This window comes from Humulus lupulus, chromosome 6 (genome assembly GCF_963169125.1).
Source record: "Humulus lupulus chromosome 6, drHumLupu1.1, whole genome shotgun sequence".
Taxonomy (NCBI): Eukaryota; Viridiplantae; Streptophyta; class Magnoliopsida; order Rosales; family Cannabaceae; genus Humulus; species Humulus lupulus.
In genome coordinates this window covers 184,732,670-184,804,758 of record NC_084798.1, presented here as the reverse complement: position 1 = coordinate 184,804,758, position 72,089 = coordinate 184,732,670, and the positions used below count along the sequence as shown (strand labels likewise).

At 37.5% G+C, this 72,089-nt stretch overlaps 1 protein-coding gene and 2 pseudogenes across 1 annotated transcript; 1 reads left to right on the top strand and 2 right to left on the bottom strand.

Annotated features, from left to right (window-relative positions):
- Nucleotides 1–37,144: 37,144 nt before the first annotated feature.
- On the top strand, nucleotides 37,145–39,732 carry LOC133782809 (uncharacterized). Its single transcript, XM_062222202.1, has 4 exons — nucleotides 37,145–37,464; nucleotides 38,164–38,207; nucleotides 38,347–38,674; nucleotides 39,077–39,732. The coding sequence occupies exons 1-4, from the start codon at nucleotides 37,413–37,415 to the stop codon at nucleotides 39,427–39,429; spliced, it is 777 nt and encodes a 258-aa protein (XP_062078186.1). The 5' UTR covers nucleotides 37,145–37,412; the 3' UTR covers nucleotides 39,430–39,732.
- An 802-nt stretch (nucleotides 39,733–40,534) lies between these two features.
- On the bottom strand, nucleotides 40,535–42,783 carry LOC133785734 (cytochrome f-like; annotated as a pseudogene).
- A 428-nt stretch (nucleotides 42,784–43,211) lies between these two features.
- On the bottom strand, nucleotides 43,212–44,988 carry LOC133785733 (chloroplast envelope membrane protein-like; annotated as a pseudogene).
- Between the last annotated feature and the right edge of the window lie 27,101 nt (nucleotides 44,989–72,089).

Below are 72,089 nucleotides of genomic sequence, written 5' to 3'. Positions count from 1 at the left end.
TTTACTTCTTATTCCTTAAGTACCATTAATTCACTAGTGAATAATTAATCTATAATCTAATTATAGATTTGAGCTCAAAATCATCCAATTCCAGAATTAACCCTTAAGGGAACTAATATACGATCCGTTAGGAAAGATTAGATTCTGTATTGTTGATACATGTTCCCAACCATCCATGATATTAAATCTCCAAAACAAAAGTCATTAGACTCATTCTTTGAAGAGACCTTAATGAATGAATCAAAAGATTTAATAAACATGAACAAGAGTTCATGAACACTCAAGATTTAGGTTGATCTATAAATGATCATCAGTTATGATATGAATTACAAGTCTTTATTGTTAAATGGTTTTTGGATAAAGACTTTAATTCATATCGGTCCATGTCATATATAATCATATTATATAAAGCACATTTACCGAGATGTCTTTCCACATCAATAATCCAAATCTAGATTATTTGTATCATTATGATACTCAGTAAACCGTACTTACAACTCCAATTAAAGAATTCCATAACTTTAATTTGTTGTTGTTGACTATTTTTATTCATTCATGTGATCTTAATTCTCTCGTACTAATACAAGATCACATCCTCAATAATGAATATGGAATTTTTTCTGATATTTACAAAATTATTCAAACAATAATTTAACAATCTAAATATAACAATAATAATAAACCATTGTATTTATTTATTCACAGAAAAACAAATGTCTTTACATGCTTTTAGGATACACTCCTAACAGTTTGTCCCACCAAGGCAGCAAGAGCCAGTGAGCTATCCCGCGAGACCACCTCCTGATCCTCCTCAAGCAGACATTCAAAATTTTGGGGGCGACCAAAAGGAAGAAGTTTCTTTAGTAGGTTGGGAAATAGAGAGCATAACCTCCACGATGTCCTCGATTATCTTAGGGAAGGCATTGCGTCCAATGTTGTTGGACCCATAGCACCGGTAATCCCACATGCACCACAAGCAGGGGCTGCTACAATCCCGGTTGTAATGTCAACTATTGTGCCACTAGTTGCTCCTACAGTCCAGGTCCAATTTGTAACGCCCTAACTCCAGGGACCGTTACTGTGTGCCTTATAAATAGTGCTAAACTCGCTAATCGAGTCATTTGACCAAAATCGTGTAACTAAGTATGATTAGCGGTTTAGGGATTAAAATTTTTGGTTAAGATATAACGTTTCATTAGAACATATATTATATACATTGGGATCCCAAAAACATAATTTAAAGGTCTATTACAAGAAAATATTTACAACCAGCCGATCTCAGCGGCAAAACAGGGTTAAACCCTAGTTCCTCTTCAAACCTCGGCCATGGTGGTCGAGCAGCTGCATATGTACACATCGGCACCTAAGCTCTCCAACTCAATGATGGTCCAGCTTTCTTTTGCCTTTACCTGCACCACATAGCACCCGTGAGCTGAAGCCCAGCAAGAAAACTCAATATGCTCATGAACAGTAATAACATATCATCAAATCATAAGGCACACGCCTAGCAGATATAGCCCTAGTCAAGCAGGCAACAAATCCACGTAATGATGGGTATCCAGGATAAGAAATCCTGCCCTCCTGAGTGGATGACTATCAAGTCAATCTCAATCAGATAAGTGATTTAACACTGGTGGTTCCGGTAACCATACCGGGCTGATAGCCCTGAATAAAAGAGTGACAGTGGTACAAGTCACTAAGGTGGGTTCCGTTCCCTTTATAAATAAGTGATCCTTTCACTAGCTTAAATAGGATAGGTGCATGATGATTAGTCACCAACATAACCTTCCTCATGACCCTAGAGTCATAACTATGGAACACTGTTCCCTAGCCATGTGACAAGCAGTCACCTAGGCCTTAGGCCCTAGCTCTGAGTAACTAGTCCTAAACTAGCCAAGCGCTTATAATTTTCATCGACCTTCGGGTCAGTCCAGCATTAATACCCCATATGATTCATTCAACGCTGATATCAATTATATCTAATCTTCATTCGGCCTTGTGTCCTCGACGCTTATGCCGTTTCTGACTCTTAGGTCAGTAAAACACGACCAGTGTTCAACCCGTTGTGAACTTCACTAGTAAATCACAGCTTCACAGATGGATTTGACACCATTGCCGATTCTGACTAATAAGTCAGTGCCATACACAAGTAAGCAATGCCACCAAACATATATCATATGTCAAATAACCGAATACAGGGCATTCAGCATGCTTACTCAATAATTACTAGCACAACTAGGATCATGCATAAACACAGAGGCTCAAGCTCTGAACAATATCATACTCAGTATACAAAGCATGTCCTAAGCACATGTTTCTCGTACATTACATTTAAACATCCAACATGCATCAAGAATAACCATGCATGTCACATATACACAGGGTGCAGTTTTCTTATCTTTGGTCCAAGCACAGGTTACCAATAAATGAGCCACAAGCACGATCCTGATTCCAAGCCCCTAGTGATAACCTAGTCACAACCACAAATGGTAATCCAATGAGTTAAAGTTCTAAAACCACTCCCGGAACCAAGACTTAGCCTCCGAGTCATCAAATCCCACTAAACTAGGTAGTAGGAACGATCCCGAGGCCTAAGGTTTGAGTTCCCCTAACCAAAACATCAATTTGGCCATAAACATCACCAAGCGCCGCGGCCCTCCCGGCAAGCGCTGCGGCCCTTAGGCAAAACAGAACCTCCACCTGCTTCTTCAAGCCTGGGCTGCGGCGCCCAAGAACAGGGCTGCGGCCCTACCTCGAACCAGCCATTTTTCCCCGTTTTCAACCTTTTAAAACCTCCCAAAAACATATCCAAACATCTCAAAACTCAAAAATCAAAGTTCCCAAACATCCCCATCATCTAAAACCAACAAAACCCAAGTCTCAAATCAATTAAAAACTCATCAAAACATAAAATCCAATTCAAGCTTAAAATTTTTTAAAAACTTAAAACTTGAATTACTTCCAATTGAGTTGTTTCCAACTAAATCCTTCGGCTAATAAGCTTCTAATCTTTCCTAGGATCACTATGCCTCGATCCTTGCTTGATTCCGAGTCCTATAACTCAAGTTACCTTCGAAAATACGATCAGGAGACGAAAAGGAAACTTAGAGGGAGAGAGAACGTACAGAACGTTCTTTTTATTCTTTTAAAAGGTTACTTCAAGCTTAAGTAGCCTCAACCAAATCTTAACACTCGGGGTCCCGAAAACACCCCCGGGGACAAAATAGTCAAAACCTCCAGAATTTCCCCCTGATCTTACTAACTCCCAATTTATTACCAAATATTCATTCCCATTACCCAATAACCTGGTAATGCTCTAAATACCCCTTGACTCACTTCGAGTCAAGAATAAATCCCGTTGTGACTTTCCCACTAGCTTACCTCCTAGGATCGTCTTGTGCTGAGTAACCTTAGCATAACCAAATAATAATAAAGCACCGCACACATATCACATATGTGTCAAATATGCCCAAAATGGCCAAAATATGAAAACCACCCAATTACTCAGAAATGGATTCACATGCATATTTAATACGCCTAAACATGCATATAGTCATTTAATAACACAATAAATCAATTATGGCCCTCCTGGCCTCCTAATCAAGGTCCTAAACCTTATTAGGAAATTTGGGGCATTACACAATTGAATGTTCTTACCCAAATGGTACGAGAGCTAACATGCCTGAAGCTCACTGACATCGACCTGGAAAGAAGGAAAAGGTCTCCTTTCTCCGAACAAATCAATGCTCTGATAGTACCTCCCAAGTTCAAGATGCAAACTTGAAAGATGTCTACTGGAAAGGAAGATCCCATCTCACATGTTAATGATTTCGAGATACAAACGGACCTCCAAGGGGTTAGAGACGACGTCAATTGTAGGATCTTTCCAACTACTCTAGTAGATTATGCTCAACAATGGTTCTTCAAACTGGAGCCAGGGACCATTACAACCTGGGATACATTTGTGAGGCTCTTTTACTCACAATTCTTTGCTGCTCGTATCCCACCTACTGAACTCAACGACATTGTCGAAATTAAGCAAGAGCCAAATGAGCCTCTGAAGGACTATGTGCAGAGGTTCATGGAAGAGGCTGCCCGATCAAAGACAGTCAACAATGATGGAAAGTTGATGTCCATCATGGATGGAATCTAAGTAAAGGGTCCCATATGGACTGACCTAAGGATAAAAACCGTCTACTCAACAAGGGAGTTCTTAGATCGAGTAGAAGAGTTTATTAAACTAGAAGAGGCAATTAGAAGAGCAGATCAAGCCAATCAGGCAGGCACCAGTACTGCTGCTCCAACCAAGAATAATGGAGCTCCAAACCAGAACCAGAACCAGACAACCAATGGTAATAGTAATGGAAATAAAAAATAACCAAGGAGGTGGAAAACGAAACAACAACTTGAACAGTTGCAATAACAACAACAACAACAAAAGGGCCAAAACCAACGATAAACCACGAGAGTATGTTCCTTGTTTTACCACCTACTCTATGCTCTTGGGGTCGCGAGCAGAAGCCTTTCAAGCTACACAAACTGAGGTACCTTATAGGAAGCCTAATCCTATAAGGAAAGATATAAGTAAGAGAGACACAAAAAAGTTCTGTTGTTTCCATAACGATTACGGACATGACACCAATGAGTGTACCCAGCTTAAGGATGAAATTGAATTTTTCATCCGCCAAAACCATCAGACCATGATAAGATATATTCGACGTCCTATTGATCAAAACCAAGCTGCTACATCCAATATGGATGCACCGGCTCGACCATTATAGCCAACTCTAGTAGCTGATCGACTAGATATGATATGCGGAGGACCACACCTGGCAGGCGAAAGTAGAAAAGCCTTCAAATGCGATGCCTAGAAACTTCTCCATGAACCAGTAAATGAAGTGCTGACAATCGAGGAATGTACTCCCAAAAACCCTAGCTATGAATGTAAGCCAATTATATTCACCGAGGATGACGCTGCACATGTTAGATTCGCACATAACGATTATTTGGTAATCGAGGCCCATATTGCTAACATGATCGTAGCACGGACGATGATAGATCATGGTTCCTCAGTAAACATCCTTTCCAAAATAACCCTTGAAAGGATGAAGTTATATATTCGGGACCTAGAACCATGCATGCAAACTTTGTACGATTTTATTGGAGAAGGGATGACTCAAGTAGAAACAATCAAGTTAGCAGTAACAATGGGAACTGCACCTACAAACAGCACTATTATGGCTACATTTGTCATGGTCAACATTCCTTCAGCTTTCAATGTCGTCTTAGGAAGATCTATCTTGATCGACTTGCGCGCCATAACATATGTGTTTCACCTAATGATGAAGTTTCCTACCAACGCCGAAATCAGATGTGCAAAAGGAAACCAGAGAGAGACCTGAGAATGCTATAATTCCTCCATTACAACTGCCAAGAAAGGCTTGGCCATGACCAGCATGATATTTATTGGACCAGCAATAAGCAAGCCAACAACATGAATGGAAATAATCACCATCGAGCAACAAAGAAATACCTCTACAGAAGATGCGAGCATCTCCAAATAGGGAGTTGCCCAAAGCAAAGGAAAAGATATTGATCCTCGCTTTGATACTGGAGTGGGACCTATTGAAGACCCGAAGGAAGTCCCGCTTAACCAGGATGAGCCAACACAGACGGTCAAGATTGGAAATTTTTTATTGAAGGGAGTTAAGTGTGAGCTTATAAACTTGCTAAGAGACAATCAAAACGTGCTCGCTTACACAAGGAAATGGTAGGCATCGGCCCCACTGTTATCATCCATGTCTTAAATATTGACAGAGACAACTTCAAACCTATACAAAAGAAAAGGAGGATGCTCGATAAAGAAAGGTCAAAGTCCTTAAAAGAAGAAGTCAAAAGGCTAAAAGAAAATAGGTTTATAAGAAAATCTTTTTACCCCGAATGGGTTTCTAATCTCGTCCTAGTACCAAAACCTAATGGAAAATGGAGGACTTGTGTAGATTTCATTGATCTAAACAAGGCATGCCCAAAGGATTGCTTCCCCCTACCAATAATCGACCAACTAGTTTATGCATTGCAGGGCATGAAGTCCTCACATTTATGGAAGCTTACTTGGGGTATAATCAGATTAGTATTTGTTGATGCTCATATTCTCATCAAGAGAAAATATGAGGCCGAGGCAAGGCCCTTGGGCCATCGTCATCTCGGGAAGCCATCGTACCATCACGACACGAGTCTGGGTTCGTTCCTCGTGAAGTCGATGCCAGGTGGCCCACATTGGCAAGGCATAGGTGCCAAGGCTCAATAGCCTCGCGAGGCCCCTCTCGCCCACGAACCTCACCTCGGCCATACGCGAGGCCCATCTCGCGAGGCCTCCATCCGCACCTCACCTCGACCATACGCGAGGCCCATCTCGCGAGGCCCTTGTCTCGCGAGGCCTCCATCAGCACCTCACCTCGGCCATATGCGAGGCCCATCTCGCGAGGCCCTCGTCTCGCGAGGCCCTCGTCTCGCGAGGCCTCCATCCGCACCTCACCTCGGCCATACGCGAGGCCCATCTCGTGAGGCCTCCATCAGCACCTCACCTCGGTCATACGCGAGGCCCATCTCGCGAGGCCTCCATCCGCGCACACCAGCCCATGGGCGGGGCCATCCATCTCGCAAGGCCCTCGTCTCGCGAGGCCACCCATCCGCGCGCATCAGACCAGGGGCGAGGCCACCATCTCGCGAGGCCAACACATGGGCGAGGCCACCCATCTCATGAGACCTTCATCTGCGCGCATCAGACCAGGGGCGAAGCCACCATCTCGCGAGGCCGACACTCGGGCGAGAGGCCATGCGAGGGGTGGGCTCCTCCGAGGACGAGACATATTGAGAGCCTCATATAACGAGGCAGAGCACTATATTGAAAGCATGCTTTGTGAGAGCTTCCGAGGAGGCTTGCGCACACCATCACATGGCCACTCGAGAGGAGGAGGGCCTCCTGAACAGTTAGGGAGCCACGCCATCAAGGGGGTCGCAAGGAGGGCGTCTCGTCACGCATCCTTAGACGTCTGCCAGGGCCACATGCCTATCGCCCACACTCGTGAGTGACCTCGGGAGGCTTCAGGCATCTCATGCCAAGGACCCAAGATCTCCACCTCACACCAAGGGTCCCATTCCTTACACCTTGAGACCCCTATGCTTAGGGGCTCCAGTACAAGTCGAATGGGACATACTTGTACGACCTAGTACTGAGTACGGATACCAGTGCCAGTGAGACTACTGGGGTAAGAGTCATGGTCTGTACGTCTACGGCCATAGGTCAGAGCCGACACCATTACCTCCTGCGCCACTACGCCTGCCACCACTCATCAGACATGGGTACAGACAAGTAGTGGAGGCATTCTCCTGACACCTGCTCCTGTGCTGGATGTACGACCATAACCTCTGAAGCCACTCCCCTGACATAGTACTTATGTACCCTATGGTCTCCTAGACCACGATGTACCTAAGGCCATTAGAGCCTACTATAAAATGAACTCTAAGACCACCTGAAAGGGGGTTGGAGATTTTACTGTAGCAGAGGCTTGAGTGTGAATGAAAGACTGAATTCTCCATTATTGTTCTATCATTGTTCTTGAGTTGTTGTTCAAGTTTTTACAGTTTTCCGATTAGTGGTCTTGATTCGATAATTTTTCCAACTCAACTTAGTTGACGAGTTCTCACCGTCAACAGTATTCATCCTCCCGATGAGGAGCATACCAGTTTTAGAACTAGTGTAGGCTTGTACTATTATAAAGTAATGCCTTTTAGTTTAAAAAAATGCTGGTGCGATGTATCAACGACTAGTAAACATGATGTTCAGAGACCAGATAGGAAAAAACATGGAGGTCTGCATTGATCACATGCTAGTAAAGTAAAAAATGGATGGGGGGCATGTGAAGGATCTATCAGAATGTTTTTCCATCCTTAAGCATTACGATATGAAGCTTAACCCCTTAAAATGGTCATTTAGGGTAAGCTCGGGCAAGTTTCTCAGTTTTATTGTCAGTGTAAGAGGTATAGAAGCTAACCTAGAGAAAATCAAAAATTTGATCGAAATGAAATCCCCCACCAAAATAAAGGAAGTACAAAGCTTGACAGGTCGAATTGCAGAATTCAACAAAGTTGTGTCAAAATTCACCAACAAGTACGTACCATTTTTTAACCTACTAAGTGGAAATAACAAGTTTGAATGGACGGAAGAATGTGAAAAAAGCTTTCTAAACACTTAAGCAACACTTGGCTCAACCTCCAGTCTTATCAAAGCCAATCGATGGGGAAACTCTATACTTGTATCTAGCAGTTACTCAACACGTTGTTAGTGCAGCCCTTATCCGAGAAACAGATAGAATCCAACATCTAGTGTATTACATAAACGAAAGGATGGTTGGGGGCAGAATCACAGTACCCATTAATTGAAAAATTGGCCTTATGTTTGTTGCTCGTAGCGAGGAAGTTAAGGACTTACTTCCAGGCTCACTCTATCACAATTTTAATCGATCAACCTTTCAGGCAAGTTCTACAAAAACTAGAGGCATCTGGTCGACTACTTAAGTGGGTTGTCGAGCTCACACAGTATGAATCACCTACCATCCAAGGACTGCTATCAAAGGGAAAGCTTTAGCAGACTTTATTGTTGAATGCACTGGAATACCAGAAGAAAATGACCAAGCAAAAGAGCCTGAAGACAACAAAGAAAATTGGCCCGTATGGAAGCTGTTTGTGGATGGCTCCTCCAATGAGCATAATTCTGGAGCTGGGCTTATACTTATCACATCTGAAGGATATAGTATTCACTGTGTGCTAAGGTTCGACTTCAGTGCCTCAAACAATAAGGCAATGTACGAAGCCCAACTAGCAGGATTACGACTTGCTGGAGATGTTAAAGTTATGGCAATAAACATATATAGCGATTCAAAACTGGTCGTGAATCAAGTGTTGGGAGAATACTAGGCTCGAGGAATAAAATTCCATCCTACCTCAGCAAGGCAAAAGATCTCCTGGCACAATTAAAAAAATTTACCATCCAACAAGCGCCCAAAGACCATAATACCAATGCAGATGCCCTAGCAAAACTAGCAAGTGCCAAGGATGCAGACACCCTAAACATAATATTAGTTGAACACCTGCCCCAACAAGGCATTAACGAAACGGAGCAAACACTACTGCTCTATAATACCCCCTCCTAGATGACTCCTATAACCACGTTCTTGGAGCATGAAATATTGCCTCAAGACAGAAATGAATCTCATAGAATTTCAAGACAAGTTGTTAGATATGTGGTTATTGAAGGATTAATGTATAGAAGAGTGTATTCTATTCCTTTGCTCCGATGCGTTACTAAAGTATAATCCGAGCTGCTATGATAGAAGTACACGATAGATTCTATGGCAACCATGTAGGGGAGAAGAGTCTAGCCAAGAAGATACTAAGATAAGGATATTTTTGGCCCACAATGAATGAAGATTCCATGGAGTGCGTCCAAAAATGTGATAAGTGTCAAAGATTCTCTAAAATCCCTCGAGCAACTCCTAATGAACTTGAAAAAATGAAAAGCACCATAGCCCTTTGCAGTATGGGGCATTGATTTGAACGGGCAACTCCCAACAGGAAAGGGTGGAGTGAAATTTGTGGTGGTCGCAGTGGATTACTTTACTAAGTCGATTGAAGCAGAACCACAACCTACAATTACTTCCAAGAAGGGGCTCAATTTTGTGGTCAAAAACACCATATACAGATACGGGCTACCAAAAAAGATTGCCTCAGATAATGGCACTCAGTTTAACAACGACACATTCACAAACTTGTGTGTCAGGCATGGTATCACTAAGAGCTTTTCTGTAGTTGTTCATCCCCAAGCAAACAGACATGTAGAAGTTTTCAACAAAACCTTAAAGGACACAATGAAAAAGTGTCTCGAACAAGCCAAAGGAAATTGGTCAGATATTTTGCCAGAATTATTATGGTCATATCGAACTACTGCTTGAACCTCAACAAGACATACTCCATTTTCCCTTGCTTATGGATATGAAGCAATGATATCAGTTGAGTTAACCCCCCTCCCAATCGCATCAGAGGAGTACATATAACCAAGATCAAAACCACCAATTATTGGCTGAAAACCTCGACATGATCAAGGAACAAAGAGAAAAATCACAGTTGCGAGTGGCTACTTACCAGCAAAAAGTAGCCAAATACTTCAATTCTCGAGTTAGGAATAGAAAGTTTGCCCCAGGAGATCTAGTATTTTGACAAGTGTTCTGAAACACAAAGGATCTTGCAACAGGAATTTTGGGAGCCAATTTGGAAGGACAGTATCAGATCGTAGAAATATTGCAACTAGGAACACACAAACTTGCTCGACTGAATGGTGAACTAATTGTAAGATACTGGAATGGAAAACAGTTGCAAAGATATTATCAATAAAGTGCTAGTCAAGACACGTTTGTCCACTATTTCAAATAGAACAGTTCTAGGTTTATTTGTATGGCACGATTTGCCCTTTTTTTTTTTTGTGGTTGTAAGGCACGTATTGCCCATTACTTTTGTAAACCAAAAAATTATTTAGAAAAATCTTGTTATTTGGTTATCAGTCACATTTTGCCCTTAATAAATGACCAATGACCTAGTTCGATTCAATTTTTTATGTTTTTTCTTCAAAAACATGCATTACTCGTAGAATTTCTAAATTTAATAGACACGTTTTGTCCATTTTATTATGAGGTATAAGCAAGGGAGTGTGCTCGACACATCCATCATTTCCAATTTTGTTATTAAACAAGTATTACTTAACATGTGTGATTCTTAAGCAAAATTATAAGTAGACTGATGTATGATACAGTATTCGAGCAACTGTGTTAGCTCGAGCAAAAGTGGTTATTTAGCAAGTGACCAAGGACTAACCTCTCCAATCACTCAGGGGGCATATAGGGTATATATGATCGCACATAACTAAATAAGTTAAAATAGCACAACTGAGTAATACTTAGAAAATTTTCAAAATTAAATATATAAAGTATTGTGCTTCGTCCAGCAAGGACATAAAAAACCAAGAGGCTCTAAATGTTTAAAATGAGCAATAGAGTTAAAATCATATATAACAAAGAAAAATGTTATATCAAAATAAAATCATACAAGCATCATATAATATGTATAAAGCAAGAGTAAAAATATTACACATATAATCTGAGATTAAAAGCTACCTGGCCAGCCATTGTCTTTGCACCACAGACCTTAAGACCCAAGGTGACAATAAAAACACAAGATTATGCCCTCCTAAAGCTCCACCACCTCGGCATCTTCCCCCTTGGGCTCCTCCTGCTCGACTCCAGGAATTGCAGGGACTTTTCAACAGCAGCAAGCTCCTCCTCTTTGGGGGCAGCACACTTGGTGATTTCTGTGTAGCGAAGATGGGTGGGGATGTAGTCAAAATTGGCCTCCTTATTGCTCTTCCAAAATAGGAAGAAACAATTGAAGGTCGCACTCTTGAACCTGGTTAAGTTAGAAGAATGTAACTCTTTTTTCTCACTGGAGCTCTTCCTCAAGAAGTTTATTCTCTTCAGATCTCTTCTCTCTGAGTTGCCTCATCTCCTCCGCCGACTTGAGCTGATGCTCCTCGAGATCTTGGACACGAGAATCAAGGCTGCCCATCTTCTCCTCAACCTCCTTCAGATGGCGCTTGAGCTTTTCCCCCGTCTCCTCGAGCACCTTGATCACTTTTCCTTTATTGCTGATCTCAATGTTCTTGCTGTCGAGATCCTTCTGCAAGTCTCGAGCGACTTGGAACTGGAGAGTATGGCTGTCCTTAAAGTGTTTTCAGTGTCGCGCGATTTCCATAAGGCCTCCTTGAGCTTTACTGCCTCAGTGTGGGAGTTGGTGAGAGTTATAACACCATACAGAAACAAAGCAAGATGTTACTAAGCACATAAAAGGAGTAAATGAGCAAACTACTTGGACGAAAATTGAGAAACTTATCAGGAAAAACTTACCAAAAGGATCTCGGACAGTGCTCGTTTGAGACTAGAGACAACCAACCAATTTCGATGCTTGAAGACAGCATCAACACTCATCGCCTGTTAAAAAAGTTTCTGGACCTGGAAGGAGATGGAGTGAGCAGTTTCCTTCAACTTTTCCTTTACTCGCTCCTTCTCGTTAACTAGGGGATCCATTCAACGAATAAGGGAAGGAGTGGTCTCGTGGATTGATGGGGATTCCTGAGCATGGGAAGGAGGAGTGGCCGCTGGTTGGCTCGAGGGCGTGCCAGGGTAGCAGCGAAAGATCTGCGAACAAATGTAACACTCTTTTACTGCTTTGTTATTGGCTCTTTACTCGAGTCGACCCTCGTGGCCACCTTTCTTTTACTACCCCCTTTGGTCGGGGCTGGAGGGGAAGCATAGAGAATAAACATCTATGAATCAGACATGGTTGCAGTAAACAAAAAGCAAGTATATTAGATTACAGAAATATAGACATAACTACAGCATAAACACACACTTACATAGTAAGAATGAATAACTATATTACGCGGAATCCCTTCCTCATCGTCAGAGGACATAAACTCATCCTCCTCCACTTTCAGCACCTTCTTGCCTTTTCCCTTGTCAATAGGAGGTGTTGGGGCTTGGGGTGAGGATCATCACCTTGTTCCCTTATGCTGGTCCATGTTGGCCTCCTTCTCTAAGAAACAGGAACAGCCTGGGGTTGGTCGGAATGCCCCAGTTCCTCACCAACTGCTTCCTCAGCAGTTCCTCCACCACCAATGCCTTCTTCATTAGTGTGGTGGGTGCCAAGCATACCAACTCTCCTCAGGTTCTCGTCGGTTACGAGCAGTCTATAGTTATTTGCTTTAAAGGGAAGCCTATCTAAGACCACTGTTGGCTTGGCCATGTCCACAGTAGGAATGGGTATATCCCATGGCCCTAAAACGCAACAAAAGAATGAGGCCAAGGGAAGAAAAGAAAAACGAGGAAAAGACCTAGCAGACTAAATAATTACATGCTCGCTGAAAAGCTCAGTTGTTTGCGACCAGAAAGGTTGACAAAAAATACACCTTATTATAACTTCCCACATCGCTCCTAAACATGGGCTCAGTCAGAAACTCCCTGGTCTTCTCCTGTTGACAGAATTAAAAGATCCCAGTACCCTTGTAGCATGGGTTCAACTTCAAGTCGAACAAGTAATGGACCTCATGAGGAGTAGGAGATGTCCATCCTTGATCGCAATAAACAATAAATAATGCTAAAAGCATTAGATATCCATTTGGTGTTTTTTGAAATGGGGCAATGTCGAAGTAGTTATCAATGCCCATATAGTAGTGATGAAGGGGGAGAGTGGCGCTTGCCTGAGTATTATACTTTGACCAGACATTGTACGCACTACCAGAACTGTGCGCCCGTTGGTTGAGTCGAGGAAAAACTAAATCTACCCCCCTTAGTCCATATTTTTTGGGGCACTCCCCAAGTACCCAGCTCAAGAGAGTACTGGACGGGTTCACATACCACTTAACCTGCTTCCTCAGGCAAATTTTTCTTTTCGCAACGAGTCTTATAACATGAATAATCTGCTCATCGTCAAATTCAATCTCATCGAAAGGCATATCTTGAGGTTGTGTTCGCAGTTTCCCTTATGGTTTTTGTTGTTGCTCATGCTGTTCTCTTTCTAGTTGTTCGGATTGTTGTTGTTGTATGGGCTGTGTAACGCCTTGGTTACCCCAGAATAGTTATGGTGAACGGTGAACCAGAAATTTGACTCGCTACCCGAGTCCTTTGGTTAAAAACGTGCTTCTAAGTGTTGTTAACAGGCTAAGGTGAAAACCCAATAAAAAGGAAAGGATATATTTTATTTATTACATAAAACTATTCATGGGCCCATAAAAAACGTTTACAAGTTATTTACAACTCAAAATGGTCATTACTGTTTCAAATTTACTGCCCGCCGACCTAAGCGGCAAAAATAAGGTAAACCCCCTAGTTCCTCTGAGAACTCCTTGGCCGTGGTGGTCAAGCGGCCGCATATGTACACATCACCACCTAAGCTCTCCACTCAAGGTTGGGTGAGCTTTTCTTTCCCTTTACCTGCACCACATAGCACCCATGAGCCAAGGCCTAGCAAGAAAACACAATATAGCATGATATAATATCAACAATGATCATAATAACCATTCAGGACTTTTAGTCCAAGACAGGTAAGTGACTGTCGCAAAAGTCACTAAGATGGGTACAGCTTCCTTTAGCCATGTGACGATAGGGTCACCGGGTCTTAACAGATAAGTGAACCTTTCACTAGCTTAAACAGGATAGGTGCACGATGACTAGTCACCAACATAACCTTCCTCATGACTCTAGAGTCATAACTATGGAACACTATTCCCTAGCCATGTGACAAGCATTCACCTAGGCCTTAGGCCCTGGCTCTGAGTAACTAGTCCTAGACTAGCCAAGCGCTTATAAGATTCATCGACCTTAGGGTCGGTCCAGCGTTAATGCCTTAGAGTCATTCAACGCTGATATCGATTAGATCTAATCTTCATTCGGCCCTGCATTCAGGACGCTTATGCCGTTTCTGACTCTTAGGTCAGTATCCCTAACTAGTCAGTACCATATACAAGTAAACAATATTCGCTAGCATTTAATATGCAATCAATGTCCACATTTATCAACCAACATACCTCAACAACAAGCATGCATGTCATATACACAGGGTGCAGTTTTCTTACCTCAGGTTCGAGCGAGAAATAATATAAGAACGACCATTGAGAACGATCAACCTTTAGATTCCTTAGCGGTTACCTAATCATAACCAATTAGAAACCATTAATAAAGTAAATCCATGAATGGTTCACAATCTGAACCACACTCCCGGGATCAATCCCTCACTCTCGGGACTCCCAATCTACTCAAAAGGGGTAAAGGAACCAACCCCCGAGCCTTAAAAACCATCCCGAGCCCTAAAAATAACATCCCCTAAAATTGACCTAGTGTTGGGGCGCTGCCCCAGAAATAGAGAGGGCTATTCTCTGCCCTGCATAGCGCTGGGGCGCTAGCTTCAGACCAGCAACACCTCTGATTTTCCCTCCTTGCGATTCCCCTTGAAACCAACCTTCCAAAACAATCCCAAACCTTACCAAAACATCCAATTCAACCCCTAAACCTCATCTACATCACACCATCATCAAAACCCAATCAATCTAACACAAAAACTCCCATTGATTCCAACTATCCATATCAAAATCTATAGGCTGAAAGCTAAAAGAAAAACAGAGAAACTCTTGAAATTCATGGACAAAATCTTACCTCAAACTGGTTTTGAATCCTCCCCAATGGATGAACTAAGTCTATAACCTCCAAGCTTTGATTTCCTAGCTTGATTCTTCAATTTGGGACCAAAAACTTCAAAGGAAGATAGAGGGAAGATGATGTACGTGAAGAAGAAACCTTGCTCTATTTTTTAGTTCTGAATGTTTCTACAGCCAACTAAGTCATACATATCACAAGTCAAATGACCTTAATGCCCCTAGGTCAAATAAAAGCTTCCAAAGTCTCCCAAGGGTAAAATCATCATCTTTCACCTATTTCGTTAATCATAATTAACGATCTCCAATTCCCGCTATTCTCGATATTCCCAAATACCAATAATTCATATCCCGTTACCCTTTTAATTCACGGCAATGCTCTAATCATTAAAATCACCCCGAGACTCACCCCGAGCCTCGAACTTAATCCCGTTATGACTAAACCGCTACTTAATATTCAAAGATCGTCTCATGCCGAATAGCTCGAACAAATCCACATTATAATGTGGCCTCAACAATATATCACCGACATGCATACAAATATACAATTACGCCCTCAACGGGCCAAATTACCAAAGTATCCCTGTCATGAAATGTGGACCCACATGCATGTATTTAACATCATACTATAATATAATTCACATAAGCATGCATATATTCATTTAATGGCATAATTAAACAGTTATGGCCCTCCCTGCCTACTAATCCAACCATTAAACCGCATTAAGGATTTCGGGGCATTACAGGCTGCTTAGCATTTTTCCCATTGGTCGCGTACCTTGCAACCTGGGAATCCACAACCAATCTTTGTCTGGTCATTTGCTTGATCCTAGCAATATTAGGGAACAAAAAGCAATAATTATGGCCTCTTCAACAAACGATGACCTGCTCGTTGCCCTCCCGCTAGTTGGAATTCTGACCGAGTGGATAAACAAAGTCAAGATGTACAATAAAAGTCCAATTATTTGGAAGGAATTTCTTTATTCCTTGTTCTAATTCCTCAATCATCCGCAACATTATTGATCGGGAACAAAATGAAAATCAAAATAAGAATGCTCACCAGATTCATCAGTAAGTTCTGGAATACTGCAATTAAGATCAATGTATGGTCGAGTCCATTCTATTTCATCGACCAATGTTTGTAGCAAGTCCAGGTCAATAGAATCATCACTCCCCCAGTAATCGAGTGCATACATCTGGTGAAAAAGTAAAGGGGAAGTGAGTTATTCAACCAATTTATGTGTGTGCCTAAATACGTGTGAGTTGTTCGAGAAACACGATTTTACGCTCGAGCAGAAACTAGAGTGGATCCAAAAGGCAGATAAAAAGTTTTTTGCAAAAAAATTTCACTTACCTTTTGGAGGGAAAAACCTCTCCAAACTTTTTAAGAAAACCAAACAGTACTTCTTTGAGATTTCAAAAATTCTCTCGAAGCCAACAACATGATCAAGAGCAACCCGAAGCCTAAAATCATTTTCCTACTCCCCAAACAGACATTTTCCCAAAAAATCAACGATTTTTTAAACAAACAGCCAAGTTTTTACATAAAAATCAAGAACACACAGATACGAAATCTTCAAAAATTTATGGAAACTATGCGACAAGTAGCAAAGAGTCATGCAAACACAGAAAATGAAGTTAGAAACTTACTAGGATGAAGATTTGGTTGGAAAACTTGAAGAAAAAGGGGATTTTTGGAAGAGGAAATGAAGATCAAAGTCATAGGTTTGAGAGGATTTCAGAGAAAAAGAAAGGTTAGAAAGTATAAAGAGTGAAAGGATATGGGAAGACCTATTTATAGATAACGACTCGGGTGCGAGCAGATGACGTCATCTTGGAAAATTCATCATGAGTTTCTAGGGTGATGTGATGTCACACGTGTGGGTTGATGAAAAGATGCCTCTTTTTTCATTGAAAAGGTGCAATGATGGTAGAGTAAGAAAGCGTGTAAGAAGCCTAGGAAACCCAAAATTCGTCAATTGCATATTCGAGGAGGTGTGATCATTGCCTATAAAAGTAAAGCTATGAGCTATAAGGTAATATCCAGAAGGTGAATAGATACTTACATGGTCAAAGATTGGAAGTTTATCCAGTGCTGGTCGCCCTAGGACAAACTTGGGGGGCAAATGTTTAACCCAATTTTGGACTTGATGATGTGGGATTTAAGAAAGAGACACATGGAATTACACCACATTAAATTCAGAGAGTTGGTTGAAATGAGTAGTTGCTCGAGAGGACTACATCAGAATATAGAAGCTTATTCAGAAAAGTTCAAGTATCTACTCAATAATAGAGCAGGCTAGTACCATTCCATGAAGCTGCTCGGAGTACAAGACCTTCTCGATGAGCATGACACTTTTACCTGAAGATTCAAATTTCACGAGATACCAACGAATATCCAAATATATTTATGTAACTGATATTTAAATTATATTATTCTTGCGCTATTTGAATTTATAACTGAATGTATCGATCTCACATCTACACGTGTAGGGCCTAGAATCGTTTGTAAGGGCCCATAGCCCACTAAGACTCTTTATAAATAGGGAGTTCATTCATTCATTAACCCTAAGTGAAAATCACTGGAGAAAAGACAAGAGATTTTGTTTGTATGCACTTTACATAGAAAACCCTTCGAATTGTATTCTTCTCTCAGCTTAAGAGACTTAGTTGAACATTGTTTCTTCTTGATCTTGAGCCTGAGACTTCATTGATAAATACAAGTGCAAGTAGACGTAGGTTATAACCAACTCTTGGGGCCGAACCACTATAAAAAAAGTTGTGTCATTTACTTGATTTCAGTTCGTTTAATTCTTATTTCCGTCATATAAATTGACTCAGTGTCATTGACCACAACGCTGGTCAACAACCAGATTGCATCAGAGGGTACCAAACTGGTACGAATTACAAATAGAGGGTATTGAATGATCATTACTATAAACATAGGGTTGTTGGGAATTACTTATACAAGATATTATTTATTTTCATGTAAATCATATATTAAACAAATTAATATAAGAAAACCTATAACATGTTTCTATAATTGAATTAAACAGAGATAATGATAAGAACACTTATATTAAATCCAATGGAATGAATAAGTCATTCGTTCAGTTTCTCTAACCCTTGTATCTTTTCTGTCGCAGGGTATCACCAAAAACTGAAGTGATCTTCAAATTTCTTCACAATCTTCCACAGTATCCTTAGAATCACCTAGACTAGAGTGTGCGATTCTCAACACATGAGATGGATACACAAAGAAAAGAACAGAAAAGAAGTGAATATAGAGGCTTAGAAAAGGAGTTGAGTTGTAGAGAGTCTAAAACCTTAAAGCATCAAAACTAGATGTTCTGTTTTTCTTTTTTCAACTCTCACTTAGCATTCATGTTATAGGAATACAATTATGTCACTTATTTAATTAAAAAATCAATAAAATAATAGTTAAATACAGCCCTTAGGTCGAAATTCTCATGAAATTTCTCATTTAATTATAGAGATTTTTTTCAAAAATATGGCTTTATACCATCTATGTGTAAAAATATGGGAATTATACTTTTTTTAATTTATATGAGAAAATTTATTAAAGAAAAAATTAAAGTATGGGAAACACAATTAATAGCTAACTAAAATATGGAAATGCCACATTGTTTTATCATAGTTATGTTTTCTTTGATTTTGAAGGTGGTTTTATTTTATTAATTTTTAATTTTTTCCTTCATTCTTTGATTATTTTTTCAGTTATTTTTTCTTTCTTTTTTTCCTTACTTATTTTTTCTTCCATTTTTTCCTTTTCCTTTTATTTCTACCAATTGTTTCCTTCATCCTTTTTTCTTTCCATTTTTCAATTCTTCTTTTTCTTCTTCTTCTTTTCGTTTTTATTCATTTATCTATTTTTTTCTTTCATTTATATTGTTTTTTTTTTCTTCATATTTCTTCATATTTTTTCAGTTTTCTTTCCTTTTTTTTTTTTTCATTTTTTCCTTCTATTTTTTCTTCATTTTTGTATTTATTATTTTCTCCTTCTATTTTTTTTTAATTTTTTCAGACATATGAGCTTTTCTTTCTTTTTTTTTTCTTCTTCCATCTTTTTTTTTTCTACTAATTTTTTCATTCATATTTTTTTCTTTTCATTTTTCCATTATTTTTCTTCTTCTTCTTCTTCTTCTTTTCATTTTTATTTATTCATCTTTTTTTTCCTTCATCATTTCTTTTGTGTTTTTTTTTCATTTATGTACCCATTTTTTTCACACATATACTTTAACATTACATAATTATTTTAGTATTTTTTTATTTATTATTGTAATTTTTTTATAGTTTTTTTCACTATATGTAAAAAAATTCAAATCAATTTTTTCGGTATTTTCTTTTTATTGTAACACTTATAGGAATACCAAAATTTGGAAATAAAACTAATAAAAATATGAAAACGTGAATGGGTAACTAGTTACCTTCACGTTCTTTGTGTATATATTTCTGGGGGTAACTGGTTACCTTCACGTTTTGGTGTGTTTATATTTATGGGTTCTTTATGGTAATTGATTACCTGTGTTACTAAAATCATAGTTATTTCTTTTTCTTTTTTAATGAAGTGTTCTTCCTATTTTTCCTTTAAATTTGATGTTTCTTTTCTTATTTAATATGAGTAACTCGTCACCCTTCTTATAGTAACTGGTTACCCCTCTTAAGTCAGAAAGTTACCCCTCTCATGATAACTGGTTACCCCTCTCATCATAACTGGTTACCCCTCCTAGTACATGTATTTAACCTAGCTCTAGGATTTTTTTTACATAACTGTCAAAGATCAATCAAGTAATTGGTTACCTTACTCAGAATTTGAAAAAAGAAACGTAAAATTTAAAAAAAAAATGTTTATAATAAATAAAAAATAATTTTAAAAATATTTCATATTACAAAAAAAAAAATTGCAAAACAACCAAAGAAAAAACTAATATAAAATTAGTAATATAAAAACAATATAAAAAAACAAATAAGTTAAAATAATAATAATCAAATTACAAACATACCCTTCCAAATTAATAAAATTTGATTAAGAGTAAAACTATGTCATAAACCTACTTTTATACAAAAATATGAGAAAATAAACCCATAAAAGTGAACATTCTTAAAAAAAGCCATAGATTAACTTTTTTTTTTTTTTTAAATGTCATATTTTTGCACACTCTATTAAAAACCTCATATAAAATGTAATTTCCTCTTAATTATAAGCCTGTTGGACTTAAATTCAAGGCTCATATTATTTTCTATTAATTAATTAATTATTTAAATCCTTTATTAAATTAATTATTTATAATTTGAATCTTGATTTAAACTTATTGATTAATTTAGACACCAATTTTTCTTAATTAATAAATCTGCCATAAAATTCTTTTCTTCTCTAAATTGCATAACTATGTGAAATTATCTAAAATTGACCTGGTCAACTTTGATAATTCTAATTGATAATTAAATCAATTAATTGAGACTATCTAGATAGTCTTATCCAAGTTATTGTGGGGACCATGTGTCTGTGAAGTCAAGCTCTAATAAGTTATTATAAATTTAACAAATAAATTTACTTAACTTATTAATTCTTCATGACTCTATTAAAGACGCGAAATTGTACTCTTGAATTGATAGAACGCTCTTTAAGCAATATAGATACGTTATTAGTTATTCATTTTTACAACCATAATTACCACTCAATCCTCTATAGACGGTCTACAATAAGATGAGACAAAAATACAGGATTACCCCTCATTGTATTTTATCCTTATAACATTTAGTTTCTTGTAAATGATATTTCAGTAAACTAATATTAATTATTGAAATGAGATCTCTATCATTTAGCACCTCGAACCAAACTAATAGGAAACCATCGTTTTACTTCTTCATTAGAAGCTATAGATGTTCATATCTATGATTAACACTCCCACTCAATTATACTACCGAGTTCTCAAGATGTAAGTGTAGGCTAGTCCGTAGGGTAAGCTGGTAATGAACAAGTCAACGAACTCAAATAATACAATTAGTTAGAATACTAATCACTCAGAATTGAGATTGAATGGACCTATGATCAACTATATGATATGACTAGGATAGATAATAACGTTATGTTTACTTATCTTATCTACTATCAATATCGGTCCAATCCAATGTAACAAATACATCTGATCTTATCTACTTTGCTAATGTTATGGAAAGAACATAACACTACAATGTGTAAGTAGATCATATCATAGATTGGAAAGTCAGTTTAAATCTTGTGCGCTGGCTAATCTTAGGACTGACTTATTTTTGAACATATAATCATATTTATATTCCACTTTGATAATGTCACTATAAATATGATTAGCTATATGCTTGGGATTTAATAGAAGTTTATATTAAACAAATAATCACGAAAATAAAACATGTGAGCAAAGCGATTGACCAAGTCAAAAAAATTTATGTTCTTTTATTGATAATAAATTGATATTACAAAGAAATTAGATTTTAATTAGGGCATAAAACCCTAACAAACTCCCACTTGCACTAATTTAAACTAATGCCTTAATTCTACTCTTCTAAATCCCTTGATATGCTTATCAAATGTAGCTTCTGGCAGTGTCTTTGTAAATGGATCCACAAGATTTTCTTCAGTTGCAATCTTCATATTATGTGATACTTCCTTTCTATATGTTCACTCGTCTTGTGACTCTGAGGTTCTTTCTAGTTGGCTATTGTTCCTATGTTGTCACAAAACAACACGAGCGATTTATCCATATTTGGAATAACACCAAGGTCTGAATAGAACTTCTTTAGCCAGACTATTTCCTTGGCTGCTTTAGATGCACCTATGTACTCAGCCTCCATGGTGGAATCTAGGTCGCAGACTGCTTTACGCTTCTCCATATCACATCTCCACCCCCAAGAGTAAGCACCATTCTAGAAGTAGACTTCCTGTCATCGACCTCAGTCTGAAAATCTGAATCAGTATAGCCTACAGGGTTTAGAACACGACCATTGTAGACTAACATATAATCCATAGTCCGCTTTTAATACTTCAGGATATGCTTAACTGCAATCCAATGTTCTGGTCCTGGGATTGACTGATACCTGCTCACTACTCCCACTGCATAGCAGATATCTAGTCTAGTACACAACATGGCTTACATCAGACTTCCAACTGCAAATGCGTAGGGAACTTTTCTCATTGCATCTTCCTCTTCAGGAGTCTGGGGAGACTGCTTCTTTGAAAGATGAATTCCATGGCGAGATGGTAGATGTCCTTTCTTGGAATTTGTCATTGAGAAACGTTCAAGCACTTTATCAATGTAAGCTGCTTAAGATAGAGCTAAGAGTTTGTTCTTTTTATCCTTAATGATCTGGATACCTAGAACATAACTCGCTTCACCCAAATCCTTCATCTGGAATTGATTGCTCAGCCAATTCTTCACATTTGATAATTTCTTAACATTGTTTCTAATGAGTTAGATATCATCTACATAAAGAACCAAGAATACCACTATTTGATTTGCCTTCAGTGGTAAACACAAGGCTCGTCAATATTTTGTTCAAAGCCATAGGTTTTGATTATCTCATCAAACCTAAGGTTTTAGGAACGAGAAGCTTGCTTAAGTCCATAAATGGACCTTTTCAAGTTGCAAACTTTTGTTTCTTGTCTAGCTGTTTTAAATTCTTCTGGTTGATCCATATAAATGACTTTGTCAAGCTTCCCGTTAAGAAAAGATGTCTTGACGTCCATTTGCCAGATCTCATAGTTGAGAGCGATGCGAATGGACTTAAGCATGGCTACCATACTAAAAGTTTCCTCATAGCCCATTCCTTCTCTTTGGGTATAACCCTTTGCCACTAATCTAGCTTTATAAGTTTTGATCTTTCCATCAACACCTCATTTCTTCTTGTAGATCCACTTGCACCCAATGGCCCTAAAGTCACTAGGTGCTTCCATAAAATTCGAGACGGAATTTGAGTACATGGACTCCATTTCCTGTTTCATGGATTCGAGCTATAGTTCCTTTTTAGGACTAGCCATTGCCTGTTTGAAAGACAATGGATCATCGTCACCAGTGTCACCAACAACCATATTGGTTTCACCATCCAAACCATAGCAAACTGGGTTCCTAGAATCCCTCCCACTATGACGAGGCTTCATGACTATTTGTTGTGTGGATTTTAGAGAGAGAGAGAGAGAGAGAGGAGAGTGATCAATTCACAAAAATCTCAAATGAACCCCTTAAATAGAGTAGGAACCGTCATTAGTGTTAACCAATAAGATTAGAGCATTTTAAACTAAGTTTTGGAGCCAAAACACGTAACTGTAGTAATATGTACAGACAACCCACGCGATACAACACCCTTATGCGGGTGATGCGTCGCTTGTCTAGGTGGTTCAAGAATAGGCGATGCAACACCTCTCAACAGATGACGTAACGTTTGTTGCACTGACTTTTGACCCCGTACATCGGCTCAAAATATCTTCAAATGCTCCCAAACTTTTTGGGTACTCTTATACACTCCAAAGAAATACTTTGGGCCCAAAAAGATAATTTTATAAAGCCTACAACAAAATTCAACCCGCTCATGTTGACTTTAGAGAAATCATTATGTTTTTGCCCCTCTTTGTGCATAACTAATTTCACTATATACTTAACTAATACTAACACTATCTCTTGGGATTCCAAGAAACAAACTCATGAGAATTGTATAATGGGAAGTCTAGACACATAAGTCTAAGACATAAGTCTGTGTGACAATTAATTCAAGATTGAATCATATCTATACATATGTTAAGGCTAGTGAGGTTTTATCAAATCTATTTATAAAACCTCTTGTGAGAAGGTTGGTATGTTCTATATTTAGAGGGATGAGACTAAAATTCTTAAATTACGAGGGTCACCAATGATGGCAATCGAACTCCAAACTTGTAAACATCAAAGGAAAGAGTTCCATGGGTAAGAACAAGTCATTGACAAGTGGATAGTTTTCAATACTAGGTAATTGTGAGTCCCATCCAAGATTGTTAGTGTTGGTTGCTACCGAGTGAGGGTTAAGCCTAAGGCTTTTGATGAAATTCAGTTGAGTGTAACAAGCATCTCTAAAAGTAGGAAAGATATTGTAAGAACTTCACCTATATGAGCTTAGAGTTGGTGTAACTTCTCATGGGAGTTGGAGTTTCTCCCTGGAAAGTTCATGAATGGATAAGCACATGGCCATGTTAGTGTTGTTGGGGTTTGTGCCCTTACAGCATATTTTTGTATGAACGATTACTGTTAAGTACATAAAAATGTTAATATTTTGCACTCATAATTGTATTTAATTATACATGTCACTTATCATGAAGATCCAATATTATTGATGTGGTCTTGAATTAAGTACATGTATAATGATATATATACAAGAGGATTTAATTCAAGATATAATATAAAATTGTATGCAATCGCTAAATAAAGTGGGAGCTTTATTTAATAAAGATTATGAGTATGGTCTATCTTCTGTTTAAGACGGAGTAGTTTATCTAGATTGTTAAGTGTAGTGACCCAAAAAGATAGAGGTACTGTATACAATATAGATTGTATTGGACTGGGACACGATGAAAAAAATAATTTATGATAATCTTCATTAAAATATAAAAGTTCAACATTAATCAATCAATGGTCGTTTGAGACTTGACATCAATCTTGAAGTGAGTAATGAACTCTTATATGTGCTTTTATGACTTTGGACTTATTGGGAAAGGTTCAATATTCCTACGACCGAATTCATGATATCTTGGAGACATAGAACTACAAGTGGCTGAGAACATACTACACAGATTTGGAATCTGCTCCTTACTTAAATGAAAGTAGATTAGTTGTTCCTTTTAGTGTTGATTTGGGGCTTGAACATAGAGCACTCAATTTCTGTTAGAGAACAGACTTTTCATTCTAAAATTAAATTTATAGAATAATGTTCATTAGATGATCAATGAAACTAATTGATAAAGTCATAATTAGAGAGGTTAACGGGCATTAAGACCTAGCTTCAATTATGAACAACTAGCAGAGGATCATATCTCATGCGATTACTAAATCAATTGGTGACTTTATAGTTATAACTTCTAATAATATAAACATGTAGTTTTAAGGGTTCAACTATGAATTTCTAGCAGAATAATTCATAGTTAATAGATTAATCAATGGAACTAAGAGTTAGTAAAATTAATTAAATGATTGGAGCTTAGAACTACGGGTCCATAATATTCCTGTACTAGCTCAATAACACAAATGTAGGATTTTAGTATTAAAAGGAAATAATTAAAATTAATAAAATATTCTTTTTAATCTCACAAATTAATATTATTTGTGAAATAATATTTAATGACAAATAAAATTATATTAATTTTGTGAAATTAATTTAATCATATTTAATTTTGTGGTATAATTGTATACTACATAAAATAATATGATAAATGTCCAATAAATATCATTTTGTAGAGATAAAATACCACAGGGCCCAAAGCCCCGTAGTTGGCGCCAACCACAGCCCAAATAGATTGTGGCCCACATATAGGCCCAATGAGATTAGGGCTAGGTCTTCTTTCTATTGTTATATAAATAAAACATAACATCAAGAGAGAAAAAAAAATACATCCGATGCATTTCACCTTATTTGCCAAGAGAGAAAAATAGAGAACTTTGTTCTCTCTGAATTGTGAGAAGAACACTCTCTCATGTGTTGAGATTCAAAAGTGTGTTCTTATGTATCCTACCAAATAGCATAGACATTCACCTACCTCATTCTCTTTGTGTGAGCCATAGTATGGAAGATGGTGGGTTAGGAGGCTAAGACACTATTTGATCTACACGTGTTCTACACATACAAAAAGGTATTTGTAATTTTCTTTTTATTCAGATTCATTTTGCATGAGAAAGATCACATTCTAGTTATGGTTCCTAGAGTGATTCATTCTTTTGCTTTAATAATTGTTATTATCACATTTAAATGTTATCACATCCTTCCGCTACACTGTTAATCACATGATAAAAAACCAACAGGTGTTAAGCTAGAAAAGTGAAAAAATGAATGATCAAGTAGAAGTGTGTGAGGTATTACTGGTCTTATAATGGATTTACCTGGTTCAAGTTATTAAGAAACTAATGATTTCGAATAGGCTTTATGATATTTCACTAAGAAAAAGTTAAAATAAAAATATACTTTACTCTATGCACCTATATTGTTTGAGCTAATAAGATAGGAATATATTTAACCAAGTGGGTGTTAGGATTGGTTAATAAACAAAGTTCAAAGTGGTATTACATGTGGTAGGTGTAACACCCTAATGCTTTCACAAAATGAAGATGTGAAATTTGACATTTTGTTGTAGGCATTTAAAAATTGTATTTTTTTTTGGTCCAAAGTGATACATTTATGTATCTAAGGGAGCCCAAAAAGTTTGGGATCATTTGTGGGTGTTTAAGGTCCCTTTTGAGAAGTTAGACCTGCCTATATGGCGTTGCATCACCTAAAGTTTGATATTATCTACAAGGAACTACATGCGATGCATCGTCTGCAAGGAGGGGACACACTGCCTCATAGACGATGTGTCGCCTATAGTCAAGCGATGCATCGCCTGACATGTCCGTACTAATATGTAGTTTAAGCTCCAAATGATGCATGCAAAAGCTTTAATTCTATTGGTTAAACTTGATGACAGTGCCTACACTATAAAAGAGGTCTTTTAGAGTTTTGATAGAATTAATCACTCTTTCAAATCTCTATCTAACCTCTCTCTCTAGCTTCCAATATCATAAGTTATTTCCAATAAATTGATAAAGAAAGTGATTGTCTATGTGAATTTTAAGGTTTATTCAATCTCAATTCCCTTCCCTATTAGAGAAAGCCTCAAGCATCCATAAGGAGCTAGGAAATAGTAGTTTTTGACAATTATACATCTCATGTATATGCCACTCTATAACGACCTCCTTTCTTAACATACATATATAGTGTAAAAACAAATTTTAACATGAATACAACAATACTGAAATTTTGAATTTACAAAAACTTTATTAAACAATACATAAACTAATGTTCATAACTTCAAACCATACAATACCCACAAAATAAATAAAAACTTTATCTTGCATACAAATCTTAATACTTTTATAAATAACTTTTCGTGGCGTTACTACACCTTAACGTAGAATTAGAGATGTATCCAACCGATAAATTTAAAAGCTTTATGTAAATTACAACGTTTATGAAATACTTTTAAAACTTTATGTAAATTATAAAGTTCACAAAATACTTTTTATGAAATATAAATATAAAACCAAGTTTCTTGTTTATTTATAAAATAGCATACTCCACTCCCTTTAGGTCAGCCCCATATGTACAGTCATGTTGGCTCCACGTATACTCATCAACGATTTATATTTGGGGCATCTTACCTACAATACAAAACATTATCTGATGAGCTAAGGCTCAGAAAGTAGAATAACTACCACATATGCATTAAAATAAACGTGCAACATGTTATGTATTTTCTTTCTTTCACTTTCCTTTCTTTTGGGCCCTAAAGGATGCTGCTGCTGGCATTACATAGGGAATCACATTCCCACCTGAACATAAACATGATAATAGGGAATTTCTCCCTCATAAACATTCATTATATAGGGAAGTACATCTCCCTCCTTACATTTTTGGGACGTAGGTCTCCCAAGCAGCACCTCTACTTTAACGCTTTCAATAATTTGTTTGTCATTAAGCGTGCTTATGCGTAAGAAATATAACATTCTTAAAAATAACTTATGCATAACAACATGCCAGAATAACATATAAAGCATATAAATGCACATAAGACACATAAAAGACTTGTATTGTAGATGAGGATTCTACTTACCTTGCGTCTTGATAAAACAACCGAAATTGTTAGCTTCCTGATAAAAACACAAACTATTAACTTACATAAAATCTACATGATGTAATTTTATTTTATAATTGTTGTTATTCTATTTTTTTCTTATTTTATTGTTTATTTTATTTCCAGGCATATGGTTATACTATAATTGTCCATGGTAAGATCCCGGTCTAAAAGTCGTGGTCATGGTCATGGTCATACGGCAATGTCCAGGTCATAGTATCAGTCCATAATAATAGGGAATCAGGTCATATAATAAAAGTCCATAATAGTCCAAAGTGTGACCATAGCCTATATAAGTTTAGCATTATAAAAATACATAAAAAAATAGTTTATATTTCAATTTTGGCATTGTAAGTTATGACGTCATGGTAAAATGATCTATATATAAATTTTTGGAATTTTAACGACATGGTAACATAATCTATATATATATAAATTTTGGCATTATAACGACATAGTAAAATAATTTATATATAAATTTTGGCATTATAACGGCATAGTAAAATAATTTATATAAATTTTGGCATTATAACGGCATAGTAAAATAATCTGTATATAAATTTTGGCATTATAACGGCATAGTAAAATAATCTGTATATAAATTTTGGCATTATAACGGCATAGTAAAATAATCTACATATAAGTTTTGGCATTATAATGGCATAGTAAAATAATCTATATATAAATTTTGACATTATAACAACATAGTAAAATAATTTGTATATATATAATAACTAAATAACTGAAATGAAAGGCTCGGGAAAGAGCTTACCTAAAAGGTTTTCGTAGGCTAGCGTTACTGACAGAACTTCGCCTAGATCTTCGAGGTTTAGAACTTTAGAAGGGTGTTAAGAAGATTTTTGGGTAGAGTGAGAGAAGGAAAATGAGGTTTTGTGATTCAAAATGAGTTTTGGAAGAGCTATTTATAGGAAAAACTTGGGATACTATGCTAATAAAATATTTAAAATATTAAGCATAGTGGAATAATAAAATATTCAAAATATTAAGCATGGTGGTTTGCTAAAGTCATCATTGTATCACTACTGCATCATCATGTGGGAACCATGGGGTGGACCCCGTTGTGGGACCCATGTGGACCCTACTGTGGGACCCACTATGAATAGTACTCGGTGAATAGTAAAAAAATGAAAATTTCCCAATCTTCTTATATTACTTAGTTCAGTATTTTTGACTCACAAACTTTTCTGAAAATGTTTCTCTAACATCCATCAATTAATTATTCTCATCTGTTAGTTACTTCAACAACTTAGAATTGTTAAAATCCCATAATAGAATACAACTATATCCCCAACGGTCAGGTTATTGTTTCCAAAGGTCGGATCACTATTCACCAACGGTCATAACGGCTAATTTTTGTCCTATAAATACTTGTTTCTTCAACCATTTACTTGCACAACTTCTTCATCTCTTAACCTTCTAGATAAAATTCATCATCAAATCATGAATTTCTCTTTATTGTTCATAACTTTAGTGATTGTTTGCTTGTATTTAGCATCATTCTATGGGTATTATACTAATGAAATGCCCATGAATATTATAGTTGCGTATTCATTAGTTATTCTTCCACTTTACTTAATAGCTCTAACATTCAATTAACATTGTAATGCACTCAAAAGTATGAATAAAAACATCTTCTCTTATTTTTCATAATTGTTATAATGCATTTGTAGAAAGAAGTGAGAGTTACAATGAGCTATCGGGGATTTATTACTTTCTAATCCAACAATGAATAATGAGAATTAATTCAATATTTCAAACTCTAGGTACTAATCAAGAACCATATTCAAAGTATGAATGCAAATCTTGATAATTAAATAAACATATTCAAAATATGAATGCAAATCTTGATAATTAAAATAAACATATTCAAAGTATGAATGCAAATCTTGATAATTAAATAAAAAGTAACTAAATAATTATAGCATGAATTTAGAAACATTTAATCACAATATAACCATGCATTTAATTTAAGAATAACATAAATTAGATGAAAAGAAAGAATAGACCTTTGCGGAGAGAAAACCAAGTTACATAAAATCATAAGTTTATGATTTTATGTGAATCCCAAAATGTAACAATGCTTGACACAAATGAAGATTTGTTGTCAAAAAATCTCTATACCTAGCCTCCCCTTTGAGATTTCTTGAAGCTACTACAATGGAATGAGATTAGGATTTACAAGTCTTGAATCTTCATGCAAGTCAAGCTTTCTTGATGAAGAACTTGGAGAAAACTAGTAATCTGCTTGAGAGCTAGAGAGAGAGAAGGTGTTTAGAGAGAGAGAGATGTGAGTGATCAATTCACCAATTAACTCAAATGAACCATTTAAATAGTATACGAATCTAATTAGACTCAACCAATGCGATTAGAGCGTTTGATTTGAATATTGGAGCAAAAAACGTCACTGTACGGATTAGTATGGACGACCCAGGTGACCTAGGTGCTTATTTCACAAACGAGCAACACATTGCCTAGGCGACGCATCACCGATGCCTCTAACTTGGCACTCCAAAAATTGTCTCAAAATATCCCCCAAATGCTCCCAAACTTTTTGGGTACTCTCATATACTCCAAAGAAACACTTTGGACCCAAAAATATGATTTATATATGCCTATACAACAAGTCAACTCTCGCATGTTGTTAGTGAAACCGTTATGGTTTTAGCATCTCTTCATGCCTAACCAATTTCACTATGTATTTAATCAATCATGACATGAGCCTTATGGTGTTTTTTCCCCTAACATTGAAGTTACAAAGTGGTGATCTTCTTTTCGTCATAGATTGGATTTCTTTTTACGGTTTGCACTTGTTTTCTTATTTTGGATCTCTACATTGTAAGTTTTATCTCGAATCTATTTAGATAGTTGGTGGAAGTTTAGTTTCCCCCAACAATATAATATATATAGGACAATTCTCCTATAGGAGCTTCACTTTAAGTCCTACCGGTGGGACTCTCAGTGTTCTCGACTTGTGAATAGTTTTCAACGCGATTTTTTTATGGTCGTGTATATTGTAGCTATTTAGAGCATCTTGCAAATTTTTAGAAAATTCCTAATAGTTTATAGTACCGAAAACTAAGCTCAAACATGTTGTTGCACGCGTGACTAATTTTTTTTATCGCGTGGAAAGCAACATGTTTAAACCTAGTTTTCGTTACTGTAAACTATTCAGAATTTTCTGAAAATTTGCAGGATGCTCTAAACAACTACAATATACACGGTCATAAAAAAAATCGTGCCGAAAATTGTTCACGGGTCGAGAACACTGAAGAGCCCCACCGATAGGGCTTAAAGTGAAGCCCCTATATGAGAATATATATATGTATGGGTGAGTACTTAATGGTTACGTCAAATATATACCTATCGATGGTTACATTAATTATAGTCATTTGATCATAATTGAATGGTTATGATTAATTCAGTAATTAACTAAAAATATTTAATGAGTAAGTTATAACCTGATACTATATTATGTATTTAAAATATTTTATTTCCTTATAAAAAACTAATTAAGATTAAATAAATTTAATTATAGTTTATAATTAATTAAAAAAGTAAGTATTCTCATATCTATCACATCTCTTTTTTTTTTTTTTACGTTTTTTCTTTTTTTTATTCATTAAAAAAAACTTTGTTAGTTCTTTTGTTTATGTTAAAAATATTTGTTTTTATTAATTAAAATTAGAGAAAATTATTATTATTTTATGCATGTCACCCATTCCATCATTAAAAATAATAAAAATTAGTGATAAGGGGCAAATTGCTACTAATTTGACTTAATTACTCATTTTTAAAGTTTAAGGACTAGTTTACTTACCCAAATATAATTCAAGGGCCAACCCTCCTAAAAATCCTAATTTTTTAGCAAGATGAAGATCAAGACTGAATAGGGTGGGGATAGCGGTGCACACATCTGGGCAGAGATGAGAAATGCAGCTAAAAGATGGTGGTGGCGTTAGGTCTTAGGCAAACCGTAAAGAAGAAAAAGAATAGAAATAATGCAAAAAGAGAAGAAGTCGTGCCAAATAATAAAAAAGAAAACGGTATATATGTGTTTATAATAGTAGAAGAGATTTTTGTAGATAAAATATAAAAATCGACAACATGTGTAATTTTTTTTTTTCATATGATGGTGTGTATTGTAGGTATAGTAACTTTCCGACTAATTTTTAAAATAATTTATTATGTCGAAAACAAAGTTGAGACTAATCATTTGACAAACATACTAAAGTAATATATGTATGTATGCAACTAAGACCATCTTCAATGGATGGTGTATAATTTGTGTTAAATTTGGCCCAAAATATATGTCAATAATATATTTGGCCCATTTTTTACATTTGTACTCTAATACATAAGATGCAAACTAGCTAAAAAAAGTTAATATAACTATTAATATTTATTGAAAATATATAAAAATAATTAATTTTTTTATTAAAAGATAAATTAAAAATTAAAAACTAATAATTTTTAGGGAAATTATCCCATATACGAATTTTTACATTATTTTTTCATATTTGCGTTATTACATTTTTATTCATGCATTATTTCATTTATACAGTAATCTAATTTTTATATATTTAGTTTTACAATTTGTATGTAGTAAATGACTAAATATGAGCTCTTTGATTTTAGAATATGTGGGCAGCTGTGAGTAACAATTAGGATTTTGATGATCTTCATTCTCTTCAACCAGATGTTGATTTCTCAAATTTAAATATTTTAAAAATCATTAACCCTTTACAAATTTAAAACTCTATTGATACCCAAATTATCGTTACTTCTCTACAATATTGTTATTAATTGATGTTAGGACTGTTTCTACAAAACATAATTTATATATAATTGCATATAAGTGCAGTTGAATTTTCTTATTCAATAATTAAGATAATATGAATATTGATGTATATAACTGGGTAGCTAAGAAAGAATAATAGTAGTCGGTTAAGAAGGTTCAATTTTGGTAAAAAATTTGATTGTGTTGGAATACTTGAACTTAATACATCAAAGTCTTATATATATATATTATATGTATATCAAAAGAAAAAAAAAAGAACTCTCTACTTAGCATACTCATATTTTTTTAGATATATGAATAAATGAAAAAATTAAGGATATGATTGCCCTCTTAAGACACGTAAGATAAATGTTTTTTTCTAAAAAAATTAATAAATTTTCTACATCATATACAAAATTGAAAAATGTTTTTGACTTTTTCCTTTATTATTGCCTTTGTCTTATTTGTTGGAGCCATGCGAGGGGCAACAAAATGATATGGATACTCAAGACTCACTCGCATATTCATAAACTTCATTTTCCTTTGCATGTGAAAAAAACAAATAGGCAAGTCTAGATCTATGAGCATATGACTACGACCCCATGCAACTCATGACAACATAAAAACTCATATTCTAATTTTATTCTTATACAATTCATTCAACTTATTGTAATGCAACCCACTTATGGTCCAAATGTTAATTTTAAAAAATAAAAGGTAAAAACGGATAATCGGTATCGAAATAGAGTGTTCAAATAATCGATCTATCTATTCCCATTTTTAATCTTTTGACAAAAAGGTCTAAAAGTTAATTTTAAAAAATAAAGAGTAATCGGCCAAATTGAGTATAATTTAACCATCATTTAACTGGAAGAAATACATTTGTCCATACTAGAAATATAGGCTTAACAATTAAAATCTGTTAAAACTGTTCCATGTGTTGATTCTAGATGCTCATTTTATTTTATTTGAGTTATGCATATGAATTACGAATGCAACCACATGCAACCTAAAGCAACACATGGCTAGTCCAAGTACAACCCACTGCAACTCTTAATGTGAGTTGTCCATATGAATTACGAATGCAACCACATGCAACCTAAAGCAACACATGGCTAGTCCAAGTGCAACTCACTACAACTCCTAATGTGAGTTATCCATATGAATTATGAATGCAACCACATGCAACCTAAAGTGACACATGGCTAGTCCAAGTGCAACCCACTGTAACTCCTAATGTGAGTTATACATATGAATTACGAATGCAACCACATGCAACCTAAAGCAACACATGGCTAGTCCAAGTGCAACTCATTGCAACTCACTGCATCTCCTAATGTGAGTTATCCATATGAATTACAAATGCAACCACATGCAACCTAAAGCAACACATGGCTAGTCCAAGTGCAACCAACTGCAACTCCTAATGTGAGTTATCTATATGAATTACGAATGCAACCTAAAGCAACACATGGCTAGTCCAAGTGCAACCCACTGCATCTCCTAATGTGAGTTATCCATATGAATTACGAATGTAACCACATGCAACCTAAAGCAACACATGACTAGTCCAAGTGCAACCCACTGCAACTCACCGCAACTCCTAATGTGAGTTATACATATGAATTATGAATGCAACCACATGCAACCTAAAGCAACACATGGCTAGTCCAAGTGCAACCCACTGCAACTCCTAATGTGAGTTATCCATATGAATTACGAATGCAACCAAATGCAACCTAAAGCAACACATGGCTAGTCCAAGTGCAACCCACTGCAACTCCTAATGTGAGTTATCCATATGAATTACGAATGCAACCACATGCAACACATGGTTAGTCCAAGTGCAACCCACTGCATCTCCTAATGTGAGTTATTCATATGAATTACGAATGCAACCACATGCAACCTAAAGCAACACATGGCTAGTCCAAATGCAACTCACTGCAACTCCTAATGTGAGTTATCCATATGAATTACGAATAATATGAATGGCGGCATATGAAGAATGTAGACTCTAATTAACATCTTATAGATGTATTAAAGGGTGTTTTTCCAACCTATTTTCGACTCTTTAGTTTTCAGAGGATAGATATCATTTTGAACTAATTTCATGATCAGCTTTGTATTATTACTCTTACCTCTCTGGAAACTGCTTCAGTATAACATATATGACATTGTTTTCATTCTTTGCTATATAATTACAGAGAACAGCAGCCATGGAAAAATCTATTAAAGAAAAAGTTAGGATATGTTACAGGCTTCCAACCCAAATTTTCAAAATCAGTAAAATCTTTTTAAATCTTAATTTTATCAAATTTAATACCCATATTTGATTAAGAAACCAACTCAAGATAAATAATATCCAACTCAAATTCAATAAAATGAAACCAATATTCAATAGCATATTGGATAAATCTTGTTCAAATCCAGATTATACAATACTTAGATTATGAAAAATCAAATTCAAGTATTTAACTCCTAATAATTTTTTTAGACCCAGATTTACGAGAACAAGAGACATAGATTCATTAGCTTTTCTTCTTCTTCTTCTTCTTGAAACAAAGTTTGGGGACAGTGACAACAAGCTTCCGCATCAACAATAATCCCAACTTCAAACCCACAAAGAAGTTGACCAAGAAAATTAGAAAATGGGTTTCAAATTAGAGAAAGAAGAATGAGAAAGAAAGTAGATATAAAAATAAGGAAATAGAATGAAAATGATTTTCAAAGAGAAGAAAAAAAAATAAAAAAGTTGAAATGATATTAAATTGGAGATTACCCATTGAATGGTTGCAGAGAATCTCACACGTTTAGCATCAAAGGTTGGATCGTTTTCTGGTTGCTTCATGAAGATCAACTTCTCTGAGAATGGTTGTCGTTGCATTTGGAGAAAGATGGTAACTCCATAATTTTTCTTTAGACCAATTCTTAGAGCATAACGTATTTTTGTAAAAAGAAACTTAAAATTTTATGTAAACCATGTATTTAAATACTAGATATAAAGAACGTGCAATATGCACGTTTGCTTAGTTTTATTTATACAATTTATTAATTATTTTTATTAAATTTATATTAATGTCATATAAATTTCAAATAAATATCTTATTTTAATTAAATAATTTATTTATTTTTGTTTAAGTTTATGTTTGTTCTAATTTTGAATTTGGGAGGGACAACAAGATATTATATATTATATGTTTAATATAATATTAAATATTATACTTAGATTTTAAATTTAAGTTTCTTGCTAATTTTTTTTTAAAGTAATTTGTTGCTAATTGATAGTAGATTATATTATATATTTAATATGATATTATTCTAATAATTGAGTTTAAGTTTAATTAATTTTTATTTAAGTTATAAAACGTATGATTTTATTATTTTTAAATAATTATCATTGTAAAATATCTAAAAAATATCTTATTTTAATTTGTTTAATTATTTATTATTTTAAAATAATTATCATGGTAAAACATCTAAAAAATATCATATTTTAATTTGGTTAATTATTTATTATTTTAAAATAATTATCATTGTAAAATATCTCAAAAATATTATATTTTTATTTATTTTATTTTATTTAAGTTTAAGTGTTTACAAACTACTGTTAAATATAAGAATATTCTGTTAAATATAAGAATATTCCGTTAAATTTAACATTAAAAAAATAAAGACCGTTAAAACCAAGAATTTCCGTTATCTACACACTTATTATATAGAAGAGATATCTTCTATTTACCGTAATTTTGAATAAAAAGTTTCCAATAACCGTATAAATAAAAAATTCCCTAATTTTTATTAATAAATGACAAAGAAATAATTAAAAAAAATTGATATTTGACACATATTTTAAACCAACATTAAAGTTCAATTTTACGATAATTGGCTAAAAATGACTATAAATTATTTTTATAGCACTCGATTAAAGATGCTCTAACATATGTACGTGTGCAACTAACATATCAAACTTTTTTTTTTATTTCAATTAATTATTCAAAATTTTCAAAAAATGAATGAAAGAATTGTTATTTCTACCATCTACACTATTATATAAAAAGTTTGAGCTCATTTACTAATGGGACATAATTTAACTCCCCTGCCATCAAATTTCTCAAAAATATAATAACATAAAATTGATGTTCATTTGTATTATCTTTCCCATCTCTCAAATTCTCATCTATGTAACCAAACACTGCCTTTATCTTTGGAATAAAAAATCCCCAAGATTTTCTCAGAAAAAATCTTTTGCCGTACATTTTTTTTTTCACTGACCCAGAAATCCGAACCAAACACCTTTCATTTCTCCCCTTTCCCGCTGTGATCGCAGCGCCACACAGGTCAAACCCAGCTGCTCACTTTCTCTCTCATCCGCTTATCACGATTTTCCCTTGCTATCTATGGGGAAGAGGAAGCGAACCTCTGATCACAATCAGATCCAACATTCATCGGGTATGTTCCATTTTTTTTGTTAAATTTATGTGTCATTAGATACCCAATTCACCCGTTTGTTTGGTTCCCGAGAAAATTCACTAAAAAGGGATATCTTTTTTTATTGGGTGTAGAAGTATCGTTTAGGAAATTATGTTAATCGGGGAACCCACTCTTGAATTTAGTTGAATTCTGTTACTGTAACTGGATTTGTATATATTTCTTCCTATGTCTTTTTCATTCTATCAATTTTGGTGTACTTCCAAAGACATCAAAAGGGCTTTAGGGTTCTTGTTTTTTTTTTGGCTTTCTGGATTTTTTCTCAAGCTTTATGGACTTTCTTGGATTGCCTTTTTCAGATTAATATGCTGTTGATCAATATAAAATTGTTTTGGTTTTGTCGTTCTACGTCATCTACTGTCGTTTCTTAGTTTTCTTTTGGTGTTCTTCAGTCCCTTAAAATTCTTGTTTTATTGCATTTTGATTGATGTAACTTCAAAAGTGGTTTAGCTTATTTGCTCTCAATTGGTCAACAAGGGGTTTGATTGTTTTCCTTGTGAAAAGTTTGTAAGAAAAGTTTATTAGATTTAGTCATTAGTGCTATTTTTTGATGTTGTGATTGTTGTTTCTCCATATTGTGTTTGTGATTATTATTATTATTATTATTATTATTATTGTAAAACAAGATGTTGATGATAATTCTTTGTTGGGTTATTTCAGATATTGTGCCATGCTCCTCAGGAATGGAGCTATTATCAGAAGAGGTACCTTGAGGGGAATGCATGCCTTTATTATGATCATTTTGAGTAGACGTAGCTGTGACAGTTTCTTAGGTTCTCTCTTATTTCAGAGTAAGGGGGAACTATTGTTGGATAATTTTTTTTTAATCCTTTGTTTTTACAGAATGGTTTGCATGCAATTGATTCTAGTGAACTAAAGCCTCTTTCATCTGTCTTGGATATTGCGGATAGTTCTATCAAGCTACAAAATGCGCACTACCTTCACCACCACCACCACCCTTCTTCTACTGGACATCATCACCAGAACCTTAGCCGGTCATTATTCTTGAAACGCTCACGCCATCACTATGCCCATCAGTACTCTAGGCGTGGCTCAGTCAATCTTGCCAATGCCTCAACTTCTCGTGGCAAAGGCACTTCTTTGCGTGATGATAAGCTATCCTTCAAGGCGGTGACTCAAAGCAACTCGGAGTTGATGGGGAGGCATTCAGGTTCTTTTTATGCATTGATTTAATTAGTTTGCTTCACAAATTCTCCATGAAGTTTGGAATAAAAAATATTGGAAGTAACTGTTCCAGTGTATTTTTTGATAAGGAGCAAAGTAATGAAGTCAAAATGATTTATAAGGATGGTTTCATGTGCTGTCTTCTTGAATAAAAATTCCAAATGAGAGGAAAGGAAGTTTTTTGCAAGTTTGTGAATATGATTACTCCTATTTGCAATCTTTAAAGGGGTTGAATTTTTAACTATGAATGTATTAAGCATGAGTTTTTGTGGAAAGTTTTTAGACTGGACTCTAGTAAAATTATTATAGCTTCTATTCTATTACGCAATACATTACTTGTTCTTGTATTGACTTTGGTTTTCCATTTTTCATTTCTTCTTCGCCACAGAATTCAGGGAGAAAGCATTTTTTGAGCCTGAAAGAATTAGGTCTTGTATGTCAGATCTCATATCATCTGATCATACGAAAACTATCTGTGTGATTTGTCAGAAATCGCTGAGTCGGAAGCTTTATTTTCCAGGGATCTCTGTATCTTCTGTTCAACTTTCCTTAGTGGCAGTTCTAGCCTGTGGTCACCTCTATCATGCAGATTGTCTGGAACCGAAAACGAGTTATGAGGATAGAAGGGACCCTCCCTGCCCGGTGTGTACAGATTCAGTATCTCAGGTTGATGATGAGAGAGAGCAGGATTTGCATGTAGAAGAAGACTATTCAACTCTACACCATGATACTAATATCTAGAGGACCTACTCAGTATGGAAAGAGAGCTCTGCTTGTTTGTTGAAGGGCTGGCCCTTTTGTTGGGCTAAGATCTTCTTGGCTTTGGGTTTGGGATTCCATTGTGAGTTTTGGAGGTATTGAGTAGTGGTATAGTATGTATTCAGCTGTTTATAGCTTTTTTTTTAACTTTTGATAAGAGTATAAGTTTAGAAGATTAGATAGAAACAACTTTTCCCCTGTTGATGAAGGTTAAATTGCTAATTGGTAAGTAACTTATGGATTCCATAGATGATAATGATATGTTATGCAATCCTTGCTATTGTATGTGATGCTTTTTCACACACAACAGTATCATAGCAACGAGTAAGCTGCTGGATCAACTCTTACAAAATTTACTCAAATGAGCGACACCGTTTAACAGCGATTCCCCACCAACCCAATTTAACACTTTCGAGTGAACTGCCATGACATTGATCACTTGTAACCAAACAAATGCAATTAAAAACAAAGAAACAAAAGAGCAACATATTATAATAAGTATCTTGAAATTCTGAATCCTCAGCCTAAGTACTTGTTAAGTTGTTTGTTTGGCCCGTTACGTGAATATAGGCTTATTTTGTAGTTTGGGCTTGATTAGTCAATATACTTTGGATTGTTACTTTGGGCTGGATTAACTTGTCTACTTTGGGCTGGATTAACTTGTCTGTCTGTCTTCTTGGACTGGATATGCATACTAAAGTTGTGTTTAGATTTTTACCACTACAATTATTATATATTTTTATATAATTTTTTTTCAAATATATGGGTTTTTTAAAACCTAGAAATTTATATTTTTCTAAAAAAAAAGGAAAATGTAACTCTTGCAATCAAAATATGGAAATTTTGAGCCAAAATTATGATATTTCATACAAAATCAAACCAAATAAATTCAAAAGCAAATATGAGACTTATCGTCGAAGAAACTATTAGGATGTCACAATGTATCAAGATTGTTGATATCTCATCTATGAAAATGAGGATATCCAATATCAGATTTCTAAGTCACTCAGCCATAGACTTTTTAGAGTTTTTTTGATAAAATTCCATACCATAACAGATTTTCTAACAAAAATCGGAGTTCTTTTAGAGCTTGGTATTGAAAATCTGTGGATCTAGAAATTCATTTCGGACAATTGAACCTTTTCAAACTGTTTCTTTTTAAGAACTAAAAATATTTGTGCCAAAATAATCGATGCCAAGAAGAGCAAAAGGCCTTGTACACGTAATGGATCTTGAAGTACTATTTTTGCATCCCCTTGACCAAATCCACCCACATTAGGATTACTCGTTAATGGTTGATCCATTTTGATGGATTCGCCCTCTAAAACAAGAAGTTCGGGTCCTGGAGGAATAATATCAACCACTTGACGTCCATCAGATGCCTCCACTACGGTTATTTCGTATCCCCCTTTTTCTTTTCGTATGATTTTGCTTACTATACCCGTCGTTGTAGTATTATAAACATTATTGTTACTCTTGCTCCTGTCGGGATAAATCTGACCCCTTCCTCTGTTCCCACCTACATAGACAGGATATTTTAAGAAATGAACGTCTTTATTAGTAGCGGGGTCCGAGGAAAGAATAGGAAAGGTGATTTCACTATATTTTTTGACCAGGAACGGGACCTATCACAAGAATACTTTTTTTAGTGGGGCGATAGCTCTGAAAAGACAGATTTCCCATCTTCTCTTTAATCTCGGGCGAAATACGGTCGAGAGGGGCTAATTCAAACCCCTCAGGTAAAATAAGAACAGCACCCACATTCAAGGCTCCTTTTTTACCATTAGCAAGAACTTGTTTCAGTTGCAGATCATAAAGAATTCGAACAACTGCTTCAAATACAGTATCGGGCAATACCGCTTGTGGAACCTCGATATCTACGGGCTTGTTAGCTAAATGACGATTGGCACATATAATACGACCTGTCGCTTCTCGTGGATTTTCATAACCCTGTTGGACAAAAATGGGATATGCATTTGAAATGGGTGCCCTGGTTATTATATATATTAATAGTGATACGGAAATGAATCGATGATGCGTGTCGTATATCACAGCAAATTTAACAATGATTTTTCTTTCAATACTTCCAATTATTTTAGTATAATAGCAAGCACAGGTCGAACCCACGAGGACTATCATTCACTTTATTATTCAATAATTAATACTAAAACTTAAAAGGGGGATTTAGATTTTGAACTCAAAATTAAATAACATAAACTAAAAAAGCAAATAAAAATTGATATTACGATATTAAGAAACAGTAATAGGTTAATCTCCACCCTCAACAATCATTCATAATCACTAATAATAAATATTATTCAAATTTCTCAATTAAACTATTAACCCCGCAGATAACGCTGAAGCAGACAATTATCTCAGTCTCCCTATTATAAGTAATCAAGGCGAAGCGCTCAATAATTAACTCTTTTAGCTAAGCAATAAATCTATGAAGCATACAATCTATTTAACTTAGATAAAGCATTAAGTCCTATGGAGACAAGTTAATCTAGGCAATAAATTAATGAAGCATATAATTCATTTAACCTAGGTTCTATTTTTCATCACAATCAACAATTCTTTTGACATCACTATCAATTGCAATTTATCACATACACTTAGAATCCTAAACTATTAGGTGAGAAGTAATTCTAAGATGACAATTGAATAATGTAAAACCTTAATTAGTTGGCCACCTAACAAGAAATCACAAAATTCATAACATTCAATTGGAAAAATAGAAACAATTTAATATTGAGAGAAATTAAAGAATAATATTCATTATCAACAATCAAGAATTCATGTCTTGAGTTTTGAATTAACCCTTAACCTAAAAAGAACCTAATCCATAATAGTAATCATAATCACAAACATAATTATAATTAAGATTAAAGAGATTAAGGGAAGAAAAGAAACTAGATTGATGAACAATAATATTGTAGTCTTGTAGTCTTCTCTCCAGCCTTTTCTGAGTCTTTTTCTCTCCTAAACCATAATAAAAAACTTCTCTCAAATTAACTCTAATAAATCTTTTATAGTCTCCTTTAAATTCTAATTAAAAAGTAATTAAAAATCTGAAAAACGACGTCGCAGGCTGCGGCCTGGAAAATGCGTGCCGCGACCTAGAACAAAATCTGTGCAGAAATTGGTCACGCAGGCAGCGGCCTGTCTGGAACAAAAAAAATATGAAACGCCAATTCCATTTAAAGTGCCGCGGCTTGAATTTTATAGGCCGCGGCCTATCTTCAATTTATTCATTTCTCAACCTTAGAAAGCTTGTACGCTGCCGCCACTTCAATATTTCAATCCCGAAAGCCTAGAATGCTTCAAAAACTTCATTTTAACCTTATCTCAGCGAATCTTTTTCAACCTATGATTCATAAACTACACTTGCCATCGAAATGTCAGATTTATCATCATAATATACAATGTAGAAAATATGTTGTAGAGGCATGAAATTAAGTTAAAACTACTAAAAATGCTATCATAACACAATCCAAGCGTAGAAAAACTTAACAAATATTAATACAAAAATGACCTTATCAATCGAATAATCTCTTCCTTTATCCAAGAAAGGTATTTCTAGTTTGCATGGTCCAATCATTTATCCCAAAAATTTCTACAATAAAGTTAGATAAGTCACTATTATAGTTTCCTATCTATGATTCTACTATATTGATTTACTGAAATAATTTTACTCGAATATTGAAGGAATCTCTCGGGTGGGTAGAAAGAATAAGTACAATTTTGACTGTTTTGCTAATGTACAAAGTAACAAATATTATATATAATTTGATCGGTCGATCATTTTTCAATCATTCATTGAATGATAAATCACTACAAGTGACGGAGATACACGATTTAAATAACGAAAGATCCAATATTTAAAAATTGTATCTAAAATAACTGGAAAAGTAGAAACAAGACTGGATATAATTTGTTCATCATGAGCAAATCCAAAATCTTTGTAGATAGAGCCAACCATTAGTTCCCAACCATCGAGCGAATGGAATCCTATACATAAATCAGTTAATAAAAGAATAGAAAAAACTTTTATTGTGTCACTTAAATTATATAGAAATTCTTGAAGACAAGAGTTAAGAAAAATAAGTTCTTCATTACCTAGAATAGAATAAACACTTGGAATAAGGAAATAAATTACATTTGTTGAGAAATGTAAAATCGTATCGATACGACCTTCATTGTCCATCTTGATCAATTGGATCATTTCTTTGTAGACTCTGACGTGAAACTTTTGTAATTGCCTTTTCGAGTAGTCCTTTATCATTTCGTCGAAGAAGGAAAGTTCTTTTAATTCTATGAATTTTTTGAGAATATTCTTTTCTTGAATATCATTTAAAAAAAATTCGGAGGGCCTGGTATTCCACCACTTATTAACCCAAGATTCCATTCATTTATTAAATGTAAATGAGAGAGAGATCCACCAAGGCAAAAATACTATAGATGCAACAGTTGCTACTAAAGCTATAAACTCGACCTTTATGGTTGAGTGTGAAATATATATTTGTTTCTTTGAACCCAAGAAATCATTCCTCTACCGAGTATAAACACGCAACCGGTGGTAGATAAATTATCTCACACTGTTAATATCCAACTTGCCTTGAAATATTATTCATGTATCTTAGGTAGGTAACTAAAAAAAAATACTTAAGTGACTTTGGGCCGGTGTTGGTGACTAGGCTCTAAATTTGTTTTAATTCTTTAATCTAACGTTAGTTTGTATTGAAGGCTGATTTTGTGTACTTTTAAGAAATAATAAATAACATTATTAATTTAATTAGAGCTAAGTAATTTTGTGTGTGGAATATAATTGATTGTGTTTATATATGGACGTCAGGTTATTTAATAATAATATGTTTAAGATTCTAATAAGAAGAAATTTTTGTTATCTACATCTCGAATTAAGATCTCTTGTTAAATTATTGTGTTCTATAATGTGTCCAACCAATATAATACTGACACCTCACTTTAGTTTTCTTTCATTAAAGAATTGTTAACTTCCCTAATAATATGAGGTGTCAAAATTAAATGAGGTGTCAAAATTTTATTGGTTGGACAATTTATGGGACACGGTAATTGGATAGGGAATCTTCTCTCCTAAATCTCAAACAACTACATGTAATTTTTTTTGACAATAATAATAATAAATTTTAAAAAAATAAAATTATAATATCTAAATAATTTGAGTAGGTCACCAAGGATGTACAAGAGAAACTATATTCATTCCATTACGCATTCTAGTCGGAAGATGACATAGAGTTTCGATATGGTTGTGATTTTGGCCGAACATTCCAGTTGGAAAAATCTCAACATCATCTCTAACAGTATTGCCCGACAATGGAAAGTGACTAAGGTAATCCGCTATTGCAAGCCATTACAACATTCAAACTTCATCATCCGATGATGCACCAAATTCCAATTACACACCTCCTCATCATCAACACGTTCCCATACATTGAAAACATATGATTGGTTCTTTTTATTCCAAAAGAATTGCGACACCCGCACCCTTCCTCGAACCATCCTAACATGTATCTTAGAACTCAAACAATGTGAACGACCTAATACTCGACACAAATCAATCAAGCTACATATTTTTGAGCAAATATTCAATGCATTACCACCCGAACCATATGCCAATTGTACGCCCTAAATATCCACGAGTTATTAGCAAGCTGGAAAAAGGCATAATTCAATCCGCCACGTAGAAACCGTCTACCAGAAGCTGCTGTTACGAGTCTCCACCTCTTTAGCCCGAGCTAATAAAAAAGTTAGCAAGTATACTCGAAGGCAACGGGTCAGCAGTATGGATATCACGAGCTGGCGCTACATCAAGCTCGAGGTGCGGCATAGATCTGACACCCCCGACCATTTGTGAAGTCAACCACGCAATGTAAACGTGCGCATATCAGATATCACGTGTCTACTCCATTCCTGAATTCTCAGACACGCAGCATAAACGTGCGTGTTCAGGCACCCCACGACTGGTTTGGGCCATGCGGCCCATTATCCCCCTTACCTATTGATTAGACAACACTTCATTGTCAGGTTTTAGGAATTAATCATAAGTGTCACAGAGGTGACAAGATGGGTAAGAAGGTCACGGGATGACCCCCTTTACCAACACCCAGATATCCTCTCCCTATAAATATGGAGACCCTGGGCATTGCAAGGGGTTGGCGTTTTGATTGTAAAGAAACACTCTGTAAGGAATACTCGAGAAATATCAATAATATAGACTGGTGGACTAGAGAGATTTTAACCTTCGAACCACCTAAAAGGAAAGGAGTGATAGCCTTCCCACCATACTGATTTTGCCAGTTTGGAATATAAATATTTACATATTATGGTTCACTATTTAACACTAATCCATCCTGTTTATTCGTATAATTATCTGTTGGCGAAGAACCGCGTCAACAGTTTGGTGCTTTCATTGAGAGGATTTAGATTGGTGCTATTGCAGAAACCTGACCATGGTGGTTACTCGTTCGAGGCATGGTAATGAAGCGGATCAACGTGGTGGGCAAGAGGCCCACTATGCCGCCATATCCGATGAACAAAACCCTGAGGTTCAGCAGCGACCGGGAAAGCAGCCAATGGGCCAGGGCGACACCGGAAGTTCGGCTCCCCGACCGCCAAATCCGAACCCGGATTTCTACACAGCGATAGAGATGGAAAACACACAGTTGAGAAGTCAGCTGTCAAAAGCAAACAAGCAAATCGAAGAGGTCTTGGCCCAGTTACCCCCTCTTACAACCGACGCTAACATCGGAAAGAGGCATAGTGGGACTCATAAGTCCCGCCGGGATAACCGGTCTAGGCCCAGCCGGTCGGTTAGAACCTCGACTCCGAGTTCTACTCCCACGTCACACCACCACCAGGAAACTGTGTTTGAGGAATTTCCTAGGGCCGATCAACAATTCATCCGATCGGTCCGGACCTCAACTCCTAGCTCGATTCCACCCTCGAACGCACCCAGAAGGGCTCGAGGTAGCCCGCGGAGGAGATCCGGGGAGGGCTCGCGACGACAGCCTGCCCCGGCCAGCCGTCCTGCACCACGGTCAGACTACTGAGTGCAGGACGCGGGGAATGGTAGAGTGGAGCGGCCGCGACCTAGCTTAATCTGCCCAGACGGGACTAGGATCGCGTCACCAGTTAGGCATCTTCCGTCACCAATAAGATACCCATCTCCTCCCCGTCCAGTCCGAGACATTCTGGCTCTTGGGAGCAGCAGGAGAAATCCTCCTTCCGCTAGTCCTTCCTGTCGCAGCCGAGCACACGGGGAAATCCCGGATCCTCACCCTCAGCGGCGGGCTCCGAGTTTTTCAAACAGGAGTTACTGGACCAGGAGTCATCGAAGTGGCATGTCCGGGGAAGACCTGAGCCATCGTTTGAGTTCGGCTCAAAGCCCTCGGGCCACCCCGAGGACCGACCTTCGAGATCGCCTAAACTCTCAGAGAGGAGATCCAGCTAGAGATGATAGTCATGCTCACCAAGGGGAGGGTCTGTCGGAAGTACATGACAGTGGGAATGTCCTGCCTAACCTAGCTTAAGCTTGGAGGGACAATAACCCGCCTAACGCTTACAATGGAATTGGAGATATTGAACAGCCCCAGAACAACCAAGGAAGTAAGGATCAAACCCTAGAGCATCTAGCTCAGATGGAGGAGCTGATGAAGAAGCTCTTATCGGAAAAGAAAAAAGATGAGTACGACTCAAGGGACGAACTCGAGCTCTTCGCCCCCAACATAGCAACCACAGCATATCCACCTGGTTTCTGTATGCCCCACTTGTCCAAATTCGATGGAGACGGAGACTCATCGGATCATTTGGGTATGTTCAACACCTTGATGATGGCCCACAACATCGGTCTCGAGCTAAGGTGTTTAATATTTCCTTCCACCTTGACTGGGCCGGCCAGGCAATGGTTCAAGCAGAATAAAAAGCAGTCCATCAGCTCATGGAAAACCTTTTCTGCCGACTTCAAGAGGGCATTCCGAGCTTCTCAGGCTGCCCGCGTCAAAGCCGACACCCTGGAAAACGTAAAGCAGCAACTCGAGGAACCTTTAAAAGCTTACCTGAGCAAGTTCATAAACGTCGCGGCTCGAGCCAAGGACGCGGACGATAGTTCCAAGCTTATGGCCTTGAGGACTGGGATCCTCGTTGGAGGCAGACTCTGGAAAGAGATATAGAGAAAAGGTGTCAGCACCGTGGACGAATTCCTAAATAAGGCCCAGGGATGGATAAACCTGGAGAAGGCGCGAGCATCGGTCGCAGGAACCAGCCAAGCCCCTGATTAGCCCGCTGGAGTGGGAACGGATGTCGTGAAAACGACTCAAACCGTTACACAGAATAACCAATTGGGTGGAGGCAAGAGAAAAGGGAGCAGCGAAGGCGGCCAGCACGGCCCAAAGAAGAACAAGCCCGTGGAAAAATTTAAGTCAGTCTACACGACTTACACCGAGCTCACAAACACTAGGGAGAACATTTTCCTAGCAAACTCTGCCCGCCTTCCTTGGAAGAAGCCGGAGCCTTTGAATCACCAGAAGGCCAAGCGGAACCCCTCCAAGTTTTGTCGATTTCACAACGACATTGGCCACAACACTGACGATTGTAGGCATTTGAAGGACGAGATCGAGACTTTCATTAGAGCTGGACCCTTGGCTCAATATGCGCGGAATAGAGTTCTCGCCGGTCAACTGGCTCCAGAAGCTCCGGTAAGTCAGCCCGGGCCCCGGATAAATCAGGACACCCCTCCTCCTGTGATAGGAGGAGAGATATCCATGATCTCTGGAGGCCCCCATTTGGCCGGCACGAGTAGGGGCGCCCAGAAGAGATATGTCAATGAGTTGAAGGCTCATAACAGAGTGGAGTTCGTTCCAGAGCAGCATCTGCCCAAACAGCAACGAATGGAGAGGCAACCGATCATATTCACCGAGGAAGATGCTAGTCACGTCCAGTTCCCCCATAAACGACCCTCTGGTCATAGCCGCCCAGCTCGCCAACCAGAGAGTTAGGAGGATACTGGTCGATAATGGGAGTTCGGTGAATCTGCTGTTCCGGTCTACGCTGGAAAAGATGGGCTTATCTGTCACCGAGTTGAAAGCCACCTCCATGATGCTATATGGATTTTCTGGAGAAGGGTCGACAGCAATAGGAACAATCAAGCTGGTGATTACCTTGGGAGAAGGACCCTGGACTGTCTCTAAACTCCTCGAGTTTGTGGTCATCGATTGTCCCGCCGCATACAATGCTATTCTGGGCTGACCTACATTGATAACATTTGAAGCCATAACCTCCATCCGCCACCTCGCACTAAAATTCTCCTCTTCCATGGGGATATGCACGGTCCGAGGCAATCAAATCGCTGCCAGGGAATGCTATAACATTTCTACGAAGGGAAAGTCAAGACCTGGGCAGCAGACGATGACCATCCAGGGCGGGAGTGAGGAATCTCAGGAAATTGTACCTATTCCTGAGATAGAAAAACCTTAGAATGCCAGAGGGGAGAGTATCATCTTAAATAATGATATCGACCCCAGAATACGCGATGATAGATCCGAGCTCCAGGCCATCGAAGAGCTCGAGGAGGTGAATATCGACCCACAAGACCCCTCGAAGGTGGTAAAGCTCGGGAAAAACCTATGTAGCGAAAGGAAGGCGGAGCTGATTAGGTTTCTACAAGAAAATCTAGATGTGTTCGCCTGGTCTCATGGAGACATGGTAGGGATCAGCCCGAGCATCATCATGCACACCCTCCACTTGGATAAAAACGTGCCTGCAAAGTCCCAGAAACAAAGGCGCCTCTAGGAACGACCCGAGCTGAGGCCCTAGAGGAGGAAGTAGCCCGGCTCTTAAAGTGCGGCTTTATCCGCGAGGCAAAGTTCCCGATCTGGGTCGCCAATCCTGTGTTGGTCCCGAAGCCCAACGGGAAATGGCGGACCTGCATCGACTTTTCCGATCTAAACAAAGCCTGCCCAAAAGATTGCTTCCCTTTGCCAAGGATTGACCAATTGGTGGATGCCACGGCGGGGCACGAACTCATGTCTTTTATGGATGCGTACTCGGGCTATAATCAGATCGCCATGAATCCGGCAGACCAGGAACACACTAGCTTCATGACCCCAACTAACGTTTATTGTTACAAGGTCATGCCTTTCGGGCTGAAAAACGCAGGAGCTACGTACCAGAGGTTGGTAAATAGGATGTTTACCAATAAGATCGGGAAAAATATGGAAGTGTATGTTGACGACATGTTGGTCAAGTCAAAAACTGCCGATAACCATGTCTCCGATCTGGAGGAATGCTTTAAGATTTTGAGAGAATACGACATGAGGCTAAACCCCCAAAAGTGTACTTTTGAGGTTGCCTCAGGAAAATTCCTGGGTTTCATTGTCAATACCAGAGGAATAGAGGCGAACCCCGATAAGATTAGGTCGCTACTCGAGATGCCCTCACCCCGGTCGCGAAAAGACGTTCAAAGTCTGACAGGAAGGGTGGCAGCCCTTAATCAGTTTATTTCCAAATCTACTGACAAATGTTTGCCATTCTACAACCTGCTTCGGGGAAATAAAAAATTCAAGTGGACCGAAGAATGCGAACGTTCCTTCCTCGACCTGAAAGCACATTTAGCCGAGCCGCCCGTATTATCCAAACCAACAGCAGGAGAACCTCTTTTCGTTTACCTAGCTGTCATGGAAGATGCGGCTAGCGCCGTATTGGTCCGGGAAGAAGACTGGTCTCAAAAGCTAGTCTATTACATCAGCAAGAGGCTTCTTGGAGCTGAATCCCGATATCCATTGATGGAAAAGATGGACTTCTGCCTTATTACGGCCTCCCAAAAGCTCAGACCGTATTTCCAGTCCCACTCAATACACGTCATAACCGATCAGCCTTCAAGGTAAGTTTTGCAGAAACCTGAAGCATCGGGACGTCTGTTGAAGTGGGCTATCGAGCTCAGCCAATTTGAGATACTGTACGTGTCGCGAACTGCTATAAAAAACCAAGCCCTAGCTGATTTTGTGGAAGAATGCACAGGATTCCGAGAAGACCCGGTGGAAGAATCAGCTCATGCCTCATGGAAAGTCTTCGTAGGTGGCTCGTCTAACGAGAACGGCTCCGGGGCTGGAATCATATTGATATCCCCAGAGGGACATCGATTCCACTCGGCGTTATGATTCAGATTCAAAGCGTCCAACAACGAGGCCAAATACGAAGCTTTATTGGCTGGGCTAAGGGTGGCCCAAGAGTTAAGGGCCAGCTCCGTCCAGTGTTACATTGATTCCCAGCTCGTGGTAAACCAAGTGTTAGGAGAATACCAAGCACGGGGAACCAAGATGGCTGCTTACCTGGCCAAGGTAAAGAAAGAGATATCCGCATTTGAGCACGGATTAATCGAGCAGATACCTCGGGAGCAGAATGCCAACGCTGACGCCCTGGCAAAGCTCGCCACCTCCGGGGAGGCAGAGACTTTGGGGCTGGTGCCGGTAGAGTTCTTGGAAAGACCAAGCATAGAGGAAATCGGGGTGGAGGTCGAGATGATCGACACCAGACCAACTTGGATGACTCCCATCCTCGAGTATCTCACAGCAGGGAAGTTACCCGAGGAGCAAAACGACGCGAGGAGGGAACTTTACCAGGCTCCGAGGTATATAGTGATAGACGGGATATTGTACCGGCATGGCCTCTCTTTACCTCTTCTACGGTGTGTTCTGCCAAGCGAGACGAAGACCATTTTGCAGGAGGTGCACGAGGGCTTTTGCGGAGATCACGCTAGGGGGCAAAACCTGGCCTTGAAGATATTGAGGCAAGGGTATTATTGGCCCACTCGGTCAAAGGACTCGATTTCCTACGTCCAAAAATGCAACAAATGCCAGCGATTCGCCACAATTTCCCGGGCTCCTCCGGTCAAGCTGAAGATGATCTCGTCCCCATGACCGTTCGCGGTCTGGGGGATTGACCTGGTTGGTGCCCTCCGCACTGGAAAAGGAGGAGTTCGCTACGCGATGGTGGCTATCGACTACTTCACAAAATGGGCAGAAGCAGAGCCCCTGGCGACGATCACTTCAAAGAGGGTCCTTGTAATGCCCCAAACTCCAGGGACCGTTACGGTGTGCCTTGTAAACAGTGCTAAACTCGCTAACCGAGTCATTTGGCCAAAATCGTGAACTAAGTATGATTAGCGGTTTAGGGATTAAAAACTTTGGTTAAGATGTAACGTTTCACTAGAACGTTTAATATATACATTGGGATCCCAAAAATACAATTTTAGAGTCTATTACAGAAAATATTTACAATAGGCCGTTCTAAGCGGCAAAACAGGGTTTAATCCTAGTTCCACTTTAAACCTCGGCCGTGGCGGACGAGCAGCTGCATATGTACACATCATCACCTAAGCTCTCCAACTCAAGGATGGTTCAGTTTCCTCTTGCCTTTACCTGCACCACGTAGCACCCGTGAGCCGAAGCCCAGCAAGAAAACACCATATAACATGATATAATATCAACAAATAACATGATGTAATATCATCAGGTAACATGATATAATATCAACAGATAACATGATGTAATATCATCAGGTAACATGATATAATATCAACAGATAACATGATGTAATATCATCAGGTAACATGATATAATATCAACAGATAACATGATATAATATCAACAGTAATTGTATTGATTACTCAGGACCAACAGCTTAGGAAAATAGGTGACAATAGCCAAAAGTCACAGAAGTGGGTATAGCACTCTCTCCAGCCATGTGACGATAGGGTCACCAGGGCTTAATCGATAGGTGGTCCATTCATAAGCTTGATCAGGATAGGTGCATGGTGATAGGTCACCAACATAACCATCCTCCCAACTCTAGAGTCGTAACTAAGGACAGCGTCCCCCAGCCATGTGACGATAGGGTCACCAGGGCCATGATCATATGGTCTTAGACCAGGCAAGTGCTTATAAGTTCTTCGACTTTAGGGTCGGTCCAGCATTAATGCCATAGAGCTATTCAATGCATGATTCTCGACTTTAGAGTCGGTCCATCATCAATTCCATAGAGCCATTCAATGCATGATTCTCGACTTTAGGGTCGGTCCCTGACTAGTTAGTGCCATACACAAGTAAGTCATGCCACCAATTATATATCACATGTCCAATACTCATAAACAAGGTGTTCATCATGCTTACTAAATAGATACTAGTACAATTAGGACCATGCACAACCACAGAGGCTCAAGCTCTGAACAATATCATACCCAGTATACAAAGCATGTCCTAATCACATGTTTCTCGTGCATCACATGCATCATACTTAACAGTCCAACATGCACCAGTAATAACCATGCATGTCACGTTCAATACTCAACCAACATGCATCAAGAACAGCCATGCATGTCATACTCAATAATCAACCAACATGCATCAATAATTGCCATGCATGTCACATATACACAGGGTGCAGTTTTCTTACCTCAGATTCGAGCTAGAATGATTTAAAGAACGACCCTTGAGAACGATCAACTTTTAGTCCTTTAGCGGTCACCTAGTCATAACCAAATATAAGATATCATCAATAAAAATGATCAACATAAGTTCCCAAACCAATATCTAGCCTCCGGGACATCAATCCCCACTCAACCGGGTACTAGGTACAACCCCCAGGCCTAAGGCTTGAATCCCCAAGCTTAAAACACCATTTTGGGCTAAAATGACCTTAAGGGCCGTGGCCCTCCCCAGCTGCGCCACGGCGCGCCCTCAAATAGAGAGGGCCTCCCTGCCTGACGCCAAGGGCCACGGCGCACCACAGCTGCGCCGCGGCGCTCATCCCAGACCAGGCAAAAAGCCAGCACGCACCTGAATTTTCCCCCTGCGTTTTCCCTTGAAACCAACCCTTCAAACCTGTCCCAAACCTCAATCTAACACCCAATTCAATCACCAAACATCCTCTACCACTCTCCCTCATCAAAACCCAAAGAAAGCATCTCCCAAACTTCTATTAATCCAAACTTTCCATTAACAAATCATCAACTAAAACTTAACTCAAAAACAGAGCACACCATAAAATACAAGACTGGAACTCACATCAAACACGATTTTGAATCCCCTTTAATGACTGTGACAAGTTCCCTAGCTTCCCCCTTTGATCTCCAAGCTTAACTCCTCAAGGTGGCTCTCAAAATTCAAAGAAAAGGATGAAGGAAGACTTGTACGGGAGAGAAAGAGAAGAGATGAGGATGGGGCTCTCTGTTTCTGTTCTGTTTCCACAGCCTTCTAAAACTCCTTAAGGCTGATATAAATCCTTAAGGTCAAAAGACCATAATGCCCCTAGGCCAAATAAATCCCTCTAAAGGCTTCCGAGGGTAAAACCGTCCTTTCCCGTCTATCTCGTTAATTATAATTAACGCTCTCTAATTCCCGCTATTTTCAATATTCCCAAATACCAATAAATCATATCCCATTACCCTTTAATTCCCGGTAATGCTCTAATCATTAAATCCACCCCGAGACTCACCCCGAGCCCCGAACTTAAACCCGTTATGACTAGACCGAATACTTACATCTCATGATCGTCTCATGTCTAATAGCTCGAACCAATCCACCTTATAATGTGGCTATATTAATTAATCACAACCATGCACCCAAAATATTCAATTACGCCCACATTGGCCAAATTACCAAAATACCCTTATAATTAACATATGAACCCATATGCATGCATTCACCATCATATAATAATATAATTCACGTAAACATGCATATATTCATTAAATACTATAATAAATCAATTATGGCCCTCCCGGCCTCCTAATCAAGGTCCTAAACCTTATTAGGAAATTTGGGGCATTACAGTCCTCGACTTCGTGGTCAAGAATATTGTTTGCCGATTCAGGCTGCCAAAGAAGATCGTGTCAGATAATGGAACGCAGTTCGATAGCGATCTCTTCACCAAATTCCGCGAGAGGCACGACATAATTAAAAGCTTCTTCTCCGTGGCCTATCCCCAGGCCAATGGGCAGGTCGAGGCTGTCAACAAGACGCTAAAAGCAAGCCTTAAGAAGAGACTGGATGAAGCCAAGGGAGTTTGGCCCGAATAGCTCCCCCAGGTACTGTGGGCATATCAGACCTCGCACCGAACTTCGACGGGTCACACTCCTTTCTCCCTAGCTTTCGGGAGTGAGGCCGTCCTTCTTGTCGAAGTAAAGGTAGCCTCGCATAAAGTTCAGACATTTGACCAAGACCGGAACAACAAATTGCTCTGCGCGTCGCTCGACCTAATTGACGAAAAATAAGAAGCTTCACAGTTGCAGCTCGCGCATTATCATTAGAAGATCACTCGTTATTTCAACTCAAAGGTCAAGAAACGCATCTTTAGCGTAGGCGACTTGGTACTCAGAAGAGTCTTCTTAGCCGGTAAGGATCCCAAGGATGGAGTGTTGGGACCAAACTGGGAAGGGCCCTATCAAATAATAGAGGCCGTGAAAGAAAGAACCTTTAAGCTAGCTCGACTTAATGGAGAAGCAGTCCCATGGACTTGGAACACGATACACTTGAAGAAATATTATCAGTAATACTTTTGCAAGGCTTAATTAGAAAAGCCACCTTTGTTTATTAAATAACGAGAGATAGTCTTTTCGCGTTGTCGTATATGCTTGTGGATGTAATGTTAAAAAAGAAAAGAAAAGGGGGGTATGTTTCAAGTAACCACGAAAGGTCCTTTCCTGATTACTTGAGGGGCATATATCCTGGATACAACCAGGTCCTAAACTTAGAAGTTGATTCAAATTGATTAATCGATGTTTTTCTTAAAAAGCACGAGATATCAATAAAGGATTAACGCGAACTAAGTTTTTAAAGTTAATGTCCTGGATACAACCAGGTCCTAAAACTTAGAAGTTGATTCAAATTGATTAATCGATGTTTTTCTTAAAAAGCACGAGATATCAATAAAGGATTAATGCGAACTAAGTTTTTAAAGTTAATGTCCTGGATACAACCAGGTCCTAAAACTTAGAAGTTGATTCAAATTGATTAATCGATGTTTTTCTTAAAAAGCACGAGATATCAGTAAAGGATTAACGCGAACTAAGTTTTTAAAGTTAATGTCCTGGATACAACCAGGTCCTAAAAATTAGAAGTTGATTCAAATTGATTAATCGATGTTTTTCTTAAAAAACATGAGATATCAATAAAGGATTAATGCGAACTAAGTTTTTAAAGTTAATGTCCTAGATACAACCAGGTCCTAAAACTTAGAAGTTGATTCAAATTGATTAATCGATGTTTTTCTTAAAAAGCATGAGAAATCAGTAAAGGATTAACGCAAACTAAGTTTTTAAAGTTAATGTCCTAGATACAACCAGGTCCTAAAACTTAGAAGTTGATTCAAATTGATTAATCGATGTTTTTCTTAAAAAGCACGAGATATCAATAAAGGATTAACGCGAACTAAGTTTTTAAAGTTAATGTCCTAGATACAACCAGGTCCTAAAACTTAGAAGTTGATTCAAATTGATTAATCGATGTTTTTCTTAAAAAGCACGAGATATCAATAAAGGATTAATGCGAACTAAGTTTTTAAAGTTAATGTCCTGGATACAACCAGGTCCTAAAACTTAGAAGTTGATTCAAATTGATTAATCGATGTTTTTCTTAAAAAGCACGAGATATCAGTAAAGGATTAACGCGAACTAAGTTTTTAAAGTTAATGTCCTGGATACAACCAGGTCCTAAAAATTAGAAGTTGATTCAAATTGATTAATCGATGTTTTTCTTAAAAAACATGAGATATCAATAAAGGATTAATGCGAACTAAGTTTTTAAAGTTAATGTCCTGGATACAACCAGGTCCTAAAACTTAGAAGTTGATTCAAATTGATTAATCGATGTTTTTCTTAAAAAGCATGAGATATCAGTAAAGGATTAACACAAACTAAGTTTTTAAAGTTAGTGTCCTAGATACAACGAGGTCCTAAAACTTAGAAGTTGATTCAAATTGATTAATCGATGTTTTTCTTAAAAAGCACGAGATATCAATAAAGGATTAACGCGAACTAAGTTTTTAAAGTTAATGTCCTAGATACAACCAGGTCCTAAAACTTAGAAGTTGATTCAAATTGATTAATCGATGTTTTTCTTAAAAAGCACGAGATATCAATAAAGGATTAATGCGAACTAAGTTTTTAAAGTTAATGTCCTGGATACAACCAGGTCCTAAAACTTAGAAGTTGATTCAAATTGATTAATCGATGTTTTTCTTAAAAAGCACGAGATATCAATAAAGGATTAACGCGAACTAAGTTTTTAAAGTTAATGTCCTGGATACAACCAGGTCCTAAAAATTAGAAGTTGATTCAAATTGATTAATCGATGTTTTTCTTAAAAAACATGAGATATCAATAAAGGATTAATGCGAACTAAGTTTTTAAAGTTAATGTCCTAGATACAACTAGGTCCTAAAACTTAGAAGTTGATTCAAATTGATTAATCGATGTTTTTCTTAAAAAGCATGAGATATCAGTAAAGGATTAACACGAACTAAGTTTTTAAAGTTAATGTCCTAGATACAACCAGGTCCTAAAACTTAGAAGTTGATTCAAATTGATTAATCGATGTTTTTCTTAAAAAGCACGAGATATCAATAAAGGATTAACGCGAACTAAGTTTTTAAAGTTAATGTCCTGGATACAACCAGGTCCTAAAACTTAGAAGTTGATTCAAATTGATTAATCGATGTTTTTCTTAAAAAGCACGAGATATCAATAAAGGATTAACGCGAGCTAAGTTTTTAAAGTTAATGTCCTGGATACAACCAGGTCCTAAAACTTAGAAGTTGACTTAAATTGATTAATCGATGTTTTTCTTAAAAAGCACGAGATATCAATAAAGGATTAACGCAAACTAAGTTTTTAAAGTTAATGTCCTGGATACAACCAGGTCCTAAAACTTAGAAGTTGATTCAAATTGATTAATCGATGTTTTTCTTAAAAAGAATGAGATATCAATAAAGAATTAACGCGAACTAAGTTTTTTTAAAAAAGTTAATGTCCTGGATACGACCAGGCCCTAGAACTTAGAAGTTAGTTTAAATTGATTGACCGATATTTTTCTAAAAAAGCACGAGATATCAATAAAAACACTAACAGAAACAAAGTTCTTACCAAATGCGTTGAAAATGAGTAACAATAAAGGTAAAAAATAGATTAAAGTGAATTCTGGGGAAACCAATTGTCTCAAGGAGAAAAAACCTCGTGGTAGAAGATTACAAATAAAAAATAAAAAAGAGAAAAGGATCAAAAGTCCTAGGCCCCTTCAGGCCGCTCCGACGAAGTCACCCCTTCGACATCCTACTCGCCTGCAGTGGAAGTCTCCCCAGTCTCAGAGGGTGCCTCCTGTTGAAGTCGAGCCTTAAACTTCTCGAGGAAGGGCTCCCACACCTCCGGTGCCAGGAAGGAAAAATCACCATCCTGGTTGAAGGCCCAGCAATGATAAAGCATGGCCTCCATGGAGGAGCTGGAAGATACCCTCTCTGCCACAAGGGCGGCCTTGGCCTCCTCAAGCTCGACCTTCGCAGCGTCCAAGGCGACCTGTGTAGCCTCGGCCTCTAGTAGCTTAGCCCGGTTTTCCTCCAGATCAGCCTGCGCAGCAACCAAGGCGGCCTGCGTGACCTTCTCGCTTTCCCTGGCAGCCGCCAGGGTAGCCTTGGCATCTCGCTCTTGTTGTTGAGCATACGCGAGAGCGGCCTGAGAAGTCTGGAACTCGCCCCTGACCTTGTCAAACCTGGCCCTGGACCTAGCTATGCTTCGGTGTAGAGCGAAAGTTGCCTACAAGGTCAAAAGATGACAAGGGATGTGCTTTAGGAAAAGCAAAGAGAACCATTGATTAAGCAAACTTACCGTGGGGGTCATCCCCAGTGAAGACTCCATAACGTTCTCGGGGCTCCTCGTCTCAATCTCCCGCAAGTCCCTTGGGGTGGCATTGTAGCAATGATCCACCTTGTAGGTCGCGGTTTCGTAAACCGTCCCTCGAAAGGCCTCGGGGATTTTCTCCAGGGCTTGAGTGTTGACCGGGATGCGCACAGTGGGAGTCGGAGCTGGAAAGGTCTCAGTTGGTACCTCCAGCTCCCGGTTAGAGACCAGAGGTCGCAGGGGAGGTGGGGGCATCTTCTCTGCGGCAGGAGGATCCTGGCCCTTCCCCTTGGCGGGAGACTTGGAGGTGGTCCCGGGAGAGGGAGTTTTCTTGGTCAGTCGAGGCTTCTTTACCAATGGTCCAGACGACCCGGAGGGAGGATTCCCCCCCTGGAAAATGGATCGCAGGACGTTGTCCCAGGGCTGTGACATCTCCTCGCCTGAAACAAAGACAAGGAAGCATTAGTTGGCATGTAAAAATACTTGATAAAAAAAAATCTAAAGAATCTAAAGAATGTATTGAAAAGGTCCTACCCTCCGAGCTAGAGGAGGAATCTATTGCCACGACCTCCGGCCGCGGAGCTTCTACGGGGGAGTCTAAGATTATAACTTCACGAATGAGAGGGGGCTCTGGGTCCGGATCCTCCTCAGGACTGGACTCCTGTACATACTTCCTAAGCCCCGGAGCTAATACACCCTCCAGAAGGGAGGGCCACGACCTAAGGTTGGTCCCATACTCCTAAAAAAAGGCTGACCTAAAAGCCAGGGTATTGTCTACTACTACAGTGCCCCTAGGGCGGCCCATGTCATGATGCAACACTAGTCGATCAGCGCACTGGAGTAGAGTTGTGTTATGGTCTGGGTCATTTTGATGACGATGTACGAGTTGGCTGGGGTTAAACCTAACAAGCCGTAGGTCTGCGGCAACCCTGTCTAAGTCCTTAAACAGGTATGGGTTACCTTGGACAGAGGGGCCGGCTGCTGCCCCAGACTGGATCCGCTCTGCGTCGGCCCCCTGGGCGATCTCAAGAGCCCGCTTCCGACGCACGAGCAGCACCTCGTCTTCCTCATCTTGCTCGTCGTCATCCGTAGCACCCCTCTCGGGGATGGGCGCCATTTTGTGAGCTGCTGGGACGGTCCGCGGCCTCCTCAAGGCCAGGGTCTGGCCCGGAGAAATTAACTTACACGCCAGCATTGTCTCATCAGACACGAGCTGGTGGTAGTCTTTTTCGCTTGGAGGGAGCCCCGCCAAAGTTTCATATTGACCCCCGAGGGTCACCGATTTAGTTGTCCTCTCAAAAATAGCTGCACGATGGTATTCAAGTCAATACGCGTGGAAAGAAACAAGTCAGCGGAGATTTTGGGAGCTGAGGATAGAAAGAACTTACGAGGACGATTGAAGTAGTGGTGTTCGCAGTTGCGAAACCCTGTCGACATAAAGAACTGGTCCTTGAAGTTGTTGGGGTGGCTGGGCAGCTCGATGACTGCGGCAGAGTTGGGAAAACGGGTCAAGTAATAGAACCCGTCGCCTCGCCCCCGTTGATCTAGGCTGGCTTTGAGGCAGAAGAAATAGAGAATGTCCGCCGGTGTAGGGACCTCCCATTCCTGCTTCAGGAACTGATACCTCACCCCCGCTAACATACGGTAGGAGTTAGGGGGGCGTTGAAAGGGGGCCAGCTTCACGAAGTTCAGGAAGTCCGCGAAGTACTGGTCCAGAGGAAGAAAGGCCCCAGCCTTGAGGTGTTCGTCGCTCCAGGCCGCGAACTCCTCGTCGAGCGGTGTGCAGCTCCGCTCGCCCTCGAGGGGAGGTCGGGCAACAAGAGCGCCTGTCCCTATTTCGATGTTGTGGGATAGCAGGATCTTGTTGACCTTCCCCTGAGTTGTAACCTTCGAGACAATCCTCTCGGCCTCGAAGAAAGCGTCAGGTCCCACCTCAACCTCTTTCTCCACGGTGGGACCGAAGTGGGGGATAGGGGATTCCGCTACCACCTCCTTCCCCTTGCTGGCCTGCTGGGATGACGAGCCGGTGACACTCTTTTTGGGCATATTCTTCCTGGGTCCCATCTGGTCGCCTAACGACCAAAGATGAAGAAAGTTTAGAAAGGCGGCCTAAAAATAGGAAAGGGAATCTAGTGCGAGAAATGATTTTCCTTACATGGGCTGAGGTAATCTCAGCTCGCGGTGCGTGAGGCCACGCGGTTCTATGAACACGCGCCTGTGTTCCCAACGGGTCCCCGATTGCTCGGGATCCGTGTGTCAGGAGGGTCAGGATAATGCTTGCCTTGGAGGGAAAGTTTCAAAAAGAAAAACCGCCTAGGAAGCGTGACCCCTAAGCTACCTGATTTTGCACCCCAGAAACCTATTGCCTTCCCCTCTCCAAATAGGCATTCCAAAAAGTTACCCAGAAAAGTCACCCTAGAATTATCTTGTCCTATGCGTCACATTCCTAAACATATTCTCATATGGTCGATACCCCTAGGATAAAAACCTACGCACAAAACACCAGCCAAAAAGAAAAAACAACCTACAGTGTGCGACTAAGAAAGAAGTTTACCTAAACAAGAGAAACAGAAACATCTAAACGTACAACAAGCAGAGGACTTATAGAGTTTTTGCTGTGTGAAAATCACAAAAAGCGTAGGAGTAGTCCTAGTGGAGCCTTTAGAACTGGAGTCGTGAAGAAACCCTTGTGTCTGGAATGTAGAGACCTCTGGAACGATAACCGAAAGGAAAAAGGCTTCTAAGACTAAAAAAGAGAGAAGATGAATTTTTTTTTTCAAATAAAGGGTGGCTCATGCGAAAGGTGGCCAACCTTATATATACGTAAAAGGCAAAGGAGCGAGGACCGTTCGATCACCTTAATGCGAGATACGAGGGTCACAACTCGAAAGACGAAACGACGGCCGAAGATAGGCTAGGCCATTTAATGCAATTTTCGGAAGCCAGACCGTCGCCAACCACGATGCTCCACGTGTCCGATACCAGCGCAATGGGCGGGACATGAAGAGTCGAAAAAGAAGCCTAAAAGCCCCCACTGTGGCCACAGATGACGTCACGTGTCACGAGCAGGGGCTTGGGGGGAAAATGTACGCCCTAAATATCCACGAGTTATTAGCGAGCTGGAAAAGGGCATAATTCAATCCGCCACGTGGAAACCGTCTACCCAGAGCTGCTGTTACGAGTCTCCACCTCTTTAGCCCGAGCTAATCAAAGAGTTAGCAAGTATACTCGAAGGCAACGGGTCAGCAGTATGGATATCACGAGCTGGCGCTACATCAAGCTCGAGGTGCGGCATAGATCTGACACCCCCGACCATTTGTGAAGTCAACCACGCAATGTAAACGTGCGCATATCAGACATCACGTGTCTACTCCATTCCTGAATTCTCAGACACGCAGCATAAACGTGTGTGTTCAAGCACCCCACGACTGGTTTGGGCCATGCCGCCCATTATCCCCTTACCTATTGATTAGACAACACTTCATTGTCAGGGATGACCCCCTTTACCAACACCCAGATATCCTCTCCCTATAAATATGGAGACCCTGGGCGTTGCAAAGGGTTGGCGTTTTGATTGTAAAGAAGCACTCTGTAAGGAATACTCGAGAAATATCAATAATATAGATTGATGGACTAGAGGGATTTTAACCTTCGAACCACACCTAAAAGGAAAGGAGTGATAACCTTCCCACCATACTAATTTCGTCAGTTTGGAATATAAATATTTACATATTACGGTTCACTATTTAGCCCTAATCCATCCCGTTTATTCGTATAATTATCAGTTGGCGAAGAACCACGTCAACACCAATATACAATACCGTTGCTTCCAACCATGGTCTCGTGATGACCCCATGTACTTTTCAAGGGCATTGGACAATTAAAAGTTGAATGATTCCATTCTCTATTCTCAGAAGAAAAAATAGTTAAATGGAGTAAGAATGGTGGTGGGATGCTCATTAAATTATTCACTTCAGTACTGATTTTGACCACTTTATATTTAATAAGGTTATTAGTAGTATTATGACCACTTTATATTTAATAATGTTATTAGTAGTACTATGATAATCTAATTGCATATCTACAACGTCGATGAAAGAAATTTGGAGATAGAGGAATAGCAACAAAATACCTCGAAAAAGGATTGCAAAAGTAAAAACGTTGTTGAGATAATTCGACCAATAAGGATATTAGTAGTACTATGATAATCTAATACTACCAATGCATATCTACAACGTTGATGAAAGAAATTTGGAGATGCGGAATAGCAACAAAATACCTCGAAAAAGGATTGCAAAAGTAAAAACGTCGTTGAGATAATTCGACCAATAACAAATCCTCAAATGACGACCATAGATAAGCATAGTGCATATCACTCATCCAAGGTAAAAAGTCTAATGCACATCTTTTTTCGTAGTCAAGGATCTTTGATCTCTCGGAGAAATATACCTCTGATAATGGAGTCCAAACACGAGAGGTTGAAAATATTAGAATGAAGGGAAGAGATGATGAGTTGGATGAGTTATTAAGCCTTTTTTGACGGTGATAGAGATTAAATCTACGACTGAAATATGTTTTAGAGGTCAAAATGACTGAGAACCAACGTTTGCAGAGATAAGTACACTCCACTATACATATAAAATCAAGGAGTCGAAGTAATATCTCCAACAATACATCATCATTGATAATCGACATTAGTGACCTTGCATGTGTCTCTGTCTCGCATAGTTGTTGTTGTGGTTGAATCTTAGGTATTTTCCTCCGCCGCTCATAAACAATAATATTTTTCATTTGACTACATTTCGTTTATTTTGATTCACTATAGTTGCCCATACTTAGGTCTTGTGTTTGTTATATATATATTTTCAATAAAATCTTAAACATATTTATTTATCTTAAAAATACCTTTCATCTTTTTATATGCATGGTAAATGATCCGAGAGATTGATGGTATATTAAGTTACATTTTGTTTTGAATAAGTCAACAAACAATTGTATAAGAAATAAAGATAAGCTGTTATTTTTCGCTATATTTTGGTGGGAGCAGTTATGTATTTATAGCTTTTATAAAATCAAATTGAGATTTATATTCTTAATTGACTTTTAGATGAGAGAGATTACTTGATAAATCTTTGGTAATTTTAAAGCTTACACTAAATTAGTGAAAATAGTCAAAATATGAGGTGAGTTAGGTTCTGCCAAGTATGCTCATTATGAGTTCTAAGTACAAACTTAGCTAGTTCATAAGCATCATTGTTACAATAATGCAAGACATGTATTAGAGTTGCACCTAGAATGAGAGATAATGAGTTTCAAAATACTCTCAGTATAACTTATTGGGAAGAATATACATACAATAATATATTATCAAGAAGCACAACAAAAGCATAGTCTTTAACGCTTAAATCACTACCATCAATATCGGAAAAAAAATAAAAAGTGAAATACTACAAATTGAAAGTGTCAAGAAAAAAATTACATATATAATAATAGTAAAATAAACATAAAAAAAAGAAATAAACTTATATTATAGGAGTATTTTCTCGAATGATATTAATAACTTCATAACAAAAATATGAATAACTAGATGATAAACAAATAACTTGAAAATAATAAGGGATCAATGATAAAAAAGATTGACATATAGATCAAAACCATAGAATATTTGCATGTAATCTGTCAACATGAAGATATTCATCAAAAAAGGTAATGTTCTAATATAAACACAGTTATTTACATCTATAAATGTAAAAAAAAAACACCTAAGAAAATAGTAAACAAGTTTTTCTTCCAAAAACAAACAAAATAAATCTCACATCATATTATCCATATAAAATAAAAAAAAATCAGATCATACCATAAAAATAATGTGATTAAAGAAGACAATCACATCAGATCTGTTAAAAAAAAAAGACTACAAAAAAAAAAAAAAAACTAAATTCACCATAAACACAAATTACCATAAACAAAACCCATAAGACCTTCAAAGCTTAACTAAAAATATGTAATATAATAGGAAATCTGAGAATTTAACCAAAGACTACAGAATAATCAGTTTGAAATTTAAATTAAAAAGATCGTAGATATTCATAAACTGAACACTACTTCTGGATGAAATAAAGAATCAACTTAAGAAAATGAAAAATTACCTTGGCATAACAGAACACTTTACAATTATAATGAACTTTACATAATACATTTATTAATAATTGACCGTGATAATACTCAATAATTGATTTATAACTGCTATCCCAAAATTGAAATCACAACTAGTCAAAGTGCAATAGGATTGTTAGACAAAAATTTCAAATTTAATACATTAAAATTAGTGCCAAGTACGATTTCACCAATGCCAATTTTATAGCATAAGTGTTCATTAATTTGAGTTCGACCCATCCAAGATTATAAGAGTAACCTCTTAATTACTATCCTTTTTATTTAAAGGAAAACATTTTCATTCCAATTATGATGATGTTAAGTACTTGTGTAATTTTGGGAAAATTTTAAGGAATTTAGAATTGCGACTGTACTGAGTAAATTTGACTGACTAAGCTACCTACATACCCTCTTGATGAAGGATCAAGTCACTTGTAGTTCTAGATAGATATTTTAGAAAATGAGTGGAAGAATTCCGGTACATGACCATTCATAAGAATTCATGGTATTTTTAGAAATTTATGAAATTCCGGTAGATGACCATATCATGGAATCATTTAGTGTTTTGAAAGTAATGAAAAATTCTGAGATGAATGACCTTTTATGGAATTTCGAGTGTTGTGTTTGATATCTGAGAATTTTGGAAATTTGTGGTTCATGTGACTGCACTTAGTTTTAGCGACTAAGTTGCATATATATCCTTTAGAGGAATGAAGTCAAATGTAATTCAAAGCATCCTTTGTGATGTTTTTTTTTTTGAAAAATTTCAGGTGAAAGACCTCTTGTTTAAAATTCTTTTTATCATTTGATATGATTTTAAAATTTTGTTTTATATTGAAATCTCTTTATTTATGGAAAATTATTAATTTTCTATAAAATAAAGATCAAAACTGATTTTGGCAGATTCTAGAAACTGCTCATTTAATTATTCCAAAATTTGGCAGTGAATAATTAAATTTCATATCAGATAATATCTTTATACTAAAATTCAAATTTAATTTTAGAGATTTGAATTTAGAATTTGTGATAAAATCTGATATAGATATTTATAAGATAATATCATTATTTTATATTCTAAAATTCAATTTGAATTTGAATTTGAAATCGAAATAAGATATCATCTCTTGTCTATTTAAACCTTCTACCATACTCCACATGATGCATTCTTCAAAGTTCTCCAAATTTGAGAGACATGTTTTAACTTTGAGAAAGAAAGTGGAGCAGATATTTGGGTATCTATATTTGTTCTCATTGATTGTTTATATCATAAACAATTATATAAATATATAGTTTTAATCTCTTATATATATATTTTAGGAGACGACGAATGTTTATTTGTGGCAATTATCTATCTTCAACTACCATTTATTTTTTGATTTCAGGAGTCATCTTCAACAAAGTTTGCTTCTTCAGTTTTGGTAAACAAAATTTTTCGTTTACATATATAAAATATATGCATATGAGTATGAGTTTAATATATTTTTTTTATATCATACGACACATATGTTAATATATGTTGAATATTAGTTTGGATCACAATTTGTTGAATATCTTTCGACTCGGACATCTTTTGATGTTTTGCCCTACCTTTAAGTGCACTATTTGGATATACATATATGCATAGATTGATCAAGTTTCCAAATATACATATATATATATAATATTGAGAGTGATTATTGAAATTCCTTCTTTGCTCGTAAAGCCAAGCAAAAAGTAAAAAAAATGATTAAAAAGTTATAACTCTTCCTTTAGCGATTGAATATATATTGACTTATATATACCTACTATATGTGTATTATATAAGTCAAATGCCAAAACAATGGCAGACCATGAATAACACGTTTCCTTCTTTGATCATTTTCATGTATTTACTATTCGCCATTTTGTTGCTTTTAATATACACATAGACATACAATTGAGAGCACATTCAGATCATAGATAAGCGACAAGGCTTTTGGGTTTGACACCTTTGAATGTTAAACTGACTTTTCTTTTGTTTTGTTTTGAGTTTCGACAAAAATTTCTAGAGATATTTTCCGAACTAGAGAATCAGTTTAAACAATTATTTTGCTTGATTGTATTCTTAGACCCCAGTGTACTGCGATAATGTGCCATATATTTTCTTGATTTTACTGTTCATACTCAACTGAAATTTTGCTATAATTTTGACAATATAGTCAAATGTGAATTTTATGATTTATCATATTATTCAAGGTTATATCTCATTTTTTGGAGACCTTTTGTAGCTTACAAAGTCTAGGTCAAAGTGGACCATGAATAATAGAAAAGCATCTTTGATTTTGGGAGAAATTCGACAGCATAATGGCATGTGAATTTTTATGATTTATCATGTTCCCCATGGCTATATCTCACTTTTGAAGACATTTAGTTGGCTTATAAAGCCTAGGTCAAAGTGGACCATGAACAACATGAAAATCAATTTTAATTTTAGGAGAGATTTGGATAGCATAACAAAGATTTCTCCTTTCCCCTTTGGTTATATCTCACATTTGCAGACCTTTTTGTAGGCCTATATAGCTTAGGTCTAAGTGGACCAAAGACAAAAGAAGAAAATTCAGTGGAGAAGAAAAGATATTTGGAATACCAAGAAGAAAATAGGGGCAAGTCCTAGTACTTACTTTGTAGAATTCTTGAAGATGAAAATCTTATCTCTCTGTATTTTTTTTCTTAGTTTCTCTCTTGTATTTTTTTATCGTAATTTCTCTCAGAATTTTGACAGAGTTTTTTCTTCTTTTTTCTCCTCCTTCCTCTTTTTGTCTGATTTACTTCCCCTTTTGTAGACTTTATTTTACGTTATGTGAAGAGTAGTGAGAGTGGAACGTGGGAATGTGGAGATATTCATCTCTGCTAATTTGACTGATATTACTTTTTATAATAATATTATTATATTTTTTTCGTTCAACAGGGATATTATGAAAAAACAATTTCAAAGACATGCTAATTTTTATTTGATAAATAAATAAATAATAATAATAATAAACGATATAGTGTAAGTAAGGAATGAAATTGATGAATATTTTTTACAAAAATGAATTAATTATTATCAAAGAAAATTAAAGTAATAAGATATTTTAAAAACATCAAGAAATTCTCAATGGAAGTGTTTTTTGAATAAGGAGGGTTATTTTTATATATATTGTGGCTGGTGTATATATACAAATATAAATTTATATAGAAATGAAAACACAATTTAAGAAAAAGTACAAGTTCTTAAGTAAATTTTAAAATTTTGAAGACTGAAATGGCTATTGATAAGCCATGCTCGGCCATGACAAGAGGAGATGAATACAATCATTTTGATGGGGTGCAAAAAAAAAAAAAGGCATGGTAAGTATAATCATGACAAATAATAGTAAAAATAGTTTTTTTTTTCAATTTGAGTCCCCATTTTTTATACTTTGTAACTATCAAGTCTCAAAAATTGATTTTGTATTAGCTAGGTCTCCAACCTTTTCCAATCGTATTATATAGATCCCTAAATGCTATTTTATTTATTTCTGCTTTTAAAATACATAAAAAAAATTACAAAATAAATGGTAAATCATTATTGAAATATTTAGACACTTAATTTATGACAATAATAAAAATGACATAAGAAAAAAATAGTTTCATGACATTTTTAAAAATATTTAATATTTTTATAAATTAAATTAATATTTCATTAAAAAAATATTCTTACCTACATTGTTGTTTTATAATTAATATTCATAACTATGTTATCTAGATCTTGATATTATCAATTTTTATTATGTTTATGCTTGTTTATTTAATATATATATTTTTTAAATAATGTAACTTAATAGTGTATATGTGCATATATATATGATTAGTTATAAGTTGCATCATGTTGTACCCTAAAAATATGAGCTAGATTATCCAGCTCGAGGTACAGTTGGCAGACAAAAAATAAAGAGAATCAACAATCAAGGACATCTTGTTAACTCTGGAGCAAACAACTCGAGTTTGCTTGATGATCTACGACACCCGTAGATCCTCCAGATCACCTCAAACGTTGGTGATCGAGATCGAACTGTACATTGTCTAGATTGCCTTCATGAAGTTCGAAAGGCGACCTGTGCCAGTTTGTGTTGCTCTTATGACACACAATTTGAGGTGTTGTATCCAGCTCGCGAATGCCCAATGACGTGCACAACGAAGAATCCCAAGAGACTTAGAGATTCAATATACACACAATAAATGTCTGAGATCCTTATGTATTTATTACCTGATATAATGAGAATAAGTTTAATTAGGGCATTTATGTATTAATTCATTTGGGAAGTTATTTGATTGTGTAAGTTACCTTTTATTGTCGGTTACCCAATATTGTCAATCATAATTCCCTATAAATACAAGGAAATTGACAGTAAAAGGGATCGACATTCTGTATGCAAAAACTCTGCTAAAATTGTCATAAACAATTTCATCTAGGGTTCCTAAACAGATTAATAACGTTGACTCGTAGACTAGGTGAATTTTAACTACTAAACCACGAAAAATTGTGTGTGTTCATATTTCTTTACATTCGGTTTAATATAAGTTTAATCTCTCTATTTTGGATTTTTAAATCTCCTGTTGATGAAAAACCGCATCAAAATATTGGTGCTTTCATTGAGAGCATATTAAGCTTGAAATCTTGCACTATATTCAACCCAACAATCATCATGGTGGTTACTTGTTCCATGCGTGACAATGAAACGGAGCAACCTGATGACCATAGAGGTTACTATACAGCCAAATCTATTGGGGAAGGTACGTCCGCATGATGCCGTCCTAGAAAGCAACACGTGGATCAGGACGATGTTGGAAATCTGGCATCACATCCCCCGAACCCAAATTTTGGGTACTTGACTATCATTGAAATGGAGAATGCTCAACTAAGAAGTCATCTCGCCCAAACTAATAGGCGATTAAGGAAGTCCTGACTCAATTACCCCCTCCAGCAACCGATGTGAATGTTGGAAGGAGACAAAGTGGGTCCCACAGGTCGCAGTCCCATAGGAACAATCGACCCAATGTGAGCCGTTATATCAGAACAACAACCCCAAGCTCCATGCCTTCTGAATGGATTCCAATAAACAACCAACCTGCTAATCCTCGTTGGAATAACCAATCAGCTCACACCCCCAGGAATCAGCCTGGCCAAATAGGGTGAGCTGAAACTGTATCTAGGAGGGGAGGTGTCCCAACAAATCCACCAGTGCCTCAACCAGCGGCTCAGGCACAAAGAAATGAATCTGCAATGCTTCCAATTCGGGAAATTGAAGTAGATCAAGGGCTAGCTAACTTGGTACGTCCTGATGGGACAAGGATTGCCTCACCAATAAGGCATCCTCCTTCAACTATACGCCATCCAACACCACCTCACCCATAGAGGAATACTTTAGCTCGTAGAAATGACAAGATAAATCCCATACCCAGAGAAGACACACATGTCCCACGATCTCGCGCTAATAATCCAGCCCCTCGACCTCAACCATGAGTAGTAAGCTTTGTGGATGGTAGTTACTAGACAGAAAGTCAGCGCGGGGGCAGGTTTGAGAATGCCCACAACACGAATTCCCACAGACACGAAAGCGACCTGAGAAATCAGTTGAGTTCAGCTCAAAGCTTGTGCTCCAATCCACAGTCCGACCTGCGTGATCATCTAAACGCGCAAAGAGGACAACCAGCTCGCTATGATGACCTATGCTATACTTAGACCAGGGGAGATCTGTCTATCATGTGTGACAATGGGAACGTCCCACCTAACCAAGCTCAATCTTGGAGGGACAATACCCCAACTAACATGCACAATAGGATGGGAGCTGGTAACTAGCTCCCAAATAACCTAGAGACAAGGAATCAAACCCTCGAATTGGTGGCTCTAATGAAGGAGAAAATGTAGAGGCTCATATCTGGGAAAAATATAGATGACTGTGACTCTGATGAGGAGCTTGAGCCTTTTGCTCCTTATATCGCAACAGCTCCGTAACCTGTTGGCTTCAAGATGCCAACTATGCCCACATATAACGGAACCATCGATTCATCTAACTGCATTAGGACCTTCAATACTTTGATGATGGCCCATAATGTGAACGTCAACCTGCGATGTGTTATATTCCTTTCTACGTTGACCGGACCAGCTAAGCTATGGTTCAACAAATATACGAAACACTCAATCACCTCCTGGAAAAAGCTGTCCTCTGAGTTCAAGAGACAGTTCTGAGCTGCAAAAGAGGTTCGAATATAGGCCGACTGTCTAGCCAACATTAAGCAACAACCCGATGAGTCCTTGAAGGGCTACCTTAATCGATTTACCAATGCAGCAGCTCGAGCTAGAGATGTCGATGACAGTGCCAAGCTCATGGCCATGAGGACAAGAATCACTATAGGAGGAGATCTATTGAAGGAGCTCCAAAGGAAAGGAGTAAAAAGTGTAGATGAATTCTTGGCATGAGCTCAAGAATGGATAAATCTAGAAGAAGCAGAATCTATTATTGCAGGAACCAGCCAGGCCCTTGTTCAACCCACTGGAGTGGCGACGGATGCTACTGCTACGACTTAGCCCGCTACCCAGAATAACCAGGCGGGGGGTAACAAACAAAAAGGGAATGGTGAGGGCGACCAGAGTGAGCCTAAGAAAAATAAGCTCGGGGAAAAATATACATCCATCTACACTGCCTACACTGATCTAATAGATACACGAAAGCATATATATTTAGCTAATTATACTCGCCTTCCATGGAAGAAGCCAAAACCTTTAATGCATCAATGAGAAAAAAGAGACCTGACTAAATTCTGTCGACACCACAATGATATCGGCCACAACATAGACGATTTCTATCAGTTAAAGGATGAGAACGAGACTCTCATTTGGGATGGACCGTTAGTCCAGTACACTCAGAACAGGGTAGCTCCTAACCAACAAGCAGAGCAGAACCCTCAACCAGCTCTAGGTAACCAAGTCAATCCCCCACAAGCTCAGCCAGCTCATGGAAATCAGGTCATCCCTCCCCCTATTGAAGGGAGGGACATAGTCACCCTTGCAGGCGGATCTCATCTGGAAGGTACGAGTGGTGGAGCCCAGAAGAGGTATATCAAGGAACTGAAAATGCATGACGGCACTGAGTTTGTTCCGGAGTAGAGATTATCTAAACAACAGTGATTGGATAAACAACCAATCATTTTTACGGAAGAAGACACTAGCCATGTCCAATTCCCTCATAATGATCTGCTGGTGATAACTATTCAGCTCGCTAACCGGAGGGTGCGCATAATACCGATTGAAAACAGGTGCTCTGTGATTGTGCTATTTAGGTCAACCCTTGAAAAGATGAGGCTATCTATTGCTGATCATAAGGCGACCTCTATGACCCTCTACGAATTTTCAAGAGAGGGAATGGAAACCATAAAGACAATCGAGCTCATGGTAACATTGGGCGATGAGGTGCGAGCTATCACCAAGATGCTTGAATTCATGGTAATTGATTTCTCGGCTGCCTACAATGCAATTTTGGGGAGACCAGCGCTGATGGCGTTTGAAGCCATAACTTCAATTCGC

What these genes read in the sequence shown, in the direction of transcription:
- LOC133782809 (XM_062222202.1), top strand. Translation starts at nt 37,413, where the DNA reads ATGGGGAAGAGGAAGCGAACCTCTGATCACAATCAGATCCAACATTCA. An exon ending in TCAGATCCAACATTCATCGG is followed by an intron (nt 37,465 to 38,163) that starts GTATGTTCCATT and finishes GGGTTATTTCAG; the next exon opens with ATATTGTGCCATGCTCCTCA. An exon ending in TGGAGCTATTATCAGAAGAG is followed by an intron (nt 38,208 to 38,346) that starts GTACCTTGAGGG and finishes TTGTTTTTACAG; the next exon opens with AATGGTTTGCATGCAATTGA.